We start from the raw sequence: 72,089 nt of genomic DNA on the forward strand, positions 1-72,089 counted from the left end.
TTTGTCCCAACAAGTAGATGATGATTGATCAATTTATCATCTTAGAAGTAGGTTGAGAAGACAATGAATACATTGACTAGATTTGAGAGAGAGGTCTTGCCAGTATAATACTGAAAAAGGAAAGTATAATAATTGGAGCAGGTGTAGGTAGTATTGTTGTTCAGTGTGTCCAACTTCTCATGACCCCATGATCCTACAGTTTTTTTGGCAAAGATACTGGAGTGGCTTGCCATTTCCTTCTCTAGTGTATCCCCATTTCACAGATGAGGAACTGAGGTAAATAGGGGTTAAATGACTTGCTGAGGGTCAGATCCTCCTAAATCTAGGCCTCATGCTCTATGCATCATGCCACCTCGCTGCCCCCTAGGTATAGGTATCAGGGCACAATGATTGAGTTATGATTGGAACATCCTAGGAACAAGTAAGTTGATCTGTAAGTTGATCATGTGCTCTCAACTGCCCTTCTTTAGGGGTAGCATTCTTTGCCCTGGGAAGGCATTCCCCAATATTTTCATCATGTTAACAATAGCTAATCTACCTACAAGCATTTGCCGTACTGCTAAGCTATCAAGAAGAACAGATAAGAGAAGCCTAGGGTCATGATTCCATACCACTCATATGTGCAATAGGGAAAGGTGAGGATAAAACTTTATTAAGCAAATTTCAGCACAAGTATCTCCCTCCCACTCCCAGACTCTGACAATCCAATTTTTTGACACCAAGGGCCAATGTATGTAGTGGTGGAGAAGAGCAGTGGATGCTAGGGTTTTCTCCCAGAGCTACAGTTTGCAAAAATCTGAGTGGATTCTGGAAATGATCAGATTGGAATTACATCTATATAGCTATATATATATATATACACACACACACACACACACACACACACATACAGACACATATATAAGTACATACATATGTACACGTGTATGCATATGTACATATACATACACATACATATATGTATATACATAGATATATTTCTATATATCTGTATATATATATATATACAAAACCATAGAATATATAAATATGTAATATAACTTTTACCATTTCAAAAGCCTTTTACTGACATCTTGTTTGATCATTATAACAATCCTTTGAGGTCGGTAGGTTCACTGATAACATACAATTTTTATAAGAGAAATAATGGAAATTCACATAGATTAAATGATACGCTCATGGTGAGTTAGGGGCACAATTCCTGCTATACCCTAGTTCCCCTGACTCCTAAGTCACTATTCTTTCTACCATATTATACTGCTTCTCTATGAACAAAAAGGTCTTTTTTTTTTTTTTTTAGTGAGGCAATTGGGGTTAGTGACTTGCCCAGGGTCACACAGCTAAGTAAGTGTTAAATGTCTGAGGCCGGATTTGAACTCAGGTACTCCTGACTCCAGGGCCGGCGCTCTATCCACTGTGCCACCTAGCTGCCCCCAAAAGGTCTTATTCTTAAAAAAGGAATTTTCCTAAGCAGAAATAAGTGGTACCAGGGCATAAGGGATAGAGAACTGATCTCAGAAGCAAGAAGACCTGGGTCCCAAGTCTACCTCTGACATATAATGACTGGATGAGCAAGTCACATAACCTCTACATACTTGAGACAATTCTACGAATATGGGCTACAGAGAAGGTGCTAACTGACTTTGAACTCAGGTCCTCCTGAGTTAGGGGAGAATCCTCATCTAAGAATTTGTTATATAAGTGAACAACAAATTTAGCAAATTTCTTATAATACTGAATTTAGGGGACATGTAGGTGGTGCAGTATATAGAGTTGTGGGTTCTCTTCATAGACTCCTCTTCATGAGTTCAAATCTGGGCTGTGTGACCATGAGCAAGTCACTTAACCCTGTTTGCATCAATTTTCTCATGGGAAAAGTGATCTACAAAAGGAAATGGTAAATCACTCTAATGTCTCTGCATAGAAAACCCCATGTGGGGTCACAAAGAGTAGGATACAAAACAAAAAAAGTGAATTTAAGGGTCTAGTTCTTATTTTTTTGTGAATGCCCCTCTATATGCAAGTGAGGAGCTCAGAATCCTTTACCTTGACTACTAGTAAACATTAGAAAAAGATTCTAGATTGTTCTCCCTCCCCACCACTAAACTTCTTGTGTGACCTTGAGCAAAGCAATTACTTTTTCTTTGAGTGTCAATTTCCTCCCTGTAAAATGAGAGAGTTATACCAGATAGTTTCTGAGATTCTTTCCAGCTCTTAACATTCTATGAATCAATGGTGAAACTCCAAATTCCACAAATTCTGCTTTTGTCTCAAACTGGGTGAATAAGTATACAAGTAAAATCCTATACTTGGATTCCAAAAATCAGACCTACAAGTACAGGAAGGGTGAGATGGAATTTAACATTAGCTTTTATGGAATGTATCTCAGTTTTTTAAAGTATGATAAGCTAAAGACATGGCAATCATGTGACAAATAAATGTAGCCACAGACTTCATTAATAGAAGAAGGTGTGTAGGATATTCACCACAGTGCCTGGAATATAGTAGATGCTTAATAAATGCTTAGTGCCTGACTGACTACTATATATGAGAGGTCTCCATCCCACTGTCTTCTGCCACATATTAGGAGGGGTCCAGAAAGGGGTGTGCTGAAGCCTGATAGAACCCCAATCCCGAATTTTTTTTTAATTTTTTTTTTTTTTGCGGGGCAATAGGGGTTAAGTGACTTGCCCAGGGTCACACAGCTAGTAAGTGTCAAGTGTCTGAGGCCGGATTTGAACTCAGGTCCTTCTGAACCCAGAGCCGGTGCTTTATCCACTGAGCCACCTAGCTGCCCCCAACCCCCCCCAAAATTGATGGCTAAGTTTTCAGAGTGAGCATTTATCCCCTCAGAAATTGGTGAATGCTACAAATTAGCACTTGATTTATTGTTTTGTTGGTTGTCCAGACATAAGAAAGTGATAAAGAAAATATTAATATTGCCCCTCCCCAGCCCCCTCTCCAAAAAGCTGTTGTTAAACATTGACCAGTTGGATGACACAGTCTAGAACAATGGGGTCAAACTCAAATAGAAACTGATCCACTAATACACCTATGAGGATCTCTCTGGGCCACATATTTACATCGAAGATGTAATGTTCTCTATGTTCTATTGTATTTTTATTTATTTTGTTAAATATTTCCCAATTAGATTTTAATCTGTTTGTGGAAGGGATTGGGCATATTGCAGGAAGTATTGAGAATGTGTTTGACACCTATGATCTAGAGTCTATTCTATTCTATGACAAGAAAAGTCAGAGGCCCAGTGGAAAAGGATGAGTTGAAAAAATGGAGGTTGTTTTGCCGGAAGATGAGAAGATGTAGGGAAAGTCACTAAATGGAATGGAGAAAAGACTCATCAGTTTGACCTCAGAGAGCAGAATTAGGGGCAATGGGTAGAGAAGCTACAGAGACTCAGATTTTGGCTTAATTTAACAAGGGATATTCTCATCATTGAACTAAGGGGAGAAAGGGTTGACTAAGAGACATCCCTATCAATGGAAGCCAGAGAGGGATTACAGGAACACATTTAAATATGTTAGAGGTGTTTGCTGCTTGATAAATAACATTTGTGTAGTACTTACTATGAGACATATTATTCCACTGTAGAAATATAATCAATTCTCAAAGTTTCACAGGGTTAATGTTCCTAGAAAATAAGGTGAAAGTTAAAAACTCACATGTTGATACATTGAATCTATGGGAAACAGGGGATTAGGTTCCTGAGACCACCAAAAGCTGTAATCTTTCACTAGAAATTTCTGAAAATACACTTTTCTGCATACAATTCTTCATAACAAAACATTAATTCTGATAATATCCACTTTTCCTAAAAAAGCAGCCATGAAATAAACCATAAAATGCAGGAGAGAGATAAAGTAGTGCTGGGGCAGGAGTGGTTATGTCAGAAGAATCCCAGGGTAAAAAAAAAAAAAAAGGGGGGGGAAGGGAGAAACTTCCATATCTAATCTCTTTTTCCGTTCTGATATTGAACTGTTCCCTGATAAAAAACACAGGCCTCTGGTAAATCCCTACCCCAGTCCTAGTTCAGAGCTCCCACCACGCCCTTCTTGGGCGGGTACAGCCCTGGGAACAGGAGGCTGCGAGGATGACCACCATTTCAATTACCCACAAACACCAGCCGCTTTGCCATTTTTTTTTTTTTAAAGATTCCCTTATCATGCATATGAGAGGTTACTTTAGCACTTTCTGGAGCAAATTCCCAAACACTTTTAACAAATACTTTCCTCGTTTTTGCAAATATAAACTTGCCTATCATCACTTCTCATTTTTTTTTTCTACTGCTCTAAACTGCAAATGTGCTGGGTTGCTAGGGGGGAAAGTGAAAATGCATGTGAATGTCGAGGATTGATTTTATTATTTGTAATTATTTGTAATTACACAGAATAAATAGTATTTCATTTGGTTCTCACAACAACCATGGGACATAAGGTTCTATTATCTTCATTTTGTAGATAAAGAAACTGAGGCAAATGGCAGTTAAATGACTTGCCCAAGATTACAAAAAAAGTAATTGTCTGAGACTAGATTGAACTCGGGCCTTCCTAACTTCATATTCAGAGTTCTAATCACTGTACCATGTAGCTGCTCCAGAGAGTGAGATATTATGAATAACTAATATTCATAAGTTTGGGATTAGGATGCTGCATCAGTAAAAGATACACTACTTTCCTAAGTAATAACTCACTTTTATATAGTACATTACTATTTGCAAATCATTTTCCTTACAACAAACCTGTTAATTGAGTAGTAGAAGCATAAGTCCCTTTTTACAGAGGATAAAATCGAGCCTCTGATTGGTGAAGTGATTTGCCCAGGACTGCATCTCTAGTGAATGTAACAGCTGGGATTTAAAGAGCTCTTAACTACATGTCCAGGTCACTGGTCAGAGGTATATTTAAATGTATGAAAAGGCCATTTTGTAAAAAATTTCCATCTTAAAGAACAAAACAAAAGTCTCTTGGCTTATATTGGCCTCAGTTCATATTCCTCTAAGGGTTCTAGAGAGTCTAGATATGCACTATATAACAATGCCTGGGTGATATAATATTGAAAAAGGTAGACATTAAAGGAAAGGAAATAAAGTATATTACAGGACTGGGATGGAGGGGACAAGAATGAATAGGAAGGACTGGGTACAACCAGAAGAATCCATATCAGAATTTAAGACCTGGAAGGAACTTTAGAGATCAGTGAGTGACATAATTGGTCCTCAACGAATGGTGAATGAATAAATGCAAAAGGTCAAGCTTATTCTAACAGTCCTTGTGATTTTTCTGGTACTGGCCATCTGTTGGATTGCCCCTGCTCTCCTACTCCCAATTTTACTGTATAATTATAAAAGCACAGAATGTAAGAATTGGAAGAGACTATAAAGATCAACTCAGACTGAGAAACGATCATGTAATTCAAAGAGATATCCACTTTGGAGTCAATCAATCAACATTATTAAGCACCTATAATGTGCGAGGTACCTTGCTAAACTCTGAGCTCCCAGGAGTCAGAGTACTTGACTTGGACTCCCAACTGAGCTATTCATTTTGTGTGTGACCTTGAACAAGGCACAAGGTCAGTTTCCTCCTGTGTAAAATGATAGGGTTGGGCTAGCTGATCTCTCACATTCCATTCAGCTGTAAATCCCATTGTAATGAAGGTGACCCTTGACAGTTCACTTGTCTGGGGCATGTCTGCTTCAGTGTTCTGAGCAAAGCAGTGGAGGAGAATTCTGAAGAAACTATTTGCTGAATCACACTTGACAGGGTAGTCGTTCATTATCGTGTATATAATTTGCCTCTGTGAAGAAGGAGTGGAGAGTTTATACTTTGTTCACCGTTGGCTCTTGTTGCTGAGAATAAGGAGGAGAAGAAAGAAGAGGAAAAACCAGATGTTTCTGCATTATGCCTGTCATTGCTGAGATGTGGAGAAGAAATAGAATCCTATGGAACAGAATTGGAGAAGTTTCTTGTCAATACTAAGAAAACACTCAAAAGCCAAGCATGATTTCAGTTGAAAGTATCATCTAAGTCTGATAGAGGTGACAGATACTACAGTTGCTTTTGAGGGAGAAACCCAATTGAGTAGTGATGCAATGCAGATGGACTTATCTGGTAAAGATACTTTGCCATGTAATGGGGAATAGGGGTTGCCATGTAATGGAGTTGAATTGGTCTAATACTCTCATTTTAAAGAAGGGCATTGAAATCCAAAGAGGTACAGTGACTTGTTCAAGGTTACAAAGTAAATTAATGACAAAAAAAGGAATTAAATTTAGTTTTCCTGATTTTAGGTGAATGGTTTTATTTTTTCTTCATCTTTGTAACTTAATCATCAGTGAACACAAACATTTCAATATATGGAACAAAAATATACAACATATGGGACAATAATAATTTTATGTGGTTTGTTTTTTAAGTGTATAATAATTCAATAAGATAGTAACAAAATTTCCTGTTCGTGTCTCCTGATCACATATTTTTCTTCTGTTTGTTTATGTCCTTTCTTCCTTCCTTATTTTTAATATCTCTATTACTACCCACTAACTCACCCTACTCCTAATTCTGATATGTTCTTTTAATAAGGTCACTTACAGGATGGAAACTATGCCTGGATGTCTAGAGTGCTGATAAAGGCTCTGCTTTCTATGTCTCTGCTTGGCAAGAGATGTAGACATGACCCTATCTATACTAGTGCAACCTTTGGATCAAGCCTGGCATTAGCAAGAAGAATGATTATTTGATGCCCCAGGAGGAGCTGAATTTGCAAGAACTTGGAGAGGAGAAATCCCTGGATTGAACGACTGGGAAAAAGCTGACAGAGAGAGCATGCAGAGCCTGGAGCATTTTACTATTCCTAGTTTGACATTTTAGATACTTAGAGGAATTTATCCTTGGATGAGATCAAAGATTTTCTTTCTCTCATCGTGGAAATGAAGTAACTTGTTCCTAGTGGGACAACTCATTCATTCTGGGTATTGTCCAGTATATTCTAATCTGTATAACATCTTTGGGTTTGCATTTCCTACTGGCTTGGATAAATGGGGTTATTCACTATAAACTATGTGTGATAATCTTGTGTAATTGACATTTCGTGGGAAGAGTCAAGCCTTGAGATATAGCAAGTAGGGAGCACAGTGGATAGAGGATAGTGGACCGGGAGTCAGGAAGACCTGACTTCAAATGTGACCTCAGATGCTTACTAGCTGTGTGACCTGGGGCAACTTACCTAAGCTCTGTTTGCCTAAGTTCCCATATCTGTAAAAATAGGATAATAATGACACCTCATTCTCAGGGTTATTGTGAGGATCCAATGAGATAATAATTTTAAATTGTTTAGCAGTTTCTGGTACATAGTAGGCACTAAATATGTTAGCTATTATTAACTTGGGGAATTCCTTTACAATTTTTTTTTTGCAGGGCAATGGGGGTTAAGTGACTTGCCCAGGGTCACACAGCTAGTAAGTGTCAAGTGTCTGAGGCCGAATTTGAACTCAGGTACTCCTGAATCCAGGGCCGGTGCTTTATCCACTGCACCACCTAGCTGCCCCCATTCCTTAACCATTTAAGGAGTTAGGGGCCATCAAGAGCAAAGCTTGAATCTATTTCCATCAGATTAACAATATTTAAGGATAGGATAGATATAATTCTAGTCCATCTCTGAGGAGAGCACTGTCCAGTCCTAGAACATTGGTCTTCAGTTCTCTCTACCCAGCAGGAATCAAAAGTCTCTTATAGAGAAGGTTTCATAGAGGAGACTAAAACATCTCTTCAACCTTCCCTTTCAGGTTCATCCAGGCAAATCCATGTGTATATATATATAACCTAAATGGGCAATACATATGCACATGAAGCACACACACACACACGCACGCACACATACCCTATACTAGTATACTACTAGTATTGCTAGATTCGCATTTGAGAAGATGGTTCTGAGGCTCCATTTTCTCTAAGAGGAAGAATTCTCCTCTTAAGGAAAAGCAGAAAATAATATAATAGTTTTTCAGCCTTCAGAAGAAAGGAGGGGGACGACAATGGGCAACTGCGTGGGTGGTCATTTTGACCATCCCTTTCTGAAATTCAAACTAAAGCCCAATCCCTCAGGGTGCCAGGTGCCCTTGAAGGCAATCATTCCTCCAGTTCCTTATGATTGGCTGCCAGAGATATTGCAAATGCAGTGCAAGGGAGTTCTCATAAGCACAGATATTGTTCACCAGGCTGTATTTCCACTGCCTCAGGATAATGAAAAATCCAGAGTGGTCATAAGGAAACTGTACAATTTTACAGACAAATTAAAGGCTTGGGAGGCAGAAGGAAAAACCAGTCAGGTATAGCTCCTGAGAAAGGCATTCTATACATTTAAGATGTCCAGTTCGATTACAAAGCCAAAAGAAAGAGGCTTTGGGGGTGATCCACAGTCCAAGCGGGCTAGGTATTAAATATGTCCTCTTAAAGCCAATAGCTCTTGAAACCTTTAAGACAAGGGTTAGGACTGGCCTGCTTCTGAAGGGCTGTAAGAGAAAGGGAGGGAGAAGACAGAAACCCAGCTTATTCCCAGACTAAGGGCAAGTTCTGGCGTGACCTGTCATTTACATCAGCGTAAATAAAACAATACTGAACTAGCTTTGCTTTCCACAAGAGCACAACATCCTGACGTCTAAAGATGCAGCATCAGTCTATTGGGGTTCAATTCACCAAAGAGGGATGGAGTGATAGAGCTTCTTAGTAGAAGGGATCATTGTATAGGGAATGAATGCTGATCAGAGAGACCAGAGATCAGGTTTGAGTCTAGGGCTTCCCACTGAGGACAAACCACATAATCTCTTTAGAATTCTGTTTCTTTATCTATAAAAGGAGGGTAATAGAAATGATACTTCCTAAAAAATGTGAAAGATTAAAGAAGGAGAATGAGACATATGCTTTTAGACACGTACAATGTGGGAATGTATTTTGCTTGACTATGCATGTTACAAAGGGTTTCTCTTCTTTTTCCTTATAAATGGGGGTGAGTAATTGGAAGGGAGGGGAAGAGAAATGCTTATTCATTGAAAAATAAAATTTAAATTTAAAAATAAATTCAACCCAATTGGATTAAGTCCCTACCAGCTATCTTTAAGGTGCTGTACTGGATGTTGAAGGGACAAAGATAAAATGATAATAAAATAAAATTTTTAAAAAGGGGTCGCTTGGGGCAGCTAGGTGATGGGGTGGATAGAGCACCGGCCCTGGATTCAGGAGGACCTGAGTTCAAATCTGACCTCAGACACTTAACACTTACTAGCTGTGTGACCCTGGGGAAGTCACTTAACCCAAATTGCCTCACCAAAAGAATAAAATAAAAAAGGGGTTGCTTAATTAAATGGGCTTACATTCTATTGGGAGTCACACCAACTATATAAGTAAGCAAATACTACTAGGCGGCATAATGGATGGAGAACTGGACTAGAAGTCAAAAAGACCTGATTTCAAATCTTGCCTCAGTAACTTCTAAGCTCTGTGACACTGGATAAGTCACCCAATCTCTGTGTATTTTGGTATCTTCATCTCTAAAATATGGAGTTTTCACTTGATGGCCTCCAAGTTCCCTTCCAGCTCTGAGTCTAATCATATGTATCTAATCTAAAATAATTTCAAGAGGGAGAGAATGTTAAGGCCTTATGTAGGAAGTGCAAATTGAGTTGTACTTTGAAGGAAACTAGAAATTATTTGAGGTAGAATTGCAAAGAAATGTACTCCAGACATGAGAAAACATATGGGGGCAGGAGATGAAGCGTCCTGTTGGGAGATCAGCTAATGGTTCCATTTGACTATAGCAGTGTGTGAAGAAGAATCCTAGGGGGAAAAAAGACTTAAAAGATAGGTGAGAACCAAGCAATGGAGGACTTTATTTTTTAATAATAATAATAATAATAATAATCTTATATCTATATATATATATATTCCTGGAGGCAGCTAGGTGGCACAGTGGAAAAAACACCGGCCCTGGATTCAGGAGGACCCAAGTTCAAATCTGGCCTCAGACACTTGATACTTACTAGCTGTATGACCCTGGGCAAGTCACTTAACTCTCATTGCCCTGCAAATATATGTATATATATATATATATATATATATATATATATATATATATATATATATATATATACACACACACACATATATATACATATATATATACATATATATATATATATTCCCCAGTTACATGCTAAAACAATTTTTTAACATTAAAAAAACAAAAAAAACTTTTGAGTTTCAAATTTTATCCATTCTACCCTCCCTTCCCCCTCCCAAAGATGGTAAGCAATTACATATAGACTATACAGGTATATTCATGTAAACATTTCCATATTAGTTATTTTGTTCAAGAAGACTTGAATGAAAGAAAGTGAAAAGTAGCATGCTTCGGTCTGCATTCAAACAATATCATTTCTTTCTCTGAAGGCAGCTATAGATAAATAGTATACTTCATCATTAGGCAATTGTCTTGGATTATAATATTGCTGAGAATAGTTGAGTTATTTGCAATTCTTTATCATAAAATATTGCTATTACTGTGTACAACATTCTGCTGGTTCTGCTCACTTCACTGTGTATCAGTTCATGTAAATATTTATGGAGGGCTTTAAACACTAGTGTGAGTATTTGATATTTTATCCTAGAGCTAATATGGAGCCATTGAAGACTTCTGAGCAGGAAGCTGACATAGTTCACTCTGTATATCAGATATGTAAAAACCAGTTGTTGTTAAGAAAAAATAGGAAATATTTCAGTACCATAGATTAATTTGTTGTTGTTGTTGTTGTTGTTATTATTATTAAGTACTAGAAGTGGCCATGCCTGTGCTCCGTGGACTCAGTCTTTGAGAATTTGAATAGAGAAATGAGGACTTTGTCAACCAAACAAAAGGAAGTGCTTTAAATCCAATGGAAACCCCATGCCTCATAAGCTAATCATTATCTTATAGGATCTCTCAATTTCAGAACTTCTCAATAAATTCAAGTGGTTCTTTCTTCCCCCAAGGGATCAAATATAAAATCTTCTATGTGGCATTCATAACCCGGCTCTCTTCTACTGTTCCAATATTTTTACACCCTCCTCCCCTCTACATACTAAATGCTGTGGAGACTTTGACCCTGTTGCTATTCCTCAAAAACGATTCTTCATTTATGCTATCTGAAAACTTGTGCTGCTTGTTCCCCATTTTCAAAATTCTCTCCCTCCTGATATCTGTCTCCTTGATTCTCTGCTTACTTCAAGTCCCAACTAAAATCATGCCTTCTACACGAAGCCTTTCCTAAATCTCCTTACTGGTAGTGTTTTCTGTTATCTCTGTATCTATTTATCTCATCTATCTATAGACATACATATACATGTATGTATATGTACATACACATATAAATTTGTTATTTGGTTGTTTCAGTTGTGTCTGACTCATTACCCCATTTGGGGTTTTCTTGGCAAAGACACTGAAATGGTTTGTTATTTTTTCTCCAGCTCATTTTACAGATGAGGAAACCAAGGCAAACAGGGTTAAGTGACTTGCCCAGGGCCACACAGTTAGTAAGTGTCTGAGCCTGGATTTGAACTTACAAAGACATGCCTTCCTGACTTTAGGCCCAGAATTCTGTCTACTGTGTCACCTAGCTGCTCACACATATGTTATACACATAAATATGTTAGAACATATTTACATATACATCCAGACGTATATAGTCTATGAGAAATATCAACAGATAGACATTGATATGTTATTTGTACATCATTGATTGCATATGTCTCCCAAACTAGACTTCTTTTCAAGCAGGGGAATTTTTTTTTTTTGGCCTGGCTTCATATTCCTAGCTCTTAGCACAGTGGCAGACATATACTAGGTAATTAATGAATGCTTAATGATTTGTTGTCAGGCTTAAGAATCTATTGTCCAAATCTCTTATTCTGGCTACCTTACATCTTTTTGTCTATTTAATAGCTATCTATTTCATCTGTCATCTACCTACATATTTATTTGTTTGTATTTATTACAACACACATATAAACAAAATTATTTAACACTTTAACCATGTATAAGAATGTTTATTTCTTGAACTTTAATTCATTCTCTTGTTTCATCATTGGTACCTTCATGAGTTTTTAGGAACTTATTAAACTTCCTAAGTCTTTCAAAGTTATTTTTTCTTTACCATAAAGTTGTCATTGCATAAATTAACTTCCTGGTTCTTCTGACTTCATTCTGTATAAGGTCATAGAAGTCTTCCTAAGTTGCCCTGAAACTATCTCCTTTGTCATTTCTTAAAGGCGTAGCTGCTATTCTATTCCATTTATTTTTGAGGGTTAAATGACTTGCCCAGGGTCACACAGATAGTGACTGTCAAGTGTCTGAGGCTGGATTTGAACACAGGTCCTCTTGAATCCAGGGCCGGTGCTTTATCCACTGTGCCACTGAACTGCTCCTCTATTCCATTCTTACAAAATGACTTGTTTTGCTTTCCCCAAGTGATGAGGCCCTTATTGTACGTATAAGGTGACTGAAGGTTTGTAAGCCCGAGTTGGGCACAGTCTTGAGAGAGGAACTCAAGTCTTCTGATGCATCCAGAGTTTTTTCCATTATAGCACATGCATTTTTGCTGTAGTGATTATATGCTGGGTGCTCAGGCATATTAAAGAACACATTATGTATCCTTTCTTCAAGGCTTCCAGTTTTGTAGGGGAAGCAGTGATAGATGTTATAAGAGATGGCAAGAAAAAATAAGGAAAGCATTTGATCTTTTGATAAGGACCTTAGATCTAGTTCTACTACTAACTTGCTATGTGATCTAAGGTGAATTTCTGTCTCCTATTTGAGCCTCTTTAACCCATGTAAAATCAGGGTATTCTGTAAAATTGTAAACAGAAGTTTTGTCCAAGATGGCTTCTGGAGGTGGCTCAATTTGCATTCAAGGCACTTCGCTGCTACACTTCCTGGATAGAACAGCAGATCGATTAATGGATCTGGTGTCAAGAAGGCCTGAGTACAAATCCAGCTGGAGACGCTAGGTGTTTGACTCTGGGCAAGTTTCTTAACCTCTGTCAGCCTCAATTTCCTCGATTATAAAATGGGAAGAATAATAGCAACTACTCCTCAGTGTTGTGAGGAACAAATGAGATAATGTTTGTGTCTGGCACACAGCATGCACCTAAAAAAATGCTCCCCTCCTTCTTTCCTTCCTTTCTAACCATTTCTCCCATTATTCTGACATTTGGTCTGGACTACGGACAAATTCTTCTCTCTTCCATAGTCCTCCTTCTTTTCATTGAAACCTTAGTAATAGACGTAGAAGGAATGCATTTTTGTTCTCTATGTTAGTTTATTGAGTTTTACTTTGATAAATGCCAAAGGTTTCATGTAAAGTTTGATTAGGTATTATGTGTGTTTCTTTGACTGGCTGTTGTTAACAACAGAGCCATCACTAATGCTGAACTACTGGGATTTTGTCCCAGGGCATTGAATGTAGAGAGTGCTGACATCACTTTTTTTTTTTTTAAACTTTAGCAGTGTAGAAACAACCAAGCTTAGCATCTAGTTAGCAAGAATAATTAATTGAAAGACGAAGCAACCAGATGGTGAGTGTCCCCTTCCAACCCTGATCCCGCCTCTCACTTCCACTCTTGGTGATACTCATTCCATATCTCAGGGTCTCTGCCTCTTCTCACATAAAGTTACAATCTCCCCCCCTCACTGCAGCTCAGCTGTTAGTACACTTCCCACTACGTGTGCCAGGCACACACATTTCTCATTTGGCTCTCTGTTTTATGGTTATTAACTTTACAATAAAAAAAAAATTAAAAAACAAGCCTTACCCATCCTTCAACACCACCTCCAATGCTACTTCATTCATTAACCCTAATTTCTGATCCTGTCCCTCCCCAACACACATGGAATCATCCCATTCAGAAATGATAGTATATCCTTGTTTGGACTTGACTTAGCTCACTGATCTCTTGTTATACACTCAACATGGGCTACTGTGTGTTGTCATTTTTGCATGTATTACCTCCTTTATTTAATTTTGTGCTCCTTGAAGACAAGGATAATGAGAGGATTGTGACTCGATCAGCAATGTCATTGGTATAGAAAACTATCAGATGAGGAAACACTCGATTCCAAGGCAAGTTGACATCTATTCTGCAACTCAGAATCTTAAGAAGTTACCTGGATCTCTAGAGGTCAGGGTTAGGTCATATAGTCAGTATGTGTTGGTAGTACTTGTATCTTCTGGCTTTGAGGATGGCTCATTAATTATTAAAACTTCCTGGTTCTCTGAGGACAAGGAGGATATCTTATTAAACTCTACGTCTTCCTTCGCTCCAGGGACAGAAACTTGCATATATCAAGTGCTTCAGAAATGATTGTTGAATTGAACTGAACATTACCCTACTTGTCTGATCTCATGAAGTACTTTATAACCCAGACAAATTGGCTTCCTAAGTCTCACACATCTAAGTTCACAGTTTCTTGCCTTTGTTCTCATGCTCATGTTCTTATACCTAGAACCCATTCCCAGTGCCTCCTGTCCTATTCTTTAACTTTAGATATCAACTCAAATGCCACCTTGTCCATGAAAACTGCCCTGAGGACTGCCTCTGCTCACCATATACATACACTCAGCGGTAATTGATAAGAAAGATTGATATTGTAGATATAGTTCTAGACTAGGAATGAAGATAGACAAATTCAAATCCTATCTTAGATACTCACTTGCATGGGGAAAGGGGTTAGGACATAGTTCTTACCATCCTGTCTAGGTAAAACCTAAAGTCTCCTCCAGTGTGTATGTCATTCATTTCACCAAGGGCTGGTTCACTTCTGTGACAAGTCTTAACCTGTAAAATAAATTCATGGTGGTATAAACGAAATACATAGGATTACAATGGAAAGTATAATTATATTGAAATATAGTTATCAAAATATTTTTTTTAAATCAACAGAACTCAAAGTTGAGAAAAACTGTTCAGATTGACTTCCCTCACAATTACCAAAGATTGGAAGTTGGCCATGTTTCTGTTCTACCCATTTCGGAAGCTGTAACAACCTGTGGGGAATGCATTTGATTTTAAAATCTTCAACTATCTCTTTCAAGGAGAGTCACCTTTTAGGAAGGATAGAATTTGAAAGGGGACATAAATCCAAGATGTTTTAATATGGATTTTATTTAATAACTCACTTGGATGTGGTTGGATTCTAGTGGGGGGGAAGACCATTTCTAGTCTCAGGAGGTACTTTCCTTCAGAGATAATTACCTGGGCCAAAAGCCAATCAGATTGGAGCATTCTCCCAAGCCAATTTCTAAAGTGCAGTATTTTTTTTGTCAGATACATCTTTTTATTATGCCTGCCTGCCTAAGTGTTCTGGTCGATTTATAGTGTAATACTAACATATTGCGGGCGTTTTTTAAAAACCCCAATTATGGAGTCTGTTGGAGTAGTTTTCTCCAACATAAGGTAAATCATTAAGCCCATATATGTTACTGGAGTAATGGAGTGTAAGGCAGTCCACATATTGGCTATTTTGACATAAGTTCCTTTTACAACCTTTTGATAATAGATCTTTCCAAAGTCCCTTTTGAATGTCACTTTAATGCTGATAATTTCCACCCTCACCCAATATCATCATGATTGGTGTCTGAGGAAAAATGAAGAAAACCACACATTTTCCTGCAGCCCTAAAATCTATATTCTACGTTTTGACTTTCTACATTCTGTATCCTAACACTTTATTTTCTGAGGTCCCTTCCAACTCCAATATTTTGTGTCTACGAAACTCCACATTTCTAAGATCGTTGATATTGTTTAAAACTATTTTATATTATGTGGTATTTACCTGTCTTTTTTTTTTAACAAAAGATCATGCCATCTCTTTGAACTTCAATCTCTCCCTATTTACTAACTCATTCACTAATATTTATTAATACAACCAGGTCCACCCATCTTTAAAACAAAACAAAACAAAACAAAACCTTATTTGATCCTATCATCCATCTTTCAAACTATTTAGTCCTTCTTTTTATAGTCAAACTTCACTGGATGTTGTCTAGTCTCTACTTCCTCTCCTCTTACACATTACTCAGTCTTTTAGAAACTGGATTGTAGCTTTCTGGTGAAGGTACCATCGCTGCAGCCACTTGGAGTCGGCAGTTCCTGTCTCTCCTCCTCCTGATTCACTGCTGTTCACTCTCACTGAGGAATAAGTTGGTCAAGAAGCCACTCCATGGCCATGGCATTCAAGGACACCGGCAAGACACTTGTGGAGCCCAAAGTGGCCATCACCAGATCCAGATCACCCTCACCAGCTGCAACATGAAGTCACTCAAGAAGGTGTGTGCTGACCTGATTAGAGGAGCCAAAGAAAAGAACTTAAAAGTGAAGGGACCTGTTTGAATACCCACCAAAACACTTCGAAGGTTCTAAGACTTGGGATTGGTTCCAGATGAGAATCCACAAATATCTTATTGATTTGCACAGTCCTTCTGAAATTGTGACGCAGATTACTTCTATCAGCATTGAACCAGGTGTAGAAGTGAAGTCACCACTGCAGATGCCTAATCAATCATCTCTTTTAATAAATTGATTGCAACTATAAAAAAAAAAAAGAAACTGGGTTGTAACCTAGTTGCTCAATTAAAATATCCCTCTCCAGGATTACAAATGATCAATTGCTTAATTGCCCAATATAATGGTGTTTTCTCCATCTTATACTTCTTTAGCTCCATGAAATCTTTGGCACTGTCAACCACCTTCTCCTTTTAGACATTCTCCTCCCTGGGTTTCTGTGACACCTCTCCTTTGGTTCTCCTCTTCTCTGTCTGAAGCCTCTTCAGTCTACATTACTGGATCATTCCCCATATTATACTCACTAAGGGTGGGAGGAGTGTGGTGTACTCTAACCCTCTCCTAGGCTCTCCTCTGTCTCTGTGTTTTTTTAACAACCTCATTAACTCCCATGGGTTCAATTATCATATCTTTGAAGATGATTTCCAGATCTATATATAGCTAATCTTTGACTTTTTTATGAGTTAAAGCACTGTGTCACCAGCGGGCCATTAAACCTTTCAAACTGGCATCTCAATTTTGACAAGTCCGAAATAAACTTTTTCCTTCCAAAACCCTCCTCTCTTTTGAAATACCCCTTTTTTTCTGAAAGAAATGAAATACATAGAATTACAATGGTAAGTATAATTATATTGAAATATCATTATCAAAATATATATTTTTTAAATTAACAGAACTCAAAGTTGAGAAAGACTGTTCAGACTGACTTCCCTCACAATTACCAAAGATTGGAACTTGGCCATGTTCCTGTTCTCCCCATTTTGGGATCTGCTATTGATGACCTGTAACAACCTGTGGGGAATGCATTTGATTTTAAAATCTTCAACTATCTCTTTCAAGGAGAGTCACCTTTTTTGGAAGGATAGAATTTGAAAGGGGACATAAATCCTCTCCTATTAGTCACCAAAGTTCCTAGGTCTTGAGTCATCTTCAATGACCCCTCTCCCTCACCCCTTACATTCAACCCACTGACAATTTTTGTTGATTACATATCTGATATTATCGCAGTGCCTAGGAAAGAGTAGACACTTAATAAATGCTATTTGATTGACTGAAACACCACTTGAGTTTTTTTTTTCCTCCTCTATTCCAATTTGCTGTGGTCCTCATGATGGACAATGATGGAGCAATATTATCAATGACTACTCTGGGGAATTCCACCTTTCCCCATTAAACCCCCTTTACTCAGATACTTGATGACTACTCTCAGCTAGATACCTCCTATCTCTCCCTCAGAGATAATCTTTAGCACTGCTCCCCTTTCCCCCTTGGAACCAATACCTTCTTCCTAACAGTCCTTTTTGGGGGACCATCTGCCTTGCCATGGCTACCAAAGGTCTCAAGGGTATTACCATCTGTCTTCCAACTTTGCTTGTCAAATCCCAAGAACCACTTGTTTCTTCCTTCTTCTTTGAAACTTCTTCTTTTATTCCAACCCCATTCCTTGATGGGAGGGAACCATTGTCATGGTTTCCCATTTGTATCTCCAGAACTTAGCATAATGCTTAGCACATAGTAAGTATTTAATAACTATTCCATTCCATGACCCTAGATAGTTCTTGCCCTTGTTACTTCTCCCCTGGACTATCACAGACTCCTCTGAATTAAGCTCCCTGATCCAAATTCCTCCTCACTCCAATCCGTCTTCCACATAGACATCAAAATGATATTCCTAAATCACGGTTTAGACCACATCACTCCTCTGCTTAATGAACTCTAGCGGCTTCCCAAAATCTCTGGGATCAAATACAAACTCCTATTTTGGACATTTCTAGATCAAATTGACCTTTCTAGGATCACCATGCATTTCCCCTCCTTTACATACTTGGTCTAGCCTTCTTGCCATTCTTTAAAGACAACAAAATATTGTCTGTTTCTATGCATTGCAAGTTGTCCCCCCAAACCTGGAATGCACTTCTTTCTCAAGTCTACCTCTTAACGCCCCTAGTTTTTTCAAAGCTTGTGTCAAATTCTACTTCCTTTATGTCACTTCTTTTGATCCCCACAGTGGCTAATGTGTTTGCTCTGGAAAAAATCCCTGTATTTATTTCACATAAATTTTTAAATATGGATTTTAAATATTTTAAATTTAGACTTTAAATATGGATTTTATTTTCCCTAATTGAATGTAAGCACTTGAAAAGCTGTGACTGTCTCATTTTTGTCTCAGGATCCTCAGAACCCAGCACAGTTCTTAGCCCTTAGGCACTGCATCTATGCTTGATTGAGTCAATATCTGAGATCTCTTTCATCAGAACAGGCGCTCCCTAAACAAATGATATCCCTTCCCTACCTTACTGCATGGTCTTTATGAATCATTGTGGTCAAAGTCACTATTATTGTCATCATCATCATCACCCTGGAGTCAACTTTGCCATGAACCTGTACAAACTTAGCCAGGCTTGGTTTCTGATGACAGAAGCATAATCTCTTTTAGGACCAGTTCTCAAAGCTTCTAAGACCTGCCAGAATGTATACTCTGCTGGCTTGGTCTTTCTGAATCCTGGGATAATTCTATGCTATGATGAAACATCAGGGGAGGGCCTTAGTTGAGTCTTTTCTTTTTTGTGGGGCAATGAGGGTTAAGTGACTTATCCAGGGTCACACAGCTAGTAAGTGTCAAGTATCTGAGTCTAGATTTGAACTCAGGTCTTTCTGAATCCAGGCCTGGTGGTTTATCCCCTGTGCCACCTAGCTGCCCCCTTAGTTGGGTTTTAAAAAACATTCAGGTCTTTTAACAGAAACAATTTTGTGACATTGTCTGCAGAAGCTAATTTGACTTGAGCATGGTTGAATGAGTCTCTGATAACACTGAAGCAGATCAAGGGAGACTCTCTTTTGCATCCTAACAATTTTTCCTTACTGGGACAAAAAGCAGTTATAGACCTAAGTGAGGATGGATACATGTCATCTTTTTTTTCCATTTTGACTCAAAAAAGAACACACAAAGTAGAAATGCCACAAGATGAGCCTTTACTTGCAAAATCATGAGGATACATGTCATTTTTTAAGTAATTTTCAATCATAATTAGACATGGTGGTGGGGAAGAGGGTGGGAGGCAAAGAAAAAGGGACACAGCTAAAAATAACATTCTCAGATGCAAGTCTAGTGAGATGAATATGAGGCCAATTCCCATCTGTAGTCATGGTTCTTGTCCAGCTTGGACAAGGCTCACCCTCTCCTATTACTAGTAGATACAAAGAATGGGGAACTTTCACTTGGGTTACTGACTTTCCAGGAAAGTACAAGATAAGGCTTTATTTCAGTGAATTACCCATGAGGCTCATAGCATAATGGATCATAAATTTCAGAGGCAGGTAGGACCTTAGAGATCATCTATTCAATGATCCTATTTTACAGAAAATGAAATCGAAGTCAAGCCAGATGAAGGAGACACTATGGTATAATGGAAAGTGGGCCAGATTTAGAGTCAGGGAACCTGAATTCAAATACTGGCTCTTCCCCCTTATTTACTATGTGACATTTAGCAGGCTGGTTTCTGGGCCTCAGTTTCTTTATCTGTAAAATGGGGAAGGAGTTATACATGATGGCTTCTAAAGTCCATTCAAGCTCTAAATATATGATGCTTTGACATATCTATCATTCAGGTGATAGACAGCAGCACCTGTGCTAAAGAAAAACAATCCCAGGAACATACAAGGGCAGAAACAGGCCATATACTGGAGTCTGCAGGGGAGAGATTCCTTAATGAACTAGGTCTTAGATGAACTGCTTCACTCCACCCATGCACAGAGAAGCATCCTGCTCCATCTCAAGTCCCTCCTCCCATGCTCAGTCAAATGCAACCCACAATAAATCTCCAACAAAACTAGGAAAGGACCAGTCAGATTCCCAGAAATCCCAGTGTGCCAGGTTGCATAGATTTAAATTCCAGATGGGGGAGGTGCCTGGTCAACAGGGGTGGCTAAATTTTTGAAAAATAAATGGAAGTAGGGGGTTGAATATCAGATCTCTTGGTCTTCTTGGCCATGGGATTGCTGTCACCTGGCAGTTGAAAGGCTGCACAATTTTAACATATTTGGCTCAAAGAACAAATGTTTGGCCAAATAGCGCTATGTACCATTCATTGCTAGATACACATACTTGTGCCTAAAAATCAAAGGCCAAACCAGAGCAGGGACTCACCAGAATATTGACAATTAAATTGGCAGAACAATAACTCTTAATTGCTTTTTGTTTCAGTACTTCAAAAATTGATAATTTCTAAATTGTGACTCCTCCTTCCACCAGTGCCAATTGTAGCCCTGCAAAACTTAATTGATCATTTTTGTGAGATATTTGTGGTGCATAATGTACATCCCTTGTATAAATTTCTGGTAATGAAACTTCCAAAACATAATGTTATGACGAGAGAGATACAATCTATTACAGTGTCCAAGCACAGTTTTGTTCCTCCAGATTGGTTAGAGTTAGCAATTTATATTTTGTTAGGATAGCCTTCCAGAACCAGTCTCCATGCTATGGCAAGATGAGAAAGATTCTGCAAGACTATGAGATTTAAAGATGGAAATCATTGAGTTTAATCCCTTAATTTTACAAATGAAGAAAATAAGGCCCAGATTTATTTGCTTAAGAACACATAGGCAGTAGGGGCAGCTAGGTGGTGCAGTGGATAGAGCACTGGTCCTGGATTCAGGAAGACCTCAATTCAAATCCAGCCTCAGACACTTGATACTTACTAGCTATGTGACCCTGGGCAAGTCACTTAACCCCAATTGCTTCACTAAAAATAAAATAAAAATACAAAAGAATACATAGGCAGTAGAAAGAACAACTAATAATTTCAATTATATCAAGTAAAATTTAATGTTAAAGAAAAAATTAGGGAAGTAGAAATTTTAACTAAAATATACTTTTATTTTATACTTGAAATCTTTAGACATCTTATTTTTTTGCATCCTTACTACAACATCAAATTTCCTCTCATAATTGTATCTTGATAACAATTAAGTTCTTATAGGCCTGGGGCTTTTTTCCCCTCTCTAAAAATACATTGACAAGCATACCAATGAAAAAAAGAAAAAATAGAGATAGTTTTGAAAATTTTGGAATACTTTATTTTAAATTATATCACTGTATAATGGTCATGGTGTTAACTCAATTCTCCCCCACCCCAATATACTTACACCTCTCTTTCTATGCTCTCTGACCTAGCTTATTCACCAAAGCTAGATTTATGATTTTGCAAGGTTGAGCCTTCTCAGCAGTATGGCAACTGGTATGCATATACAACTCTCAGAGTCCTAGGGATACCAGTGAGATGTGACTCCTCTTCTACCCAAGTAGACCCTAGCCCTTGAGATCACACTACTGTATTTCCATTAAAGAACCCAGGCAGATGAACCACACTGATTTGCTTGATAGAAAGCAAAGCAAGAATAGTAATAACATTGTTCTATCAGCTGAAGACACATTCTATGAGGGTGTGCATAGTGTTTGTAGGAGGAGACAAAAAACATACAGAACCTTTGTACAGATGAACAAAAGCAGGGAAGACATATGTCAGGGACAACTCATAACTCTGTACCATAGACCTTGATATCCATTATCTGTCTCAGGAACAGTAAATGCAATAATTCACTGATATGCCAGACTGCATCTTCTTTGGTTGCTTTCTCAGGTTGCTTCTCTTCTACATCTCTCTGTTCTACTTCTGTGCAGTATCACTTTTCTTCTAGCTAGCCCAATTGGGTTGCTCTTTTTCCAGGCTACAGAAGTGGTAATATGCTCTTTTTTTTTTTTTTTTTTTTTTTTTTTTTTTGCAGGGCAATGAGGGTTAAGTGACTTGCCCAGGGTCACACAGCTAGTGTCAAATGTCTGAGGCCGGATTTAAACGCAGATCCTCCTGAATCTAGGATTTTTCTAGATATGTTCCCTTAGCTGGACTCTGAGATAGAACCAAGTTTTGTTTTTTGCTGTTATTGTGGCAGTGTTTTTTTTTTTCCTTTAAAAAACATAAAGCCCTAAATCAAGGATCTACACAGCTTCTTCTCTTCTGTTCCCTCTCCTGGGTTCTGACAGATTTCTATGTCCTAGGCAGTAGGTGTCAGGGCAGGGAAAAGTAAATATAAAATTTTCCTTTCTCCAATCTTCTCTTCTAAGAAAAAAATGAATGAAAAGAATTTCATTTTCTTCTTCCAAGGAACAAGTATCACACTCTAAGCTCTCTTCCTAGCTTCAACCAGAAGTCTTTCCATAGATCAGGCCTTAGCTTTTCAGATCATTTTACTTTATTTATCTCTGGCTCAGTTCAACTAATTTACTCTTCCAAATTAGGGTTAATTCAATGATATAACTCACCTCTATCTTATGGTGATAAACTAAAATCCAATTTCTTTAATTCATACCATAATTAAGGAATATAAACACACACACACACACATATATATATATATATATACATATGCACATATACACATGCATATATAAAATATACATATATACTTACATATATACAAATGAATATACATATATACAAACATATTAATATATGCATATAAATGTATATGCATATATTTGTCTTATGAATGTAAAAAACTTATAGGAATCAAAATTTCCCAGCTCTAACCTTCAATGTCCTCATGTAAGTCATATATAAATTAGAACCTAGGAAATAGGACACTTTCTCCAACTTTAACTAGAATAAATTTCTTTTTCTCTGTAGGAATGATTTTTTTTTCATGTTTACATCACAATTATCCCTGTTTCTGCCCCTAATAGCCCAGTCTCTTTTATTTTACCTCATCAGGAAACTGAATTAAAAATAAAATGTAAAATATGAAATGAATTGTTTAAATCACTAAACTCAGATAGATATCTAATTTGTAACTTCTTATTCCTGAAAATATACATTTCATAATGAAGTCAAGGGAGGGAAATAGTATATCTGAGCCCAAAAGCCAATGTGGCGAAGTGAAAACAATTTGGGCCATAGAGTCAACAAAGGACAGTAGTTGAAGCTCATCTTGGAAATATTCTATCTTGGTAACTATGGACAAGTCTTTTAACTTCTTCAAGATTTTCTCTTCTGTAAAATGAAAATAATAATACCTATAATGCATGTTCTACAGGGCTGTTATGAGGATTAAATAAGATAATGTGTGTTAAACACTTTTCAGAACTTAAAGCCTATATAAATGTCAGCTATTATTATAGTTAATTACATGTATTCCTCCTTGATTCAGACTTGATTTTAGCTTGGAGGCTGAGACAAACTGGCTTTTGACAAGTTTTCTAGTACCTATCAATTGTTTGCTGTACACTATTGACTTAAAGAAAGCACCACATAAACCTGGAAAGGAATAGGGGAAATGTGTGTCAATGTAGTTTTAAAATGGTATATTTAGAGAAATAGATCTTAGACCTAATGTGGCCTTGTCTGGTGGATAAAATTTGCTGTCCTTAGTGCCGAAGCTTGGGTTTTGCTCTTATTCAGGCAAGGTAGCAGTGAGGTATAGTGGAAAGAGAAGTAGATTTGAGGTAAAAAAAAAACAAAAACAAAACAACAAACAAAACAAAATCTGGATTTCAGTCCCGCTTCCACTATTTACTAAGTATGTGACCTTGGAAAAATAACTTCCCTTTTTTGGGTTTCAATTTTCTCAACTCTAAAATGAGACTCCTGGACAAGATAATCTCTAAAGTCCCTTCCTATTCTAATAGCCTACCTTTAAGCTCCTCTTTCTAACTCTGACATACTACATTCCAAGGTTCTGTTCAGCTCTGTATTCCATATGAAATGTTCTAACACTATTTTATTTCATCGTTTTCTTTGCATACAGGTTTTTGTTAAACAAAGCTGGTAATGGAATGTCTTTTTTTGTTTAATGAATAAACATAACAGTTCCTTTATTATAGAAATTGTATTCATTGGTGAGTATGGTCACATCTATGGGTTAATTCCTTTAAAATTAGAATCAATAATTAGCATAGAATTTATCTCTTCATTACATTGCAAAGTGGCTTGTGTAGTCATAGTCTATTGTTGGAATAACAGCTTGTACAAATTTCAGGAAAATGAGAAGATACATATGAATACCAAGTTCTTCTCCACCTTCTGCAACTGTCTCAGTGGCTTTTTTCATCAGCAGGACTGGGAAGGTGAATTGATGCATAGGAGGTAGTGGAAGAGAAGGGTGATTTTTGATGGTCACTCTTTTTCTTATATGATCTTGAGATATTTTTACACATATGTATTACTGGTACAGGTTGATGTTGCTCATCATAGCTAGTTAGCCAGTCATGGAGTCCCATAAAATTATTGTATATAATGTAAAGATAAGAAGTTTTGTTTTTCTAAAAAAAATAGCATCTTCACTTCCAGCATCATTTTTAGCTTTGTTGTTGGTTAGTCATTTCAAGCTCTTTGTGACCCCATTTGGGGTTTTCCTGGCAAACATACTGGAGTGGTTTGCCATTTCGTTCTCCATCTCATTTTACAGAGGGGGAAACTAAGGCAAAGGTTAAGTGACTTTTTGGTAAGTGTCTGAGGTCAGATTTGAACTTACATCTTCCTGACTCCAGATCTGGGGCTTTATACACTGTGCCACCTAGCTGCTTTGTTAGATTTCACTATTTTCCTTGTGTCCAGAGTAGTCTCCTCTGCCTTCAAAACTTCACTCTCTCCATCGTTTATCATATCAGCTCTTCTTCCTCATCATCCTCTTCATATAAAGCTAAACAATCTCAAAGTATTAAATTATATTTGTTTTCCAGGGTAATCTTAAATTCTTCTATCACTCCTGTAATACCTGAGTTACAAATTTACCTATGCATCTTTCATCACAATTATCTTCAGTTATAGCTTCTGATTCATTTAAATATTCCATTTTCTTACACCGCTTGTTGCAAGGGACATTTTTAGTTACCCCAAACTGTTTACTGTTTGGTAGAAATGCCTTATCTTCCAATTCTTTCCCTGAAATATTTTGCCATTTTGGACAGTGATAGACTAATCGATATTTAGCTGCAACTAACTCTTCTCAGGTGATCACACCTATTTCCTTAAATTTTCATTCCTTGAGTAAATCATTCAGATCTAACTTTCTATGATAGCATTATTTTAACTGGGGATAAAATTTATACAGCCCATCTTAGCACTCTGGGAAGACGTTTCTTGTGGATAATATAGTTTTGGATAAGTCATGTAGGTATAACTATCCACTTGTTCAAGGAGAGAGTCCATGAGTGATTGGAAGTTGATTAGTCTCTCTCCAACAGTCTCTTTAGGTAGCTTTTATTCCAGGATCCATTAGAGGCCAACGTTTCCTCTGAATAAATTGACCTACTCTAGGGCCCATTTCCAGGGGCCTTTTAAGGTTTTCTTCTCTAAGAGTTGAGGATTTATAATGTTCTGGATCAGCACCTTATGAGTTTCTAATCATGTAACTCCAGTTTTAAAAATGAATGGAGAGTTGACCTTTTTTTACCCTCCTTCTTATAGGAGTTCATAATTTTCTATTGTGATTTTAACTGTCTGAAAGACAAGTATAATTTGAACAGCATATCCACTGGACTGGCAGAAAATTCATGGTGCAAGAGCAATCAACTGGAATAGTTTGTAAATATTTATTCTTCTGGCCAAGTCCTTTTGGCTGAGCCATCTGAATTGACTCTGGGGAATTTCCAGACACAAGGAAATATTGGTTATTTTATATTTCACTCTCTTCATTTCTCTGACTTGTTATCTTTTGTATGGAAGAGCCTGGATAAATCTCCTACAGAGGGGAAGTCATTGAGGGAAACATCAACAATGCTGCTTCAAGGAATGTGTTGCTTCCCCTTTCACTGAGAAACAGAGGAGAATGCCATATTGGCTACAACAGAAACCACACAATTCTTCCAAATCTTTGTACAAAACCAGAACGAGCCCTAAAATCATATTCATAGTAAGATAATGATAATGAAAGTGACATATTTTAATTCAATTCAATTAAGCAAGTAGTTATTAAGCTTTGCTATGGACAAGGCCAACATAACATGGCCAAGCAAAGAGGAACATGACTTGAGAATCAGGAAGCCTTGGGTCCAAGTCTCATCTCTCGTCCATCTGGGCCAGGTAACATTAATCAAATAAGTCGCTTTTCCTCTCAGGACCCCAGACACCTCTAAATGGAAGAATAGTAGCTCATGTTTATTTGTAGGGATAATTCCCTTTCGAGAAAGGCCTCATAACAATGAAATCACAGGATCAGTCCAAATGGACCAGACACTGAGATAGGCACCGGAGATACAAAGGAAAAATATAATAGTGCACTCAAAGAGCTAACATTCCACTGTGAACTGAAATATGCAACAAAAATAAATATAACATGAACAAAGAAATGAAAAGGAATTTTGAAAATGATTGAGTGGTAATAATGGACCATGTGGGCTGATGTAAAGGCCTCATGTAGGAAGTGGATAAAGATGAATTCAATTCAAATCAAGAAGTATATAAAAAGTATATATTAAATACATAATATGTCCTAAGCACTCTGCTAGGTATTGAGGACATGAAGGTAAAAATAAAAGTTTCTTTGTTCAAGGAACTTACATTCTATTGAGAGGAAAAGGAGGGAGCAACGACATGTGCAAACACAAGCAAATTTTAAAATGTGCAAAATAAATGAGGCATTTATCCAGAGGAAAGCATGAACATGAATGGAAAAATCAGCAAAGGTTTCTTATAAGCAGACATGGCACTTGAACAAAGTCTTAAAGGCACCTCTGGGATCCAAGCATTGGAGGTGAAGAGAGAGAAGATTTCAGACATGTAAGACTGCTTGTACAAAGATGAGCATGTGGGAGATAGAACACTATTTGAAGGGAATAGCAAACAAGTCAGTTTGTCTTGAAGTGAGACAAGGGGTAACGTGTGAATAGCCTAGAGAGGTGTGAATGAAGTTAGGAATGGCACTAAATTAAAACTGTGAAGTTTGTTTATTTTTTTTCTCAATAAAATTTCTAAAATTAAGATTTAAAAAAAAATTTTGAGTTCCAAATTATTTTTTTCTTCCCTTCCCTTGTTCCCTCATTGGAAAGGCAAGAAATTTTATACAGATTATACATAAGCAGTCATACAAATCATTTCCTTATTATCCATGTTGCATAAGAAAATGTGGATCAAAAATAAAGAAATAAAGAAAAAGAAAGTAAAAAAAATGCTTCGATTTGCATTTAGACTGTCAGTGATTTCACTGGAGATAAGTCCTTCATAATTTTCTTGAATCATTATATTGATGAGAATAGCTAAATCATTCTTAAACTATAGTTTATATTTGATTATAAAGCAATAAGGAACTATAGTATTCTTTTTGAATCATTAAAGTATTTTATTATTTTCCATTTACATGAAAAGATAGTTTTCAACATTTGTTTTCATAAGATTTTTAGTTCTAAATTTTTCTCCCTCCCTCCCTTCCCTCCACCCTCCCCAATACAGAAATCAATCTGATGTAGGTTATTTAGGTACAATCACATTAAACATATTTCTGCATTAGTCATGTTGTAAAAGAAGAATCAGAACACAAGGGAAAACCCTCAAAAAAGAAAACAACAAAAACAACAAAGGAGAAATAGTATGGTTAAATCTGCATTCAGAATCTAGAGTTCTTTTTCTGGATGTGGAGAACATTTTTCATCACAAGTTCTTTGGAATTGTCTTGGATCCTTGCACTACTGAGAAGAGTCAAATCTATCACAATTGATCATCACACGATGTTGCTGTTACTGTGTATAATGTTCTTCTGGTTCTGCTCACTTCACTCAGCATCTAAAGTATTCTTTTTCGGGTGGGGGGGAAGGGGGAGTAATGAGGGTTAATTGACTTGCCCAGGGTCACACAGCTAGTAAGTGTCAAGTGTCTGAGACTGGATTTGAACTCAAGCCCTCCTGAATCCAAGGCTGGTGCTTTATCCACTGCGCCATGTAGCTGCCCCTATAGTAATCCTTACAAGTCTTAGAAGGATTTGGGGACAAATGACAAACAATACCAATTTACCAGAAATGGGTGACTACTGATAGGCCCTTACCTCAGGTTAGTCAGAAGATGCCTGATTCAGATCTTCTTTCCATTTGCTATCTCTTGCACATGCACATCATTTTGGGGAGCAGCCAGGGAAGATACAGGGCCTCTCATAGATGCTGGGCCAGCAAGAAGGCAAGGAGAGTGTTTGAGGACATCTTGACTCTTGAGATCACAGAATGTCTGATCTGGAAAAGTCCTTAGAGATCATCTGCTTCAACTTGCTCATGTTCTAGATTAGGGAACAGAGTCCTGAAGAGAGAAAATGACTTACCCCAAAACACACAATGAGTTGGGAGTAAAATAGATGATTTAAGATAGGAAATAACTGAGTATTTATTAAGTGCATCTTATATAAAAAGCACAATCTTCCCTTCACTTTCCCCCCTTCCCAAGCATTAAGTATACAAAGAAAGGTCAAAACTTAGTTTCTGCCCTCAAGGAGCTCACATTCTAATGGAGTAGGAAATATGCAAAAAAAAAAAATGATAGACATATACAATGTAAATGGAGCAGTGGAGATAGGGGAATGGGATGGAGAGGGACTTGAATATGCCTCTAGGGAAGGAATACTTGGTTCTGGAGTCTTGAAGTAAACCAGGAAGCAAGATGAAGAAGGAGCATATTCCAGGCATGGGGAAGAGCCAGTGAAAAGGCTTCCAGTCCAAAAATGGAAGGTCTTGCAGGAAGAAGAGCAAGAGGTCAATATCAATGGATCATAGAGTACACAAAGAGGAGTAAAGTGTAAGAAAACAGGAAAGAGAAGGGACAAGATCCTGGAGGGCTTTAAATGCCAGTTATAATTTCTATACTTGATTCTGGAAGGACCAAAGGGAAATTTTACTGGAGTTTTTTTTGTTGTTGTTGTTGTTGTTTGTTTGTTTGTTTTGCTTTGTTTTGTTTTTTGAGTTAAGGACATAACAAGTTCTGATCAGCACTTTAGTAAAAAAAAAATCTTGACAGTTGAGCAGAGAATGGATAGGGATGGGGAGAGACTTGAGGCAGAAAGACCAACCAGAAGGCTACTGCAAAATTCCAGGCAGGGGGTTTCTTCTTGACTGTGATAGCAGTTTGCAGATATATTGGCCCCTATGGAGGACATGATTTGGTCAATAAATGGAGGAAAAGAGGAGACATTATAAATGCTTCGACTTTCCTGTCTTTTCCTCTAGCACTGGAGCTGCTAAGAGGCTATCCTGAGAATTGTTGAGAGAAGTTAAAGGAATCAAAACATCCTTTCTCATAAAGGATGCTGAAGTCCTATTTTTGGTCCTCATTTTTCAGATTGTTCATAAAGATCTTTCCAGTGTTAGCCTCACAGAGACTCAGAAGATTCAGGACATAAAAAGTGACCAGAATCATAAAGGTTCATTTTGCTCAACTAACAACCAGGAAATGATACACGGTATGTTGTGACAGTTCCCCATCTATGTTAGCCTGTTTTTTTTTTTTTCATATATAAAATGGTGAGAGTAGAACTATTTCTGCATACTTCACAGGGTTCTTTTAAGGAGAAAAAAAATCCATAAATTTCTATAGAATTGAGAATTATAATAATTATTATCATCATCTCATGAGCATGCCTTTAATATCCCCACCTCCATGTCTTTGCTTATATCTTTGTTTCCATTTCATTTGTCTTCTTTACTTTTATAGTCTCTTTATCAAACCCCACCTATTCTTTAAGTCCCAGATTAAATACTACCTACTCTATGAAAAAAAAAAGGTATCTACATGGCACAGTAGATAGAGTGCTGGGCCTAGAGTCAGGAAGACTCATCTTCCTGATTTTAAATCTGGCCTCAGACACTTCCTATTTTGGGCAAGTCATAACTCTGTTTGCCTCAGTTGCCTCATCTGTCAAATGATCGGGAGAAAGAAATGACAAACCACTTCAGTATCTTTGCCAAGAAAACCCCAAATGAGCTCAGGGAGGGTTAGGCATGACTGAAATGACAGAACAACAAAAATACTCTACAAAAACTTCCTTGTCCTTCTTCCAACCCAAGCCAAGTACAGTGAAAAGAAATCATCTCTGGAGTCAGTGGATCTGGGTTCAAATCCTGTCTCTGATGTTACCTGCTTGGCCTCATGCATATTCTTTTATCTCACTTTGTTCATCAATAAAATGAAGGGTTTGGAACGTGTGGCCCCCGATTTCCATTCCAGCTCTAGTTCTAAATTTATTATAATATGATTCAGCTGACCTCTTTATGACTTTTAAAATTTTACTTTATATTCTAGCTATATTTATCCCCAGCATTATACTATAAGTTTCCTTAAAGTGAAGATTATACCTTGTTTATCTGGGTATTGCTGGAAATTCTGAGCATAGCATTTTACACTATGGTATAAAGTCGGCAAAATTTTGCCTTGCCAAAAAAAAATTAATTCAAATTCTGACTCTTCCAATTATTAGTTGTGTAACAATGCACAGATCACTGAATTTATTTGAACCTGTTTCCTCATTCCCAAAATATTTTTATATTATATCTGCACTATTGTGTTCAGGTTTGTACCCCACTCTTGAGAAAAATATAGGTAGCCAGAGAAGGTACCAATGGATATTGTCGAATGATTAATGGGCTCAAGATTATGCTAATCAAAGATTAGAGATGAGTTGAAGAAACTGGGAATGGTTTGGTTTGGGAAGCAGAGGATTTCCTTTTCCTTGAGGTCTAAAAGATGCTGGTTGACCCCTTCTTGAATATTATAGGAGGCATTTCTTTCCAATGTAAATAGAAATATACACACGTGTGCAAATGTGTATGCACATATATGTACATGTTGGCTAGAAAGGTATCCTCTGACTCTAAATGTCTATAATTTTAAGAATAAAGATGTTTCAACTGGGAAAGAGAAAATGGTATAAAGGAGAGAGGGAACAAGAATTTCTTGAGTGCCTACTATGTGCCAGACATTGTAATTTCTTTACAAATATCTCATTTGATCCTCAAAAAGCCCTGTGAAGTAGGTTATTATCTTTATTTTACAGTTGATGAAAGTGAGACATATATAGCTCAAGTGATGTCACAGGTCATAAAGCTAGTAATTTTCTGAGGTTAGCTTTGGACTTGTGTTTACTTGATTCCAGGCCCAGTGCCCCCCCCCCCCAGCTTGGCTAGGGTAGCATGAAAGCTATCTTCAAGTATTTAAAAGACTGATGTATGAAAGGGAGATTTGATTTGTTCTGTTTGGCCTAAGGGAGAAAAACAAAGAGATGGGAATTATAGGTGGGCATATTTAGACCAGAAAAGCAAAAATGTGATAAAAGTGAGTGAGTGCTGTCCCTAAATGAACAGGCTTCCTTAGGAGACAGTGATTTTCCCTTCACTGGAAGTCTTCAAGCTCAAAGTGGCTATCTACTTGTTGAAGATGTTGGAATTGAGGTTTTTGGTTTGATCGGACTACAGGGCTTCCAGGAAGACTTCTTACTGTGAAATTCAGGTGACTCTGTGAGGATGCAGGATAATGATCTGTTCATTTTCTCTCTTGCAGAACTCTTATGAGGAAAATGCTGCTTAAACCTTAAAATGGTATGGGAAGGTATGATGATTGTTAGATTAGACATTCACTTAATGCTTAAACTCCGATTGATGTGTGACCTCATCTCTTTGGTCAGGGCCACTATCATTGCCATCCAGCCATGCCTTCCAAATCAGTGGGATCATTGTCTCTTTCTCTAAATCTTCACAAGATCTTCCAAGGTGCTTCTTTGGGCACTTGGTGAATATCCGTTCATTAATTAGTTGATCAACTATTCACTATCCTGGAGACAAATTGTCCACATATACCTTTTCTGCATTTAGCATTCTAATTGTATTCCTAAAGCTCTCAGTATTGAAACCAAATCATAGCCCATTGAGATCTCATCAACTTCAGGAAGAACTAACTTTCCCTTCTAACACAATCCTGTAGATCTGGCATCGTCAGGAAAATGATAAACAGTTTATCCCTATCTATTATATCAACTGTCACCAAATCTTGACAATAGCATATGGTAACAGCTATAATTATATATACATACATACATACATATATAGACATATATACATATGCACACATAAAATATAACACATATGTATGATGTATATGTGATATACACATATTTATGCAAATATATGTATATTTTTACTCATACACTTTCAGAGATCTCCTCTCCATAAAACCCATTTTCCTAGATGATGAAGTACTATATTTTTTTTTGGGGGGGGTGAGGCAATTGGGGTCAAGTGGTTTGCCTAGGTTCACACATCTAGTAAGTGTCAATTGTTTGAGGCTGGATTTGAACTGAGGTCCTCCTGAATCTAGGGGTGGTGTTTTATCCACTGTACCACCTAGCTGCCCAGTACTATTTTTTTAATTTAAAAAAATGGAAGAAAAGACATTTGACCATTTTAAATATCATCAATAATAACTCACAGCACCAAGTAAAGGAGAGAAAGCTGGCCTTGGAGTTAGAATGACCTGATCAAGTCCCATCTCTGACATATGCTGCTTTTTTTTGATTCTAGGAAAGTCACTTAATTTCTCAATGTTGTGGGTAATATAAGTTGTAGGAAAGGTGCCAAACTACATTGGTAGAAAAAATTTCATCAGTATGAGTTCCCTAAAACACAGGCCCAATACCATTAATAATAAGCCTGTTGAGTTGTCTGCCTAAGGTGGACTGTTTGGTGGCTTCAGGAATTATCATATTACAGTTGGAGTCAAGAAGATCTGAGTTCAAATCCTCCCTCAGATATTGACTAGTATTTTGACCCTGGGAAAGTCAATTATTATAGCTCAGCCTCCCTTTTCTTCTCTATAAAATAGGGATGGTATTAGCATCTGTCTCACAGGGTTGTTGTGAAGATCAAATGAGAAAACATATTTACATACTTTGTAAGCCTTAAATTTCTATATCAATACTACTTATCATCAACATTTTTTAAACCAATAGAGTTATGACTTATATGTGGGGGGCAGGGCTTAAGGGTATGGTGCCCCTGTGATCTGCTAAATCCACATAAAATTTTTTAGCCCTCCTTTCATAACAGAAAAGAAATATGATTTTTTTTTTGTTTTTCCTTTATGGCATGTTTATAGTACCTTATTGTAAAATTTGGGTTGATATTATATACTCTATACATATATTTTATGTATTTCTGAGTTTCTAAACTTTTTTGTACTTTTGCTATTTTCCTCGTGTCATCTGTAGTTTCCATAAACCTCCCCCCCAAAATTCTCATTTAATTTCTTATGCTAACTCACCATATATCAAAGAAGTGATGGGGAAAGCTGCGATGTAGAAGGGATGACTGTAGTAATTATGATACTCAAATGGGACTTTCTGGGAGAGCTAGCTGGCTCAGTGGATAGAGTCCTGGGCCTGGGGTCAGGAAGACCCATTTTCCTGAATTCAAATCCAGCCTCAGACACTTACTAGCTGTTTGACACTGGGAAAGTTAACCCCATTTGCCTCAGTTTCCCCATCTGTAAAATAAGCTGGAAAAGGAAATGGTAAGCCACTCCAGTATTTTTGCAAGAAAACTTTAAGTGGGGTTTGTGACTTAGAAGGTTTAGAGTAGGAGTAGGATTATGGTAATCTGTGTAAGGGAGACAAAATAACACACTAATAGAATTGGAGGGGAAGTACAAAACAAACAAACAAACTTTTTGTAACAAAAATCAACTAATATCTGTACAGAATACCTCATTTCCAATATAGTATACAGTGAAAGAGATCTGGAGATGAGGAATCCACTATGTGCTTACCCCTTCCACCTAAAGGCAGCTCCAATTAGAACTTTTATTATTTTTTTTCCTTTGGAAGATTTGAAAATAGACCATTACAATTTGTAATTCTGTCCCCAATCCCATTGTGTCCTGTGGAGCTAATGGAAAAAAAAAATCTGATACATGTCTCCATATGGGAGTGTTTTGACAACTTGAGGACCACAGTCATGTAATTCCTCTGTCTTTCCTTTTCTATGGAAACCATCTTTAAAATCTTTAATCAATCCTTATTCTGCAGAGTCTCCAGTCCTTGTACCATCCTGGTAATCCTCTCCAATATATTCTCTAGCATGTCAAGGTCTCTGCCTAAATGTGGGACTCATAACTGAACACAAAGTGCTCAAGATGGGGAAAAATGGTATCTAGTCCACATGGCCCATTTGGATAAAGAGAACAAACAAATTGAGGAGGGATACAAATCCTAAATGGAAATGATATAAAAATCATCATAGGATCACTAGCTCATAGATTTAGAACTGGGAGGGAATTAGAGGGTCCATCATAGCAAAACCCTCATTTTACAAATATAATAACTTTTTAAGAAACCAGATTTATATACTTGTCTTCATGATAATACCAAGGCCTTAGTCACATCCTCTTTAAGATTTCATCAATAGCTTGAAAGAAAAATAGGTTAAATCAAAGATTGTGTCAAAGAAGCATCAAATATTAATGCGAGCAAATCCTGAAACAGAGAGGGAAGCGTATTCAAAGGTATTTGGATGAAGATCAATGGAGGCAGAAATAGACATGATATTTTCATTGGGATTTACTGTAGACCACCTGGACAGAAAGAGAAAGTTGATAAGAATATCCAGAAATTGATGAAAAACAACAACTAAACTTGGCCTAGAGGCATCATAGAGTAGGGAGGAAGGACTTTAATTTTCCATACATCAACTCGTCTCTCTGTCTCCCTTTCTCCCTTTATCTGTTTCTCTCTCTCTTTCTGTTTCTCTGTCTCCGTCTCTTTCTCTTGCGCTCTCTCTCTCTCTCTGTCTTTTTCTGTCATTCTCTGTCTCTATCTCTGTCTCACACTCACATGCTCATGTGAATGCACACACACAGACATTTACACACCAACATGGCATAACAGCTAATTCAATTCCTACCAATAAAAAAAAATCCTGGTTGAAATTATAGCATCATTGAAGAGAAAGAGATATTAGAATTTTTCATTGAGAAGAAGAAACTTAGCAATGTTTGACATGGACTCTATATTTTGCCAGAACAGATTCAAAAGAGATTTTAAAAAGATTAAGTAGGACCCCATGGCCTCAAATTCAGCAAGGAAAGTCAACCACCAGAGGTATGGAAAATTCTCAAGCCTGGCATTTTGAAGAAAGAGGAATACTTCCCCCCCCCCAATCAATAGTATTTTATTTCTCCCAGTTATATGTAAAGATAGCTTTCAACATTCATTTTTATAAGATTTTGAGTTCCAAATTGTTCTCCCTCCCTCCCTTTTCTCCCTCCTCCCCAAGAGAGAAAGCCGTCTGATATAGGTTATATATGTACAATCACATTAAACATATTTAAGAGGAATTCTTCCAATGAGAAGAAAAAATGGATTGATCTCCAAAGATTAGCATAAATGCACAGAGAATTCCCCCACTGATTTCCATTTTTAAAAGACATATACAATTAGGGGCAAATGCATTTTGTGGGAAATGGATCCAAAATTAAGGAAGGATACTAATTCCCATCAAAAAAGCTAAAGTAGAGAATTAGCTTAGGTTGCAAAGTAAAGCTAAGGACAATACAAAGCTTTTATTTTTTATTTTTATTTTTTTTTTTTAGAAAACGAAATTGGAGAAACAAGGAGGATCAAAGAAGGGGTAGGGCTACTATTTGGAGATTCATGTGATGATAAAGATGATAGAAATCTGTCTAATGTTTATTTTGCTTCTTTTTTTTTTCTCTGTCCAGGTTAAATATCTTTGACCCTGAAAAGACCAGAGAAAAACAGGAGTAGGACGTTGGTATCTAAGAACACTTGCGAGCCCGTGATAAGTTAAAATAACCAGGCCTGGATGAACTCCATTCCTAAGTACTAAAACAAAACAAAACCAAAAAATGGGGTGAATGTGATTTTTATCAACGACACTCATGATTCCTGAAAAATGGAGGGGAATGGAAAAGGTATTGTCTGACTGAAGAACGTTCAAATTTTCCCCCCCAAAAAAAAAAAAAAAAGGAAGATAATCGAGTCTTCTGATTTTCCTTCATTCACTAAACAAGAATTTTGTTTGCTACCTCCAGCAAAATTCTAGACTGGTTAAAAGGTGAATGAAAAGCTAGAAAAGGAAGCAATAATTGCAAGGAGTCAAGATGACTCCAACCACTTGAGGCTATGTTCTACTAAACTAATTTCCATTTCTTAACAGATTGGTAAATTTAAGGATTTTCCTAGATAAAGTTTGCCTGGATTTTTTTCAAAGCATTTTTACAAAGTTTCTTATCTTATTTTTATATAAAACTTGGAGAAATGTGAGTTAGATGAAGATGAAGTTTGGTGAATTTTGACCTAGTTAAATGATCTGGGCCCTGAAAACAATCCCTAATAATTCAGTGTCATCTAGGAAATAGGATCCTTGTGCAATGTCCCAGAGATCTGTACTTAGTTCCATTTTATTAGATAGATAGATAGATAGATAGATAGATAGATAGATAGATAGATAGATAGACAGACAGACAGACAGACAGACAGACAGACAGACAGACAGACAGATAGATAGATAGATAGATAGATAGATAGATAGATAGATAGATAGACAGATAGATAGATAGACCAGACAAGATAAAGGTATTGATTGCAGGCTCAACAAATCTGCAAATAGTATATAGTTGGGAGGAATATCTTGATACATGGGATGATTGAACAAAGATAGAAACAGATTCTTACAGGATAGAATGTGGAGCTTAATGGAATGAAATAAGCATACAGTTAAAGAAAATCAGCTTCATAAGTACGATACGGAAGGAGTTTGGTTAGGAAACAATTTCTCCAAAAAATGATCTCTGTGTTTTAGTGGACTCTGAGTTCAATATAAGGAAACAGTGTAATATTGAATCCACTAAGACACATAAACAAACAAACTAAAGTGATTCCAAATTGTACTAACAGAAGGGACAGTATCCTAAAATAGGGCGGCAACAGTCCTTATGTATTCTTTCCTCTTTGGACCATGTCCAGAGCATTGTCTTCTGCTCTGTGCGCCACATTTTATGAAGGACATTGATAAACTGGAGAACACCTGTAGGAGGGCATATTGGCAGATGGTCTTAAGATCGTGCCCAGGGATGAATGATTGAAGAACTTAGAGTTATTCAGTTTGGGGAAGAGAAGTTTAGAAAGGTAGATATGATCACTTTCAGGGTTGTTAAATGGAAGACAGTTTAGATGAGTTTTGATTGGCTCCAGAGGGGACAGGGATATAATAGAAAACTTCCCCAAATCCTGCTATCTAAAAGTGAAATTAAAGAATTACCTTCATCAGAGGCTTTCAAGCAAAGATTTTATGACTACTTGTTGGGCATGTTGTAAAGTGGATTCTTGTCTAGTTACAAACTGAAGTCAATGAACATTACGGTCTCTTCCAACTTCAAGATTCTTTGATTCTTATTCTCCAATATAAGTGAAAGGCTAATTAAATTTGACAGGAAGATCAGCATTGAACATAAGAATTGGGATAAAAAAATTGATAGGCTTAAAGAGTGGATCACTTCCAGAAAGATGTATCCCAACAGAAAGAAACCCAAAATCTTATAATTTGTTCAAAAGAGTTAAATGTGCAAGAAAAGGAGGACAAAGAAGAAGATAGGAAAAGGGTCAGACGTGTAGCTTTATTCATGCAAACACGGGGCTTTATAACAATAATTCAGAACCTGGTCACTGTTATGAGGAATGACGAGAGATTTATCCTTAGAGTGCCTGGATTTAGTGATTCATGTAGATAATATAAAGAAAGAACAGTTCCTTTGCAACACATAATGGCAGGCTGAAAAAAAAGAAAGAATCAAAATGATTATCGCCTCCTGAATACCTACCAATATATGACCCCTGGTCAGAATTAACCATCAGAACCTGGCTATCTTTCATAGAACTAAAGACAACAAATCCTCCTGCTATAAATACAGATCTGAAAATATACTGGGGAACTCAATGAATAAACTCTCCTAGAATTAGATTATTATCACAGATTGAACCACTGCCCACAATCACCCAGACAACATTGATCCACAAAACCTTAGGAACAGCATTTTTAATAGATGTAATAATACCAAATTTCATTATGTTTGAGCTTAATGAAATGAAGAACTTTCAAAATACAGTGACCAGGCAGAGGTCAAGGTTACATGAGAGCAGCATGAGACACATGTCATCATACTTCTCTGTCTGTTACTAGAGTGGTAGTGAGGTTGTTTTCGGGAGCCAAGAGAAGATGAATTTAAATCATTATGTGTTTATTCAACTATAACAGATGGTTATTTTATGCACCTGGGCAGTAATCAACAGAGCATTTAATATAAAATGGAAATAGCAGGATAATGACAAGATAACTATAGAGCTCTGGGCCTAGAACTAGGAAGACTTGAATTCAGATCTAACCTCAGACACTCGTTCACTGTGTGATCCTGGGTTAATTACATTACCACTGTCTTCCTTAGTTTCCTCAAATGTAAAATGGGAGTAATAATAGGACCTATAACACAGAGTTGTTATAAGGATCAAAAGAGGAAAAAAAATTATAAAACACTTAGCACTGTGTCTGAAACTTGTGTTTAATAATGGCATCTTCATCCATCTTCCTGTAATGGTTTCTTTTTGAATGCAACTGAAAAAAAATATTAGAATGAGGTGATAATAGTGATAAAGAAAAAGAAGGGTGGTTATTTCTATAGTGCTTGAAGGTTTCCAAAGGATTTTCCATGACAATATTTTTTGCATGGTAGATAGCTTCAACAAGTATCTCAACCAATAAGTGTTTAAGTGTTATGATGTGGCAGGAAGTGGATAAAAAGAAACAACAAAATATTTTTAAAAATCCTGCTGCCAGGGGGAAGCTAGGTGGCACAGTGGATAAAGCACCAGCCCTGGATTCAGGAGGACCTGAGTTCAAATCCAGCTTCAGACACTTGACACTTACTTGCTGTGTGACCCTGGGCAAGTCACTTAACCCCCATTGCCCTGTTTTAAAAAAATAGCTGCTGCCCAGAACAAGTTTATATTCTGATGAGGTAAGGAAGCATGTACATAGTTAGATACATACAAGATTGTTGTTTGTCCTTCGTTTCCTAAAAGGACCAGTGGCTTCATGGGGCACTGTTTTGACTTGGAGGTAACTTGGATTTAAGTGAGGCAGAGCTGCACAAAGTCAGCCTTTCTCTCTCTTCCAGAGCCAGTGGCAGGACAAAAAGTCAAGATGATTGGTAATAGCTGAGGATGGCGTGGATGCCCTTGGTGTCTTCCATATCTGACCAAGCTCTAAGCACTCTACAATGCCTGCTTCAGTTACCTTCATGACTGCAGGAACAAATTGTTCTCATCTACCCACTCTGCCGGGGGAGTCTTCACATGCTTGGGGTGGACATCTCCCTAAATCACCAAGGAGTTTGAGGCTTGTTGGCTATCTTCAAATTGATTTGGTCAACGTGCTAAGATATTTGCTGGCTTGTGGAGGCTGCACATGCTAAAACTTATTGGAGCCATAGGTGAGAGTTGGCTGAAAGTGGACCCAAAAGCCTATGGGAAGCCCTCAAAAGGAGGGAAAGAAGACTATACACACACCAAATGTGTGTCCATATATCTCTATCTCTATTTCGATATCTACATACATACACAATACATGTATGTTCACATATATTTGGATGTGTGTATGCAAACATGTATGTATATATGCACGTGTGTGTATACACACACAGAGAAAGCTGAAATTATGTAGGAAGTGGTCATAGGGGAGGTAGTGAAATGAAACATCACTGGACCTTTCCTGAGTTGTGGTCCAGGAGATACAACATATTTGAAGAGCTTTTCACTCAGAGTGAAAAATTCTTACAGGGATCCAATAGTGCAGGATCTCTGGTGTGAAAAGTGAGATAGTTGATAAGAAGGTGGTCAGAGAGCAGGGGCAGAGTTCAATACAGATAACTGGGAAAGACCCTCAGATTTGGTAACTAGAGAGAGAAGATTAATGAAATAATTTCATTCATTTCAGTTGAATGAAATCTAAGTATTATTGTCCTTAGAAAGGTAACTCCCTAACAATATAAATTGCAGAGCAGACCTCCATCTGCAGTGGTAAAGGAAGTTTCTTCATTAAGAATTTCCCATATCAATGAAATCATAAATTCAGTCCCATTTCCTCTCACCATTATTCTGATTTTATAGATGAGAAAGCTAAGGAACATAGAGATTAAGTGTTTTTTTTTGCCCAAGGTCACACAGCTACTAATGGCTGTTCTAGTGAATTTTCCACCATTATATAGCTGAATTTAATGACAGTAAAATGTTTCTGGGGAAGCTAGGTGATACAGCAGATACAGTGCAAACCTGTAGTCAGGAAGACCTGAGTTCAAATCAGCCTCACTAGATACTTACTAGTTGTATGACCTTGGGCAATTTATTTAATACTGTTGGCCTCTGTTGGTTCATCTGTAAAAGGAACTTGTGAAGGAAATGGCAAACCACTCCAGTATCTTTACCAATAAAACCACAAATGGAGTCACTAAAAGTAAGACACAGTTCGAAGACAAAAACAATAAAGATAATTCTAATGACATCAGGAAATTATATATTGTGTTTTGAATTAAGGATTTCCATCATTCTCTAAATACTGGTGTGTATGCAGAATGTGTCTTTGGGGCTCAGACATGTATAGAGATTACTCTGTTGGGACTAAAAATTGGTCTATGAAATGAAAAATTCTTGATCAATTCAACAAGAATCGAGATGAGGAATGTGAATCATGATCTGGAAAAGAAAAAGAAGAAAACCACATATGTATGTGTTTCAAGGCATGAGTTTGAAAAAATATGGATGTATATATAAAATTTATCTACCTATTCTTTTGTTTTTTTATTAATTTATTCATTTATCCATTCATTCATTCATTCATTCATCCATTCATCCATCTGTCTGTCTGTCCATCCATTTGTTTTACTCATTCATGCATTCATTCGTGCATTTATTTATTTATCTATATATTTATCTATTTAATTATCTATCTATTTATTGATTCATCTATTCATTCATTCATTCATCTATCCACCCATCCATCTGTCCATCCATTTGTTTACTCATTCATGTATTCATTCATTCATCCATGTATTTATTTATCTATGCATCTATTTATCTATTTATGCATCTATTAATTAGTTCATTTATGCATTCACTCATTCATTCGTTTGTCTATTTGTTTATTTTTTAATCATTTTTATATATTTATTTATTTGTTCATTCATTAATTTATCTATCCATCTTTTTATCTATATCATCTATCTGTCTATTTATTTAGCTGTTCAGTCTAAGAGTTTAGGTAAAGGGTGTGGTTTACCTATGTATACATGGCCATCATCACGTTTCTAAATTAAGCTTCTTTCTCATTCAAGGAAGCAGAAGATAGTTGAAAATATATTAGAAATTATCTCAGTAGGTAAGAGTTGAATCTCTATTCTTCTATTTACCAATGTTGTTACCTCATGTAAAACCATCACTTTTCTAGTTTTGGTTTCTTCATGTGTATAAATATAGGAATTTGACTTTCCAAAGTCTTTTCCATTTATAACTTTCTTTTTTGAACCACTTACACACATAAAAAATATACAAAATCTATATTTCCCACACCTTTCTCTGTTCTGTGACTTTTTCTATGAAATGCCTAGATTAAGTTTACAAGACCCCAAGGCAGGGAAAAGAGGGATAAAGAGGGTTAAAGAGAGAAGATGGAGGTTATCTCACCCCAAGAATGGAATTTTTTGTTGGCACAGTGCCTACTGTTTCTAGCTCACAGGAATAGAATTCTCCCTCAGAGATGCATCGTGGACTGGTACAGACCAAGTCATCAGACCAAATGTCTCCAGCAAATGTCTCCAGCAGGTTTCTGTTATCCAACATCAAACACAAAGATACTCATTATCCTATGGGGAGGAGATAGTTGCTAGGAGTAACGGAGGAGGAATTTGGAGGGAATGGGAAGTAATGAAGGGCAAAAGGGAAGATAATTGTAAGTGGGACCTTTTGGAATGGAAGAAAGGATACTTTTCAAATCCCTAATTATTTTGTAGTCCTGGGTATCTCACTACTGGAGTGTGTGTGTGTGTGTGTGTGTGTGTGTGTGTGTGTGTGCATGTATGTGTGAGAAAGAGAGAGAAAGAGACAGAGTGAGAGAAAGATAGACAGAGATGGAGAGAAAAAGAGACAGGCAGAAGGGGGAAGGAGAGAGGGAGAGGGAGAGATAGAGAAAGGGAGAGAGATAGAGAGAAACAGAGAGAGAGGCAGAGAGATGGAGAGAGAGAAAGACAGAGAAAGAGACAGAGGGTGAAGGAGTGAGAGAGAAAGACACAGAGACAGGGACAGAGGGACAGAGAGGGGAAGGAACAAGAAAGAGACAGAGAAGAAGAAGAGAGGGAGGGGGTGAGACAGACGCATATATATAGAGAGACAAAGATACAGAGACACAAAGAAAGAGACAGAGACAGAGGGGGGAAGGACAGAGAGAAAGGGGATATAGAGAGAGACAATGACAGAGACAGAGGGGAGAAAGAGAGAGAGAAAGAGACAGAGAGAGATGGGGGAAGGAGAGAGGGAGGGGGAGAGACAGAGAGATAGAGAAATATAAAGAGAGAGAGAGACACAAAGACAGACAGACATGGGGGAACGAGTGAGTGTGATTGATCTTATTAGGTTAATTAAAATACGGATGCTATACTTTATTATACTGTTATGTCTACATTCCATCTTCTTATCAATACAACTAGACCTCCCTGACCAGCTCTAAATCCCCATTATCATCTAGGCACATGTAGGAATCAAACTGGCATATTCTCAAACACCTTTTTTTTTTGAGGGACAAAAAAGTGACTTGCCCAGGGTCACACAGCTAGTAAGTGTCAAGTGTCTGAGGCCAGCTTTGAACTCAGGTTCTCCTGAATCCAGGGCCGGTGCCTTATCCACTGTGCCACCCAGATACCCCCATTCTCAAACATCTTGTCCCTTAAAAGTCAATACACAATCAAATCAAAACTTTATAAGCCAATTTCATAGAAGATTTAAATTCTCTTTTAAATCATTCCAATAGTCTTCATCCTACCATCTTACATGACAAGTACTTCTCAAACTGCTGGAAGGGTAGGGAGTAGCACCCCAGAACTCTCTAAGGGGATGCCAGTAGGCGATGTGAAAACTGGCTCCTAGCACACATAGAGAAAGGGTCAAAGAGAAGGAAGGGAAGCCATATTAATGACTATTTGTGCCAAGGGGATGAAAAGTCAATCAAATGGTCAGACTCGACAGGATAAAATCAGTGGGGCTTGGTGGGACATGTATCCTTCCAAAATGTGAGCTAGATACAGATATCACCTATGTTGCTTATAATTGTGTTCTGTGACCTTGGGCAAGTCACTTCATCAGTCAGTCAATGAGATTTCATTAAATAGCTACTATGTGCCCTGTGCTATACATAACACTGGGAACACAAAGAAAGGCAAAACAGGCAAACAAAAGCAGTCTTGCCTCTCGAGGAGCTCAGTATGATGGGAGGCAACATGCAAGTAACTTACTTACAAATGAGATATATACAAGATAAACTTCAGATCATCAACAGAGAAAAACCACTAGTTTAAGGAGGATTGGAAAAGGCTTCTCATAGAAGGTACAATTTTAGCTGGGATTTGAAGGAAGCCAAGTGCCAGAGATGAGGAAGGAATGAAATTCTAGGCAATGGAGACAACCAGTGGGACCTCAGATACTTGACACTTACTAGCCATGTGACCCTGGGCAAGTCACTTAACCCTCATTGTGCTACCAAAAAGAAAGAAAAAAAAAAAAGAAAATGCTAAGAGATAAAGGATAGAATGTCTTGCTTAAGAAAGAACAAGCAGGCAAGGTTCATTGGATCTTTGTACCTCAGTCTCCTCATTTATAGAATGTATGGATTAGACTAGATGATCAGGTATAAATCCAGTTATAAATCCTATCTTCTTCAGCTACCTCATCTTTCTAGGCCTCAAGATTTTTCATACAGAGGGATACATACTTGACATATATGACTTGTCCCGTAAAAAACTTTCTGGATTTTTCCTATCATTCTTATTTAGTCTATCCTATTTTCCCAGAGATGCATTTCTCCTTTCTCCTATAGTCTTCAGTTGTGGATTTAGCACTGTCTACCTTGGCCTTGATGTGTTTAATTTCTCTTGAGGTGAGAAGTCTTCCTGCCTGAGCTGTGACCTCACCAGGATTGCCTTATTTATTGCTTTTCTAAACTTTATATCTTGCATTGAAAACAAACGTGAAACCCTCTCTGAACCCTGAACTCACCCTTGCCCTAACACAAACATACACATCGGGCCCTTCAACCTCTGCCCCAAACACTCGCCCCTCTGACTTCTGACAGATTTAGGATCTTCGGGACTTACTTTAGTGCTGCATAATTTTTCATTTCAAACGACTCTGGAGACATCTCAAATTCCTCTGTCCCAAACTAACCTCTTCATCATCTTCTTTCCTCCATCATACCATCCCTTTTCTGAATTTCCCTATTACTTCCTGAAGGTATTTCCATTTTTCCAATCTTTCAGTTTCTTAACCTTGACATTTTCCTCATCTAGCACATCCGATCAATTGTCAAACCTCACCATATCCTCCTTCACAACATCCATCTCTTGCATCCTCTCCCTTAACTTTACTCACCCAGCTAAACACCCCAGATCCGGCACTCATCACATTTCACCTAGATTATTTCAATAACCTCCTAATTGGTCTCCCTGCCTCAAGTCTCTCCTGTCTCTAGACCACCTTCCACACTGCTGCCAAAGCAATTTTCCTTAAGTGCAGATCTGACCATATGGCTCCCCTACTCAATCAACTTCAAGTGGCTTCCTATTGCACCGAGGATAAAATATAAACTCCTTTTTTTAGCTTTTAAAGCCCTACACAACCTGGCACTAACCTATCTTTCTAACCTCATTGAAAATTACTCACCCTCCTGCTCTCTGGGATCCAAACAAACTTGTCTTCTCACTGTTCCTCATACTTGACACTTCATTTCCTGTCTCTTACTTATGCAATGACCAGCCCAAATTCCTGAAATCTACTCCCTGAAGTGGGGGAAAGGGAACAAGTATTTATTAAGTAACTACTATGTGCCAGATATTGGGCTAAGTACTTTACAAATAATATCTCATTTGATCCCCACAACAGTCCTGGGAGGTGGGTGTTGTTATTAACCTCATTTTACAAACACACTGCCAGCGTCACTCTCCCTCGCTTACAGCTGCAGCTCAAGCACCATAAAGACAGCTAGCTAGTTTACTGGTATAGTTGGGTTTTGAGTCCAGAACTTCTGATGGCAAGACAAGTATATTTTCTCCTGTATCAGGAATGTGCCAAGCATCAGAGCTACCAAGAAACAGTTCCCAGTCTCCCAGTGGATTGAACTCTGGGCATGGAGTCCAGAAAAGTGGAATTTAAATCCAACTTCTGACACTAGCTATGTGATTGCAAAGTCACTTAACCTCTCTTTGCCTCAGTTTCCTCAACTGTAAAATTAGATCATAGTAGCAGCTACCTCTCAAGGTTGTTGTCAACATCAAATGAATTAATATTTGTCAAGTGCTTAGAACAGTACCAGAAAAATAGTAGATGCTTGATAAATGTTTATTCCCTTCCTTTCCATCTTTTTTATGATATCTTTCCTGATCCCTCTGTTAGTACTTAATACATGTGTCTATCTATCTATCTATCTATCTATCTATCTATCTATCTATCTATCTATCTATCTATCTATCATCTATCTATCTATCTATCTATCTATCTATCATCTATCTACATACCTAGCTTCCTACCTACTGACCTATCTATCTACATACCTATCTAATCTATCTAATCTATCATCTACTATCTATCTCTATCTAATCATTATCTATCTACAAAGAGTATATGCACACACATATATAAATGTATAATATGTGTGCACATATATTCATGTATCTGTATGTGTACACACACATATAAATTGAGTGCTTAATGAATACATTTTAATTGTTTCCAATGCTTACAATTTTTGTATCCCTCCTTTCTTCAACCCCCAGTGATTTTCCCTACCATACTCATTCCTGTCCTCTAAGATCTACAAGACAGACACAGTACACACCCAAGAGTAAATTGAGTCTGATAATTAGTGTTTTCTTTTTGGTAGACATTTATCTTTTTAAGAGTAGATTAATCCATGGAGAAGGGGAAAAGAAGAAAAAAAAAGTAACGAGGCTATAAATGGCATAGGATGGTATAAGGGGGTTCTCTACTTTTCCCTATTTCTTTCTCTCTTTTTTGCTTGCCCAACGGAAGGTGAATAGATGCTGTCTGAGGGCATATAATATGATAATGGAGGATTGATTCATTAAGCTTGTAAATGTAAGCATCTATAGCCAGAGAAGATTGATTCCAGGGAGCAGCTAGATAGCAGAGTGGATAGATTACCAGCCCTGGAATCAGAAGGACCTGAGTTCAAATCTGGCCTCAGACACTTGACACTTACTAGCTGTGTGAACCAGGGCAAGTCACTTAACCCCATTTGCCTCACTAAAATATATATATATATATATATATATATATATATATATATATATATATATATATATATATATATATATATATATATATATATAAATTAATTAATAATTGATACCAGGACAAATAGATGTGAGTTCAAATACTAGACATCTTAGGGCAGGCACTACATAAAGAATGGTCATTGAAAGAATTTGGACCATGCCATTCCTTATCAGAGTGGGGAGTCTCTATTATGTTGGGGGTTCCCCATCAGACTAATAAAATGTTGCCTCTTTATATCACAATACAGGACATGTAAGTTGCCATTTTTGCACTGAGATTTAGGACAGGAGGAAACAAATCTGGGACTGCATCCAGCACCCAAGGAAACCCACCATAAGACACCATGAAATTTCTATGTTACTAAAGATCTGACTGCTTCTGGGTGGAGACCTTGGGTATATATCCAGAGGGAACAGAGACAATGGTGGTGCTGTCTAGGGGAAGGAAGTTACCCCAGGAGGTTTCTATTCTGTTGAATAACAGATTGCTGTTTGGGAGGGAGAGATAGAAGGGCCAGGGATGCAACTGGTGAAGTTTCTAGGATATTGAATATCCTCTGACTCTCTACAGTGCCCAAATCAATAGTGTCAAATTCAAATAAAAAGAGATTGCTCCAGGCTTCATGTTGACTTAGAAAACTGTAAATTTAAATTTATATATATATATATACATATACATATATGTATATTATATATTGTTATAATTGTATTTATTTATTTATTCATTCATCCATGTATTCATTCATTCAATCATTCATTTATCTATCTATCTATCTATCTATCTATCTATCTATCTATCTATCTATTTATTTATTTATTGAGCAGGGCAATGAGGGTTAAGTGACTTGCCCATTCACACAGCTAGTAAGTGTCAAGTGTCTGAGGCTGGATTTGAACTCAGGTCCTCCTGAATCCAAGGCCAGTGCTTTATCCGCTGCTCCACCTAGGTGCCCCTATGTATTTTTTTAATTCCTAATTATATTTTTGGGTTTTAAAAACGTTGTTATTTTTTGTTTCTCAGATCTCCATAGTGTCCCATGTATCCATACCCACCCCCTTCCCAGAAAGTCATCCAGTATGAGAAATTACATTTTTTAAAGAGGAAAAAAAGTTAAATTGATATATACATTGAAAAAGGTCCAAAGCATTTACCAAGTGCAATATCTGTGGACATCCCACCTCTATCTTCATTTGTGTCCTGTTTGATCTTGATAATTTTATTACATTTATTTATTTATTTATTTATTTTTGCAGGGCAATGGAGTTAAGCGACTTGCCCAGGATCACACAGCTGGTAAGTATTAAGTGTCTGAGGTCGAATTTGAACTCAGGTTCTCCTGAATCCAGGGCCAGTGCTTTATCCACTGTGCCACCTAGCTGACCCCATTACATTTACTTTTGATTGTTTTTTTGCATGTGATTTCTTTTCTTTCATATAGATTTGTTTTTTGTATATATTGTTTTCTTGGCTTTGCTTACCTTACTCTGTATCAATTCATAAAAAAATTTCCGTGTTTTTCTATATACATCACTTGCATCATTTCTTACACCATAGCAATATTTCATTATATCCATGTATCACAATTGTTTAGCCATTTTTAAATTGATAGGCATGTACTTTGTTTAGAATTCTTAAATATCACAAAAAAGGCTACCATAAGTACTTTGGAGTACATAAGAACTTCTTCCTTATTGATGACTTCCATAAGATCTATGTTCAGTAATGGATTCTTTGATTCAAAGTGTAAGGAAATTTTAGTTACTTTATTTACATAATTCCAAATTGCTTTCCAAAATGGTTGTGCCATTTCACAGCTCCACCAACAATTTATTAGTTTGCCTATCTTTCCACAACCCTTCTAACATCGAGTGTTGCCAATTTTTTTGTCATTCTTGCCTATTTCTAATATGTGAGGTTAAACTTCAGGATTATTTTGATTTCCATTTCTCATTGTTACTGATTTCAATCCTATCTATGTGGTTGTGAATGCTTTGATTTTTTTTGTTTCAGAACTGTTTATTCATCTCTTTTGACCATTTATCTATTGGATAATATTGAATATTTACATATGTGTGTATGTATAGGCATATAAATATACACATATATTCACACATATACTTACACATGCCCACACACATATTTCCTTCTGTTGTTACTATTTTTCCTTATTGATTTATCTATTTATGTTCCAGATCTTCGAGTTTTCTTCTTCCTGAAATTTTTGGTAACTTTAATTGTCTTTTCCTTTTCTTTTCCTTTTAACCCACTTGCTGACTCCCTCCCCCTGATTATGGTTTTCTCGGGGACTAGATGTCAAAGATGTCAGCCTCTTCCCACATTGGACATTCTAAGGTTCACAAGCCCAGGTCTCTGTACCAATTGTCTTTTGCATGGTCAGAAATGACTAGAGTTGGATGATATGAGCTTGCCTTCAGACTTGATGGAGTACTGCATAGTTGCCCACAAGCACAGTGCCCTCTCCTGATGACCTGTCCTGCTCCCTCTGTTCCTTGGTTCTCTGGCCCAGCACCAGTAGTTCAGAGTCTGCTTTCCTTAGTACCAGCAGAGGATACTTTCCCTAGCATTGGTATTTTAAGATTTCAGCTTCTAGCAAGTTTTTGCTCCAGAAGGGCTGTGGCCAAGCTAGCCATTGAGGCCCAAGCAAACTTCCTTAGCCTGGATCCCAGGTTTCCATGTCACTGGAAAGAAGGAGGGGAGCCTGAGCTACAGGGGTGGGTTTTGATGTAAGCCTGTGTCATGTCCTTGGATGTGCTAATTCTACCTCACTACCAGTAGTGTGAAAGGTGGGGGACAGGTGCTGAGTGACCTCAAAGCCACTGAGCATTAAATTTTGGAGTTTGTTTTTTGATTAAAAAAATAACCTTCTTTTGCTTTCCTAGACTGTGAAGACAATTTAATTTGCTTTATATTTGTTTTTTTTTTGTTTTGTTTTTTGATGAGACAATTGAGGTTAAGTGACTTGCCCAGGGTCACACAGCTAGTAAGTGTCAAGTGTCTGAGGCCAGATTTGAACTCAGGTCCTCCTGAATCCAAGGCTGGTGCTCTATCCACTGTGCCACCTAGCTGCCCCTAATTTGCTTTATATTTGGTGCATAATTTCTGTCTTGGAAAGTTTTGACAGGTTGTGGTAATAAAAAAAATCTAGTCTGCTCTCCAATTACATTTGAATCTTTCCCCCCAAACTTCTCCCCCATCATTCCCCTGTTATTTTTTGAGAGCAACATCACCCTGCCAATCAGCTAGGGTCACAACTTGGATTCCTCACTCTCACTCACCCTGCCCCCATGTCTAATCTGATGGCAAGGTCTGTTGATTTTACCTTTGTAATATCTGAATATGCCCCCTTCTCCCTCTGACAGTGCTACCACCCTGGTGCAGGACCTAATCACCTCAGGCCTTGATTACAGAAATAGCCTGTTGTTATATCTACCTTCCTCAAGTCTCTCTACAATCCAGTCCAACCTCCATTCAGCCACCAAAGTGATTTTTCTAACATGCAAGTCCAACTATGTCACCTTCTACTCAATCAACCCCATTGGCTCCCTGTTGCCTAAAGAAACAAATACAAAGTTTTCTGACTTTTGAAGACCTTTGTACCTTAGCCCCTCCTGTCTTTCCAATCCTCTGACACCTTCCTCCCCAATAGGGACTCTTCAATCCAGTAACATGGGCCTCCTGGCTGTTCCATGAACAAGACATTCCTCTCAGTTCTGGGCATTTTCTCTGGCTGTCCCCCATACCTGCAGTGTTCTCCCTCCCCTGCTCAGCTATGAACATGCATGGCTTCCTTAAGTCTTAACTAAAATCCCACTTTCTACAAGAAGCTTTCCCCAACTTAATTCTAGTGCCTTCCCTCTGTTAATTATTTCTTATTGATCCTTCATATAGTTTTCTCTGTATATATGTGTGTTTACACGTGGTCTTCTCTATTTGATTGTAAGCTCCTTGAGGGGAGGGATTTTCTTTTACCTTTTTTTTGTATCCTCAGTGCTTAGCATGATGCCTAGCATGTAGTAGGTGCTTAATAAAAGTTTATTGATTTATTGATTGATTTTAACATTGATGTGACTTGTTGTCACAAGTATGCCACCTCCACATTTAAGTCTTGGCTTTGTCTGCCTCCAGTCCATATTCATGTACCTTGATCAATTTCCTAGGCTTTATCCAATAAGATGGTTTGTGGTCTACATTTGTTAAGGGAATTCTGACATTAAGAGGTCATCCACATTGCCAAAATCACAGATTCTTTACAAAGTCATTGTTAATTTTCTGGACCACTTCCATTTTTTTCTATAGTAAATATGAGCATTATCTATGACTGAGAGGAACCATGGTATAACAAATGGAGGGATAGTCCTGAATTCAAATCGATCTGGATTCAAGTCTCCCTCCCCTCTGACCACAAGAACTGTGTAACCCTGAACAATTTACCTAACTTTTCATTACCAATAGTCCCATCTTTCAGATTATATGAAGCAGCAGAGTTATTTATTGGTATTAATAGAGGGGATTCCCTCATTGAGAGCTCCCTATCTCAATGAAATCAAAGATCTGAAACAAAAGAACCCACAACAATGACAAAATGGACAGCTCATTTCGGAAGGCTTTGGTACCCTAATCTGTAAAACAGTGTTGGCGATCTTTTCCTTAGCCACTTTAGAAAGATGTGGGGAAGCACATTACAAGCCTTAGAATCTGATAGAAATGTATGCTGTTCTAGTCTAATCTGAGACATTTACAGCTTCACAGAAAATAAGCTAAAGCTCCAATGGTGGAATCTCAGGAATCATTCAGAAGGTGGAAGAAAATTGATAAATTTTTGAGTTATCAAGACTCATACATGAGGATTTTTCCAAGATGGCAGGCCCAACCAGACCCTGTGCTCCATTCACATATCTCAGGCACATATCATTGCACAATGATGCAATGAAGGATTTTAGCAAAGAATTTACCTTAATTAAAAAAAATGCTCACATGTCACTATCACATCCCCTCAATACCCACTGTAATGTAGGCAGTAAAAGTATTTTTGGATCCATTTTATAGATGAGGAAATTGAATCTTGGAGAAGTGAAGTGATTTATCCCAAGTCACAAATCTCCTCAATGTCAGATTGAAGATGTGAAAATTGTTTTTTGGACCCCCTGTTAAGTGTTGTTATTGTTTATTTCCCCAAAAGCACCATGTTAAAATGCCAACCACCATTTATTGAACACATACTATGCATTAAAATGCATAACAGTTCTCATTTATCTTATGTTTTCCAGCTACACTGCCTTTTACATCCATTATCCCATTATACCCTCCCAACAACCCAGAGAGTTAAGCAAGACAAGGCTTATTATCTCCATTTGACAGATGAGTCCCAGAGAGGGGGAGAAAGACTTGCCCAAAGGTCATGCAGCCAGTTTAGTGGCAAAGCTGGGATTTGAGCCCAGATCTTTTGACTGCAAGACAAGTATACTTTCTTCCTTATCATGGATGTGCCAAGCACTGATGATGCAAAGTACAAGCTGTGGTTCCCTTCCTCCAAGGGGATTATAGCACCATCGAGAAAATAAGACACGTGTAATTATGGGTAAACAATTGACTGATTTGACTGATTTCTTGATTTAACTCACTGAATGATTTAGGAGCATATAGACACAGCCTCAGTTTGGCTTAAAATAATCCTCTGAAAAGTAAAAGTGAAGGCAAGTTGTGAATTCAAATACTTTTGGCTCAAAACCAGAAGACTCAGAAAAGACCCCTAGGTTCTTCTAGGCCTTAGTTTCTCAGTGTGAATCTTTTATTTCATCTGACCCTTACTTTTGTTCTCTCCACTGGGCTCTGGTCTCAATAAGACAATATTATTTTGAAAAATGAAAGAGATAGCTGAGAGAGAGAAGGCAGACTTCCCAGGGCCTACTGGCCAAGGACTCCCAACATCCTCACATAGTATTGAAAGCTCTCAAGACGCCCTTCAGAAGAGTTTTTAGGAAGAAGGGCAGGTGAAGCAGAATTGATCAGGGCTGAGTGAGACAAATGGAAAATCAGGGAAGGGAGTTAGTTCTTTTCCTTTGAAATAACCTCTAATTTACTCTGTATAGAGCTCATCTGTGCATAATTGTTTGCATATTGTCTCCACTGTTAGAATACAAGCTCCTTAACGGTGGAGATTATGAACTGGCTTTTCTTTGAATACTCAATAATTAACATAGTGCCTAGAATACAGTACATACTGAGTAGATACATGTTGACAAACTGCTGACCTAGTTTTAGCTCCTAATTTCTCACTTACTACCTGTCTTACCCTGAAACACATAAACATTTCCCCTTTTTGGCCCTCAGTTTCCTTATCTGTCAATAGGGATCCTTAAACTTCTTGCATCATTGACTCTCAGTTTACATATACACATATTTATATAGACGCACATGCATACACATAGCAACATGCATATATACATACATGTAGATACACATATGCTCATATGCACCTATTGTGTATATACATGCTCACATTTGCATCTATACTAATATATGCATATATCTTCATATGCATATATATGTATATATGGATGATTGGATGGATAGATGGATGGATACAAATAGAGAGAGGTGGCTCAGTGGATAAAGCACTTGGCCTGGAGTCAGGAAGACCTGAGTTTAAGTGTGGCTTCAGATACTTACTAGCTGTGGGACCTTGGGCAAGTCACTTAACCTCAGTTTGCCTGAATCCATTGAAGAAAGAAATGACAAACCATTCTACTTTTTTGACCCCATGAACAAACATTGGTGTGCCATGGTCCACAGGGACACAAGTTTTAAAAGACTGAACAACAACAACAAATATACACATGTATATAATGAGTGTATGTATAGACACAGATGCTTATATATGTATATATACATTTACATATATATACATACACATATGTAAGATTAAAAGTAGCTGGAATATATGATCCCTAAAGATTATATTTATATTTAAAAAGATGATTTTTAAATTTCTCTTCCACCTCTAAGTCCTAGGATCCTAAGCTATTTTGTTTCTTTGGTCCTCAATTTCTTCATCAATCAAATGGTGCTATCCATATTTGCCCTGCCTACCTGACAGGGCAATTGATGGGTGATAGTGAGCATTATCTGTGTAAGAGAGTTTGTGACTGCCTAGTGTGGCCTCTGTGTGAGCTTTCTTCACTATTCCTCTTCTCAAACCAGAGCTGGAACCCATGGTAAGCTCCAGCAACAGTCTGAACAATAGGAAAGATGCTGCTATGACTGAGCAGCTCCTAATGAGGATAGACTCTATAATTGTTCTATCGACACTGTTTTGACAGATGTGACTCTGAAATACAAACAAATCTAAAAATTATTAGGCATGATTGCTCGCCGATTAGATGCTAATTCATTCCAAACGGGGAGCTGGGTTTTCAGGGGGAACTCACAGACGCGTAGAACCACAATGGTGTTTTTATGTTGTGTATTGATTAAGAGGAGATTGGGTTGGGTGGTCTATAATGATAAAAACATTCAGCATCATTAGCAGCTGCCACCAAATATGATGGATCCATAATTGATTGTTTTAGTGTGAGAAAAACCATTAAGTAGTACAAGCCTGGTAAATAAGGAAACACGTCTGTAGAATGGCAGACTGAGAATAAGAGGGCAGATGGCAAGGAGCTGTCTTTGAGGAAAGAGAGTGTGCCCAATAGGTCTTGAACTGAATGGCTTATCTCTCTACTTGACTCAGAATAGAAGAGTTTTATTGTGGTTGGTTTTTTTTATTATTGTGTATTTTCCCCTCTTTCTGGTAAGTAAATGAAATTTCAGTAGACTGTCTGATATCTCACCATCACCAAAAAAGACAGGCAAAAGTAAATAAATAAACAGATAGATAAATAAATAGATAAATGAATGAACAAAGATAGATAGCTAACTAAATGTATATAGAAATAGATAAATGAATGGATGAATGGGTAAATAAATGGATAAATGCATAAACAAAGACTTATATTTTCTAATTCTAGCTCAATCTTTAACTAACTATAAATCTTTGCAAAATTAACTTCACTTTTTAAATTAAACATCAGTTTCTTTCTTCTATACAATTGAAACAATTTAAAAATGCCCCAACTGTGTATTTAAACAACATACCAGTGTATTTTAAGCACATTGTAAATTTTAAGGTGATATACACATATAAGGGATTGCTTTTAGTATGAGTCCTTCATTTAGCAAGCACCTATTAAGTTCCTACTGGTCTGCATTATACAAGGTGTTAGGGATTCAATAAGAAGAAAAACAACAAAAGAAAAGAAGAAGGAAAAAAAAGAAAGGAAAAGGAAAAGAAAGGAAAGGAAAAGAAAGAATAGAAGGAAGAAAAGGAAAGAAAGAAAGAGAAAGAAAGGAAGAGAAAAGAAAAGAAAAGAATTCCGTTCATCAAGCTAAGATACTGCAGTTGGAATGCTGAATTGGCTATCAAGAAAATCTGAGATCAGATCCTGCTTCAGACACTTTCTAGCTCTCTAACCCTGGGAAATTCATTTAACTTCTCTTTGCCTCAGTTTCCTCATCTTTAAAAGGAACTGTTTTAAAGATAGAGTGAGATATGTGTAAAACATTCTGTAGATCTTAAAATAATATGTAAATCGTACCTATTTATTTATACTATGATTTAAAAAGAAATACTTTGTTATTTATGATTTCATAATGATTTGAAGCATGGGAACAACCTGGAATATTGAAATTCTCGCTATCAGTACAAATCAATAACTCATTTTTAAATTAGCCTTAGAGATTTTCCATTTATATTAAGAGGTTAAGTGTCCTGGTATTGAACCCTGACCCAGATCTCCTTTACCTCAGCCCACTAATCTACAATGATCCTCATAATTATTATGACGAGTCATATTTTGATTTCTGAAACAATGTTTCTTTATGATAATATAAAAATATTCCTTCCTTGATGTTGTTTTTTCAACTATTCAACACATATTGAATAAAGATAAGGCCAAGCGTTGCACAGAGCTCTGGAGGAGATAAGAAAAAAGAAAAATGAAAAACAAGCCTTGGCCTCAAGAAGCTTTCAGTCTAATTGGGGACTATGTTAGAATGACAATAACACTTAATTTACAAAAAAAAATGAAAACCTGAGTTTAAGTCTAAGGCTCTCAAACATGACAAGAGCTGAGCGATCTTGGACAAGGTCCCTTCTCAGAGGGTCGGATTCTTCATTTGCAAAAAGAGGATGATATTTACATTATTTCACACTGTGCAAATTATAGTTTTGCATATATGTGAGTTATCTGCCATTTTATCATTTCCCAAATTTCCACAGCCAAACAATCCATCTCTTGTGGGTCAACTCTCCAAGTTTGACTAGCCTAACTTTCTGATGACAGATATGCATCAGCAGTTCCATACATAACACTTTCCACCTTTCAGTCTGAAGCCAACAATTGACTTGACAAGTCTGAGATTATTTTCTTAGATATCTGACCTCATTTCTCTTTGTTGTAGGAGCATTTATGCACCCAACATTCGGAAGATAGAGCACTGCTTGACATAGGCCATCAAATCAGAGACATTTGATCTGTGACTTTAAGATGCAGCCTCTCAACTGCTAAGAATGGTTTTTGCTTTTATCACTATAATTTCAGAAATGCTCTGGGTAAAACATAAATTCTCTGGACTACTAAATTTTATTGGTTTAACTTAAAGTTAAACGTTTCGTCTCCCTCATGTTAACATACAAGAAGTATTGGCCCTCATTCTTCATTTCTAAGTGGATATAATAATTCTCTCTCAACCTGAAGTCAGGTAATATGAGTTTGAGTCCTGGTCTTTTTACTGGCTTCATAGGAGACCTTGGGAAAGAAAGTTTTCCTCTCGGAACCTCTGTTCCCAGCTTGGAAGATGGGGAAGAAAAAAATCTGTAATGATACTGAAGAAATCCCTTCCAGCTATAAATTATTTTCTCCTATCAACCCTGTTCCACAGAACTTATAGGAGAAAAGTGCTTTATAAGTGGTAAACCACTATATAAATGGAAGTTACTTGTATTTTCATTGCCATGACTTCTAAAGCAGACCTCCTTTCACCATAAGTCAATGAAAGAAATAGACTCTTTGGAGTTTTAAGGGAACCTTAGACATCTATCTTCCTTGCAACTGAGAATCTTTAGAGAGGAACAGTCAGGACAAAAATGTACATAAGATAGGAGTTGATCAGTGGCTAGGTAAGTTCTTTCCATTCAAATTGATGAGATAACAGGACATGGACATTTTTTGGAGAGGTATATATGTGCCTTACTGCCTTTCTGAGAGGATACAGGCAAGTCCTCTTACTGATTTTCAGTAACTAGAGCTGCTTTGAGATGATTATTGACAGAGAATCAAAGGATCTCACTGGTGGGAGGGGTCCCTCCCTAGTTGTCCATGAGACTGAGTAATGAAATGGCCTACTCCTTTTGACTTCCTTTATTTTATTCTGATATATGCTTTGTCTCAACTGGATTTCCAAATTCAAGAATGAGAGAATGTCATGTACATGACTGTCCCTACAACAGTAGTAGTAGTAGTAGTAGTAGTAGTAGTAGTAGTAGTAGTAGTAGTAGTAGTAGTAGTGGTGGTGGTGGTGGTGGTGGTATTGCTGTTATCTGAGGTCCTGGCCAAAGAATTGACAACTCAGTCAATCTTCATAATGAATGAGCAAATTTTATTAAGGGAGTTGTATATTAAAGCATGGTCTGGTGATAGAATGGCCAAGGCAGGATGATGGAATGGCTCTGAGCCTGAGTCAGCTAAGGGTTATAATTCTTATAGTCCCTCTGGTCCCACCTCCTTCCTATTTGACTCCCCTCTGGGTAGAGTTAAAGCACATCCTCTCTGAGCATGTTCCATCCCAGAATGCATCCAGATTTCCCACTGCAGGTGGTGGGGTGGTGGAGCTAAACCTCAATGTAAATTAGATGTCAATTTCACGCTAAGAAGAAAAGTTTACTAGTTTCCCTTTAACTGGTAAGTCTCTTAGGGACTGGAGGGCTTTGATAAACAATGTGGGCTAATGGGACACTATTTTCCAAACTATGTTACCCTAAGGGACACTATTCCCCTCCATCCCACTCACAGAACCCAACCTCAGAAGCTGCAGCAGTAGCAGCAGCAATCATAGTAGCAGTAACAATGAAATGATGTTTCTGAGAACAAAAATATTCAAAATTGTTCAGTTGAATTGTTACCTACAGTTTGTAACTTCCAATGATTAGGAAATGCCCCCTCCCCCCAAAACCACTACTTAAAGTCTCCTCTGATGGATAATTGGATAATTACTGTTTCAGTGGAAATAACCTCTGGATCTTTAAGGCTATTCTTGAAGAATAAGCTTCAAAAGGTCCTACCAAGATGCAGAAGATGGTAACTTATGGGAGCAGAAGCACATGAGAGGCAGTGTGTATTCATCTAGGTAAGCTCAAGACTGGAGGTTCATGGATCTCAAGTTTCTGACTATTTTCTTCTGCCTTTCAGTATCCTTTTTTTATTTGCACAGAAAGTAGTGATTAGCAAATCTGAGGATGAACATTTACATGCTTAGGGGTTACTTCTTGGGTAGGCAACTTCAAGATTTCTAAAACTCAAGCGTCCTGAGTTCAAGAATCAGATGCTGGCTTTCCAGAGGGGCAAAATTTCCTCAGTAGTATTCAGTTTGAAGATGACAGAGGTCTATCCTGCAGCTGGAAGCTCATGATGGAACAAGAAATCTGGACATCTCCAATCATCGATGATATTGGTGTGAGCTGTTTGCATGATCAAGGTCTAAGAAAAATAGGACATATTTTTTCAACAGTCTCAAAAGGAGTCACCTACTGAGGAGGTTAATATATATAATGATGTGTAAGAATGTTTTGTGTTTCCTGTACTGATTTATGACCATCTCTCAGTTCTTTCTGTCTTATGGCCTTTCTCTGTTGGTTGAAATAAAAATTGTCCCTTACCTGATGGTCATATTATATGTTGAATATATTTTCAGGAGGAAACCCTCTTACCCAACACTTGGGTAAATCTTAGAAATGAGCTATATCTAAGTTTTCTTTTTGAAAATTCCCTGAAGTTTTGTTGAAAACTTGGGTCATTACCAGAGAAAGAAACTAGCTACTCTGGGGTCAGGCCTCCCAGTATAAAAACCGGGCCATGGGAGCTCAGAGCCCCTTAGGGACACCCTATGGTCCAGGTGACATTTAAAAGGAAGTTGAAAATTGAGATAAGTAGGAAGATACCTAGCTTCCCTAGATGAGTTCAAATCACTTGGCCCATATGAACTATACCCATCTTACAAAATAGACTAACACATGTACAGAGGTTTGCAAATCTTAAAGCACTATATAAAAGTTATTTTGGGGGAGAGATGGTTCTGGAGAGAGAGGTGCCACAAATATTAAGAAGGACAAATGCATTTGAGACTCTTTTCCTAAGTGGAGAGTGTGGTATTTATAAACTATAAGCCAGAAATTAAACTGGTTCCTGGCAATATTAAAAAATGAATTAAGAAGATTGTTGTTGATCATTAAAAAAAAAGAAAGAGGGTTTCAAAAAGGGAAGAGGGTTTTTAGAACAAATTATACCAAATAAATTCATTTCCTCTTTTGACAGGGTCGCTAAGCTGTTAGGGTTCAATTGATGGAATTTACCTAGATTTTAATAAAATATTTGGCAAAAACCCTCTTGATATTCTGGTGAACAAGATAAAAAGATTATGGGTTGGATCACTATACATTTCATTTCATTTGAAATGAGTAAATACAAAGAATAGTGAGTCATTAATAGATGAATGGCTTTTGAATGGTTGTCTCTTGTGGAATGCCCCAATATTACTTTATCCAAGTCATTGATAAATATATTAAGCATCACAGATAATACTTTTACAGATGACACAAACATGAAATAGGTAGCTAAATATACTGATTGGAATTTGGAATCCAAAAGATCTTGACAATCTTGACAAGCTATATCTCTAATCTAATAAGACAACATTTAATTGAGATAACTGTAAAATCTTCAACTGGGCTTACAAAATCAATTTCACAGGGGCAGCTAGGTGGTGCAGTGGATAGAGTACCAGCCCTGGAGTCAGGAATACCTGAGTTCAAATCCAGCCTCAGACACTTAACACTTACTAGCTGTGTGACCCTGGGCAAGTTACTTAACCCCAATTGCCTCACTAAAAAAAATAAAAAATAAATTTCACACACATAAAGATGTTGCAGTTTGGTTTATCGAGCAGCATTTTTGGTGAACAGTGGGATCATAGGGAATAGGAAACAATGTGAGTCAATAAATGTCATGCCAAAGAAAAAGAAAAAAAACTAATGCTGTCTTAGATAATATCAAAGAGTCATCCTATCCAGAATTAGTTCAGATTCCATCTAGAGCAACATCATGTTGACTTTTGGGTATCCCATTCTCAGGAGGATACTTGATAAGCCACAAAGCATACAGAGAAATATGCTCTCAGGATGGTGAGGCCTGTGAAATTAAGCCATATCAAATAATAAATCAATAAACAGTTATTATCTATTAACATTTATTTAATAAAGATATGAAAATAGGTTAAAGAAATACCCATAGTTTAGCCTGAGAAGTTTTCGAAGAATGATGATTGATGTCTTCAAGCATTTGAAGGGATGTCATGACAAACAGGATTCAATTTGTTCTGCGTGGCCCCAAGGATCTAGGAGTAATGGGTAAAAGTTGTAAAGAGACAGGTTTGGGCATGACATATGATTTTTTTCAAACAGTTGCAGCTATACCAAAGTGGAATGGGGTGCCTTGGGAAGTGGTAGTGTTCCTCTCATTTAGAAGTCTTGTACAAATGTTGGAGATCCCCTCTTTGGGTAGATTGTAGAGAAGATTCTTATTTCCATATGAGTTAGACTATGATGACAAGCAATAGGATTTAAGATGTATTTGTTAATCGCTTTTTGTACACAAAAATCTACACTTAAATAAATAGCTTTAGATAGACATAAATTAAGCGTATAGTCTCTGTCCTATATTTGGGGCATCTACCCCCAGCTCCCTAGAGCTGTTACAATGATATTCTCTGCTTTTAACAATCATATTGTCTGTGACTATACAATCTGACTCATAACTCAATGTAGGATGCTCTCTAAACCATCACTGATACTTGGTTATGCAGCTTCATTTTTTTTAATTCCTTGGTGATGGGGAGTTTACCACCTAAGAAGCTCATTCTATTTGGGAAGATCGTAGAGAAGATTCTGAATTTTGAAAATACTATGTACTTTATATAGTCTTTGCTACCAGAACATATAAAAGCAAAAAACCATTTCATTGTTCTTTATAATTAACCCTTTATAAACACTGCAAATGGGCTGGAGCCAAGATGGCAGAGTAGACAGCAAATTGCGTGAGCTCTCTTTCTGTTCCCTCAAAAAGAACATTAAATCAAGCCTCTAGATGGATTCTGAAACTACAGATCATTCAAAGAGACAGAGAGACAGTCTTCCAACTAGAGATAATTTGAAAGACTTCAGAAAAGGTCAGTCTCACTCGAGCAAAAGGGAGGCTCTGCACACTGCCGTGGGGCAAGTCAGCAGGAAGCTGTGGGCCACAGCCAAGCAACTGAGGCCCTTGGATCCTGGCACAACAAGCTGGTGGTGCAGCAGAACAGTGGCAAAACCCACCTGAACCAGCCAAGAAGGCACTTTGCCTGCTGTTGGACCACCCACAGGACTGGTGCGACCAGGCCAACTTATCCTGGCGCATTCTGACAGGAAGTCCAGGGAGGTGAAAAATCTAGAAGCCATAGAGGCCTCAGTGTAGAGAGCCAGTGACACAGTCCCTATATCCCAGCACAAGAAGTTTGAAACAGGTACCCTGGTGCCCCCAGAGGATATCTAAACTTAAAAAAGAAATAAGCTACAGTATGAGTAAGAAACAAAAAAGAGCTCTCACCATTGAGAGCTTCTGTATCAACAGGGAAGAAGCAAACACAAACTCAGATGAGGACAATACTCGCAAATCGCCTACATGTGAAGCCTCAAGGGGGAAGATGAATTGGTCTCAAGAACAAAAAGCCTTCTTGAAAGAGCTCAAAAAGGATTTTTAAAATCAACTGAGAGAAATGAAAGCAACACAAGAAAATGATGAAAAAATAATCAGCAGCTTGGAAAAGGAAGCACAAAGATTGACTGAAGAAAATAATTCCTTAAAAAAATTCATTTGGTCAAATGGAAAAAAAAAAGTACATAATCTCACTGAAGAAACCAATGCCTTAAAAATTAAAATTGGACAGTTGGAAGATAATGAATCCATGAGACACCAGGAATCAGTCAAGCAGAATCAAAAGAATGAAAAAATAGAAGAAAATGTGAAATACATCATTGGAAAGACAACTGATTTGGAAAACAGATCCAGGAGAAACAATTTGAGAATCATTGGACTGCCTGAAAGCCATGATCGGTGAAAGAGTCTAGACACCATATTCCAGGAAATTATTAAGGAGAACTGCACAGATATTATAGAATCGGAAGATAAAATCGTCATTGAAAGAATACAATGATCACCTCCTTAAAGAGACCCCAAAAGGAAAACTCCAAAAAATATTTTAGCCAAATTCCAGAATTATCAGGTGAAGGAGAAAATACTCCAAGCAGCCAGAAAGAAGCAATTTAAATATCATGGAGCCACAGTCAGGATTGCTCAGGACCTGGCAGCTTCAACATTAAAGGATCGCAAGGCTTAGAATATGATATTCCAGAAGGCAAAGGAGCTTGGATTGCAGCCAAGAATCTACTACCCAGCAAAACTGAGCATTTTCTTTCAGGGGAAAAGATGGACATTCAATGTCACTGGGGACTTTCAAGGTTTCCTGATGAAAAGACCAGAAGTGAATAGAAAATTAGATTTTAACATACAAGATGCAAGAGAATTTTAAAAAGGTAAACAGGTGTATGTGGGGGGAGGTACTCAATAAGGTTAAACTGTATCCCTACAGGGGAAAATAATACTTATAACTCTTGATAATTGTATATGTATCTATGCAGAGAGAAGGACTTTACACAGAGGGTATAAATATAAATTGTCTTTGATGTGATGACATAAAGGAAATTAAGGGGTTAAAAGGGAGTTTATAGGGAGAAGAGGAAAGGGGAGGTGGAATGGGGTTAATTACATCATATGAAGAGGTGAAAAAAAACCTATTACAATAGAGGGAAAGAAGGGAGGGGTGAACATTGTTTCAACCCTAATCTCATTAGATTGGATTCAAAGAAGGAATAACATATATATTCATTTGGATAAAGAAACTTAGCTTATTCTTTAGGGAAGTAAAAGGGGAAGGGGAAGGGGGAAGAGATAGAAGGGAGGGCAAAAGCAAGGGAGAAAGGCTAAAGAAAAGCAAGGGGGGGTGATAAAAAGGGAGGGCAGATTGGGGGAGGCAGGGGTAAGAAGCAAAACATCAGTGAGGAGAAATAGGGTGAAAGAAGGGGGAAAGGTACAAAGGGGTAAATAGAATGGAGGGGAATATACAGTTAATAATTACTGCGAATGTGAATGGGATGAACTCTGCTATAAAATGTAAGCTAATTGCAGAGTGGATTAAAAACTAGAATCCTACAATATGCTATTTGCAAGAAACACATTTGAAGCAGAGAGATACACACAGAGTCAAGGTAAAAGGCTGGAGCAGAATATATTATGTTTCAGCTCAAGTAAAAAAAAGCAGGGGTAGCAATCCTTATCTCAGACAAAGCACAGGCAAAAATAGATCTCATTAAAAGACATAAGAAAGGAAAGTACATCTTGCTAAAAGGTACTATAGATAATGAAGCAATATCAATATTAAATATGTATGCACCAAGTGGTATAGCATCCAGACTCTTAGAGGAGAAGTTAAATAAATTACAAGAGGAATTAGACAGTAATACTATACTAGTGGGTGATCTGAATCCTCCCCTCTCAGAATTAGGTGAATCTAACCATAAAATAAATAAGAAAGAAGTGAAAGAGGTGAATAGAATACTAGAAATGTTAGACATGATAGATGTCTGGAGAAAATTGAATGGGGATAGAAAGGAATATACCTTTTTCTCAGCAGTACATGGCACATTTTCAAAAACTGACCATGTATTAAGGCACTAAAACATCATAGTCAAATGTAGAAAGGCAGAAATAGTAAATGCGTCCTTCTCAGATCATGATGCAATAAAAATTACATGTAAGAAAGAGCCATGGAAAAGTAGACTGAAAATCAATTGGAAACTAAATAATTTCATTCCAAAGAATGAATGGGTCAAACAACAAATCATAGAAACAATCAAAAATTTTATCCAAGAGAATGAAAATGATGAGACAACATACCAAAATCTATGGGATGTAGCCAAAGAAATGCTTAGGGGAAAATTTATAGCTCTAACTGTTTACATGAATAAAAAAGAGAAAGAGGAGATCAATGAATTAGGCATGCAACTTAAAAAGCTAGAAAAAGAACAAATTAGAAATCACCAATTAGATACTAAACTAGAAATCCTGAAAATTAAAGGAGAAATTAATAAAATTGAAAACAAGAAAACTATACAACTAATCAATAAAACTAAGAGCTAGTTTATGAAAAACCAATAAAATAGATAAAATATTGGTTAATTTGATTAAAAAAAGAAAGAAGAAAAAGAAATTACCAGTATCAAAAATGAAAAGGGTGATGTTACCACCAATGCAGTGGAAATTAAGTCAATAATTAGGAATTATTTTGCCCAACTGTATGCCAATAAATTTGACAATCTTAGTGAAATGGATAAATATTTACAAAAATACAAACTGCCCAGGTTAACTGAAGAGGAAATAAAATCCTTAAATAAACCCATATTAGAAAAAGAAATTGAACAAGCCATTAATGAACTTCCTAAGAAAAAATCCACAGGGCCAGATGGGTTTACAGGTGAATTTTCTCAAACATTTAAAGAACAATTAATTCCAATATTATACAAATTATTTTGGAAAATAGGTGAAGGAGTTCGACCAAATTCGTTTTATGACACAAATATGGTGGTGATACCAAAACTAGGCAGAGCCAAAACAGAGAAAGAAAATTATAGACCAATTTCCCTAATGAATATTGATGCTAAAATCTTAAATAAGATATTAGCAAGGAGATTACAGCAAGTGATCACCAGGATAATACACTATGACCAGGTGGGATTTATACCAGGAATGCAGGCAGGGCTGGTTGAACATCAGGAAATCTATAAACATAATCAACCACATGAATAAGAAAACTAGCCAAAATCATATGATTATCTCAATAGATGCAGAGAGAGATTTTGATAAAATACAGCACCCATTCCTAATAAAACACTAGAGAGCTTGGGAATAGGTGGAACTTTCCTTAAAATAATAAGCAGTATCTACCTAAAACCATCAGCAAGCATTATATGTAATGGAGATAAGTTAGAGGCCTTCCCAAAAAGATCAGGGGTGAAACAGGGATGTCCATTATCACCTCTTTTATTCAATATTCTACTAGAAATGTTAGCGTTAGCAATTAGAGAAGAAAAAGGAATTAAAGGAATTAGAATAGGCAAGGAGGAAACCAAACTATCACTCTTTGCAGATGATATGATGGTATATTTAGAGAATCCTAGAGAATCTACTCAAAAATTACTTGAAACAACTAACAACTTTAGCAAAGTAGCAGGATATAAAATAAATACACATAAATCATCAGCATTTCTATACATGACCAACAAAGTCCAGCAGCAAGAGATAGAAAGAGAAATTGCATTTAAAGTAACGGTAGATAATATAAAATACTTGGGAGTCTACTTGCCAAGACAAACCCAGCAACTCTGCATAAAACTATGAAACACTCTTCACACAAATCAAATCATATCTAAATAATTGGAAAGATATCAATTGCTCATGGATAGACACAGCTAATATAGTAAAAATGACAATTCTACCTAAATTAATTTACTTATTCAGTGCCATAACAATCAGACTACCTAAAAATTATTTTGTAGAGCTAGAAAAATAATAATAAAATTAATCTGGAAAAACAAAAAGTCAAGAATATCAAGGGAAATAATGAAAAAAAATGCACAGGAAAGTGGGTTAGCTGTACCAAATCTGGAGCTTTACTATAAAGCAGCAGACATCAAAACTATCTGGAACTGGCTAAGAAATAGAGTGGTAGATCAATGCAATAGGCTAGGCACAGGAAACACAGTAGTAAATGACATTACTAATGTAGTGTTTGATAAACCCAAAGACTCCAGCTTCTGGGATAGGAACTCAGTATTTGACAAAAACTGGTGGGAAAACTGGAAGATAGCATAGCAGGAATGAGGAATAGGCCAACATCTTACACCTTATACTAAAATAAGGTCAAAATGGGTATGTGATTTAGAGATAAGACATGATACCATGGGTAAATTAGGAAAGGAAAGAATAGTCTACCTTTCAGATATTTGGAAAGGAGAACAGTTTATGACCAAACAAAAGATAGAGAATATTATGAAATACAAAATGGATAATTTTGATTACATTAAATTAAAAAGTTTTTGTACAAACAGAAGCAATGCATCCAAAAATACAAGGAATGCAGAAAGCCAGGAAACAATTTTTATGGCCAGTACTTCTGATAAAGGCCTCATTTCTAAAATATAAGTAACTAATTCAAATTTATATGAATCCAAGTCATTCCCCAGTGGAGAAATGGTGAAAGGATATGAACAGGCAGTTTTCTGATGAAGAAATCACAGCTATCTATTCCCATGTAAAAAGATGCTCTAAATCACTATTGATTAGAGAGATGCAAATTGAAACAACTCTGACACCTATCATATTGGATAATATGAGAGAAAAGGAAAATAATAAATGTTGGAGAAGCTGTGGGAAAATTGGAACACTAATGCATTGTTGGTGGAGCTGTGAACTGATCCAACCATTCTGGAGAGCAATCTAGAATTATGCCCAAAAGGCTATAAAGCTCTGCATACCCTTTGACCCAGCAATGCCACTTTTGGGTCTTTTCCCCAAAGAGATCATAAAAAAAGGGAAAAGACCCACATGTACAAAAATATTTATAGCTTCTCTTTTTTGTGGTGGCAAGGAATTAGAAATTGAGGGGTTGCCCATCAATTGGGGAATGGCTGAACAAGTTGTGGTATATGAATGTAATGGAATTCTATTGTTCTGTAAGAAACAATGAGCAGGAGGAATTCAGAGAAACCTGAAAGGACTTGCATGAACTGATGATGAGTGAGATGAGCAGAACCAGAAGAACATTGTACACAGTATCATCAACATTATGTGTTGATCAACTGTGCTGGACTAGATTCTTCTTATCAATGGAATGGTACAGGAGAGTTCCAGGGGACTGATGATGGAAGGGGATCTCCAAATCCAGAAAAAAGAGAACTGTGGAGTATAGATGCTGATTGAACTATACTATTTCTTTTGTTTTTGGTGCTGTTGTTTTTCTATTTTGAGGTTTTTCCTCATTCCTCTGATTCTTCTCTTATAACATAACTAATACTGAAATATATTTAATGTTATATATATATATATATATATATATATATATATATATATATATATATATATATATATATATATATATCAGATTACCCGCTGTCTAGGGGAGGGGGAAGGGAGGGGAGGGAGGGAGAAAAATCTGAAATTGGAAAGCTTGTATAAACAAATGTTGAGAACTATCTTTACATGTAACTGGAAAAAATACAATTCTTTTATTAGAAAAAAAAATTTAAAAGATAAAAATATAAACACTGCAAACTTTACACACATATACACACAGTTAAACACTCTTTCACACACAGACACACAGACTCACACAGGCTGATGTAGGTTTAAAACCACAAAAATACCTGTATTTTAGCAAACTTAGCACATAGGTTTATTTTGCTGGTAAAAACAGAATGATAAAGCTCTTAGATTGCACGCATAGATGCTCAAAATTGGGACGTTCCCTAAAGGTTATTTAATCCAAAATCTATCTGAGGCATATTTTTTCCCCCCACAACATCTCTGACAAATGGTCCTCTAGCTTGGAGAATCTTCATCTACTGATTCTTTCACTCAATGTCTAAGGTATTTCTTTTTTTCTTTTTCTGTTGAAACGAAGAAGAATTGATCACATTACAGATAATGGCAGGTAGAGCAACATGACATATCTCACTTTATTATAACAAAGCCAGTGGATTCCCAAAGCTTTCTGCTGCATTAAAGTTTGGCCTGAAGGTAGATGCATAGGAATCACTGAGTGAGCATATCTGTGTCACTGAATCACAAAATCCTAGAATTTAAAGAAACTCACAAGCCATCTAGCCTAACATATACTCAAAGCAAGAATTCCATCTTCAGAATCCCTACTAGGCTCTCATTTAGAATCTGCTCAAACTTCTCTCATCACGGAAAACTCATTACCTCACAAAGTAGCCAGTTCACAGATTCATAGGATCAATGTTTTTACCTAGAAAGTGACCTTAAAGACTTCAAAGCATTATTTTCTCATTTTACAGATAAGCATACTGAAGCCCAGAGAAATCATCATGATGTACCCAAAGTCATACAAATATTAAATGATAGAGATGTGATCTGAACCCATGCCCTCTGATTTCAAATTAATTTTCAGATAACTAGAAAAGAATTGAAAAGAGATTAATGTTTTATTATGTTTTAGGGTTTGTCAAGCACTTTATAAATATTTTATTTGAGGCTCAAAATAAACCTGTGAGGTAGGCACTGTTATTACTCCCATTTCCACTATCACCATCATTTTATTAACACATGAGGGAACATTAAGGGACTTATCCATAATCCAGCAGCTAGTAAATTTAAGAAGGTGAGATTTGAATCTGACTCCAATGGAAATACTTTTGAGCATATTGACTCTCATTGTTAATTTCATTGATAACTTGTTCTTACCTCACCTAAATTTTCCCTTTCCTTCCTCAATTTTCTAACTGTCCCCCTTTCTAGTCTCAGAGAACTATCCCCTCATAGCAAAGAACTGCTTTTCAATGTTAAAGAAGCATTTCCTTATATCGAACCAAACTCTGCCTCTCAATACTTCCCATCCATTGGTTCTAGTTGACTCCCTGTAGAGTCCTGATAAGGACAGACCACTAGCTATTATGTAGTGTAGAGAAAATCAATCTACAAATTCATGAATTAATTAGTACCTCATTTGTACTTTTATTGTTGGGGTTAATCATATGTGTTAAATAAGATATTCTATCGTTTCCATCAATACCCCAGGGATCCATGTTTAATCAATGATGGGGGTGGGTAGGGATCCTTCTACTGTTATGTATTAGGTTATTGGTTTACTCCATCAGTCAACTAAAGTTGCATGGTAATATAATCCACCTCATAATCGTTCTAGAGAGCTGGGGGTGGATGCCACAGCGTAGGGACTGTATCCTTCATTTATCTCTGTAACCCGGGTCTAGATACTTGTATATAAAATCTCTTATTAAGTGCATTTTAAATCCTATTGGCTCATACTCATCAAGATTACTCATCATATTAGTTCACTGTGATTTCTTCATAACATGACAGTGAAGTAGGCACTATATCAGCTGTACTTTAGAAATAACAAAACTAGGGGCAGCTAGGTAGCACAGTGGATAAAGCACTGGCCCTGGATTCAGAAGGATCTGAGTTCAAATATGGCTTCAGACACTTGACACTTACTAGCTGTGTGACACTGGGCAAGTCACTTAACCCTCATTGCCCCACCAAAAAAAAAAAAAAGAAATAAGGAAACTTAGGCTTAGAAGTAAAGCAATGTGTTCAAGAATAAGGCAGAATGAGGACTGAACTGAGCTCTTCAGACTCCAAGTGAAGGCTCTTTCTACTATACCATGTGGCCAAGACTAAATACCCTCTAGCATAGCAAGTCTAATCCAGGATTGGTTTTTCATGGAACATAAATGTACATCCACATGCTTCCCAGTTCTAGCCATATTATTAATATTTCTTCAAATGAGAAACACATAGTTGGAGTTTTTTGTTATTTACATATTTCAAAACCTGTAGACTAGCTATGTGACCATAAGCAAATCATTCCACCCACTCAGAACCTCATTTTCTTTATCTACAACATGAGAATAATAATATTTGTACCTCATGAAAGTGTTTTGGACAACATTGCTGCAATCATTCTTCAAACTGGATAGCCCCTCGTCCATCCCAGTGCATTCTCACAAGTCATGTCCCATGCCTGAAATGAGATTTGTTTTTAGTCTTTGCCTCGCAGCATTCATCAAAGGCTCAACACAGGGACTACCTCCTGTGGTAAGCCTTTCCTGATATCCTAACTGTAAAGAATTAATTGTTATTTGAGGTTTTTATGCCTTGGTGCACACTGGCCTGGGGCTCCGCAAACTGCACAGTGCTCCATCCACTGGTTGTAGCTGTTGCCATGGTGCTGGCACTTCACATCATCACCACTCGCAGACACCTACATGGGCATGGAAAAATTATAATGATTGGAAGCCTAGTGAGGGCAGTCATGAGACTGTCAGTGGACATCCAGTTGGCTGGGGGCTGTGTGGGGTTTTCTGGGATTGGGGAGGAGAATTCGCCATTCTAACTGGAAGCTGGGAGGCGACAGGAGCGGGGCTGTGTATTCTCAGCTGATTCCTGTGCAGTGGTATTTTTTCAGGTTGTATAATTTCCCTTTCCCCATTTTATTTCCTTTCCCTTGGTCCTCCTGATCCTGTTTGTGTTTTTATTTTAAGTTCTTTCTTGTTAAAATTAATCCTGTTCTATTTTGAGGGAGGCTGCCGGTCTCCTTCCTTGCCCCAATATTGTGGCGAGCCCCTTAGCTAACATTCCCCAATTAAAAATTGGTCCCCACATAACCATAAAAATGTTGGTGCTCTTTCATATTTCAAATTACCTTGAATTTGCTTCATTATGTATATGTTATATGTTTCCAGTATAATAGAAGATCCTTGAGGGAAGGATTGTTTTATTTTTTGTCTTTGCATCTTAATTGTTTAACATTGGACTTTAGTAATTTTCTAGTCATGCCCAACTCTTCATGACCCCATTGGGGTTTCCTTGGCAGATATAGTGGTGTAGTCTGTCATTTCCTTCTCCAGCTCATTTTACAAATGAGGAAACTGAAGCAAACAGAGTTAAGTGAGTTTCCCAGGGTCACACATCCAGTAAGTGTCTGAGGCTAGATTTCAATTCAGGAAGAGGAGTCTTCCTGACTTTTGGTGTAGCACTCTACCCACTGTGCCACCAAGCTATCCCTAACACAGAGCAGTATCTTACAAATCAAATGAGAAAACAATAAGATCATAGTTGTAAAGTACTTAGCACAGTATCTGGGCACACATTAGATGATGAAATTTTGTTCCTTTCCCTCTTTCTCTTGCATACAGCAGGCACTTAAGAGACATATTTTAAATTGAATTTGATTGAATTGCTATGAATTTACAACAGATATGCAGTTTAAGTTTTCAGCCTACTAGGACTAGTTGAAAACTCCTTTCTGGCTCAGAGAGTCTCCACGCTTCATACCTGTGGAGGGTTACTTTCCAGAGGTCCAGTTGTATGAGTGTCAGCCTTAGAAAGAAATATCAAAGCTGTAATGGGAGCTGGAGCTGCAATATGTCCATTTGAGCTACAAGAGATTTGTATGCTCCATTTCAGACATTATTTAAACATTGTTATTCCTGCAAACATGCCACACACAGATAAGGTTTCTGCCTGTGCCACATAGAAATGCAGATTGGACTAGAAAGTCTCTCTAAAAGTACCTTTTATTGAAGAAACTGTTTATTAAGCC

General features: G+C 37.2%; 1 pseudogene; it reads right to left on the bottom strand.

The window, feature by feature from the left end:
* Window positions 1–24,572: 24,572 nt before the first annotated feature.
* Window positions 24,573–54,477, bottom strand: LOC122739440 (annotated as a pseudogene).
* Window positions 54,478–72,089: the final 17,612 nt, after the last annotated feature.

This window comes from Dromiciops gliroides, chromosome 2 (genome assembly GCF_019393635.1).
Source record: "Dromiciops gliroides isolate mDroGli1 chromosome 2, mDroGli1.pri, whole genome shotgun sequence".
NCBI classification, from domain to species: Eukaryota; Metazoa; Chordata; class Mammalia; order Microbiotheria; family Microbiotheriidae; genus Dromiciops; species Dromiciops gliroides.